At 50.5% G+C, this 51,087-nt stretch overlaps 1 long non-coding RNA gene across 4 annotated transcripts; it reads left to right on the top strand.

The window, feature by feature from the left end:
• Positions 1-19,933: 19,933 nt before the first annotated feature.
• LOC306662509 lies at positions 19,934-37,253 on the top strand. 4 transcript variants are annotated; one of them, XR_013764132.1, is made up of 7 exons: positions 24,412-25,863; positions 25,983-26,272; positions 29,865-29,941; positions 31,144-31,208; positions 32,726-32,825; positions 33,290-33,369; positions 34,572-37,253. It is a non-coding gene; the product is annotated as an uncharacterized lncRNA (long non-coding RNA). The 4 variants fall into 4 exon arrangements; XR_013764133.1 differs by lacking the exons at positions 24,412-25,863; positions 34,572-37,253 and adding an exon at positions 19,934-24,105 and having other exon boundaries at positions 33,290-34,162; XR_013764135.1 differs by lacking the exon at positions 34,572-37,253 and having other exon boundaries at positions 33,290-34,162.
• Positions 37,254-51,087: the final 13,834 nt, after the last annotated feature.

The following is a 51,087-nucleotide window of genomic DNA, read 5'->3' as shown; positions in this document are numbered from 1 at the left end:
AAATTTTCCCCTTATTTCTTAGAATTCTTTTTTTTTTTTTTTTTTTTCTTTTTGGTGCTGGGTTGGAAGCCAGGCCTTCGCGCATGCGAGACCAGCCTGAGCGGCACCTCCAGCCCATCATTCTTTAGAACCCTTGAGTGGCAGAGACGGATTCTTCTCTGTGACGTGAATTCATATTTTGTTCCCCAGAGGGGGAGATTTTTTAAACATCCGCAGAAAGACCTCTGTCATGTGTCTGGGGGGGACGGTCATGTAACAGTAGATTTCTGAAATCACGGCGGCACCTATGAGGAGCCTGGAAGGTTCTCTATTAATTGAGTGAGTAAATGGTCGTTAACACTGTTTCCTAAACTTAGAAGAGGTCTAAAGTGGTCCTTTGATTTCTGTCGATGCTGTTCACCTACGTAGGTCTGTAATTATAGTTATGGAGTCGAGGCGTCTACATTTCACTCCAAAGGTAATGCTACATCAGTAGGTAAAGGACTTCTCTGTAACAGGATTTTGTATGCAGAGAGCGCTGGTATTCCTTCCCCAAGTGCATAAGCATCCTAAAACGCAAAACTTAGGACAGCACTTTACCAAGATGATGTCTTCCACACTAAAATTGTTAGTAATGATGTTATGGGGCGCAACTTAATAACAGACCGATCACCACTGAGAAGTCAAAAGTTGAGAGTCGTTATTAAGCCAGCCGGCTGACTGTCTCACACAATGCCCCAAAAAATGGCTATTGGGAGAACAGCCCCGACCACAGGGTTGCAGGGTTTCTTATACCAAAAATCACATCAATCATAAGTGTTGCTATGATTCAAAACTACAGACTAACATCGTGAGATCATTCACAGAGGGGGAAGTGGGTCAAACGACCCTTACCTAGGTACAAACTAAAGAATGGTTACTAACAGCCACACAATCACCGTTCACATAGTACATTGTTCAGGAGCAATAGGAATCAAAAGAGAGCAATATTTCATTACATAAGAATTGTCATTTTGTATTGCTAAACATGTCACGCTAAGTAACTGATGATGTGCACAGAGGTGGGGTGTTCCCATGGGAGAAGCTTATTTCCCATATAACATGGAGTCTCAGAGCAAAGTGGAGTCTGTTGAGTCATTTCCCTTAGAGTCTGGCCTATAACATTCTCATGGAGCCAGATCTGTCAGTCCATCACAATGACAGCTTTTCTCGGGCGTATCTGTGTGCTTGTAATTGTACTATGACTCTCGTCTTTCAACAAAACTATTTAGATGTGCCCAAGCACTTGGTGTTCCAAACCACACCACTCTAGTAATTAAAAGAGTGAGCATTGGATGGCCATAGTGTCACATGCCTATAACTTCATGACTCTTGGGCAGGAGGATTGCAGGTTTAGGGCCAGACTTGGCAACTTAGTAAGACTACCTCAAAAAATAAAATGAACTGGGGATGTGGCTCAGTGGGAAAGCACGCCTGGGTTCAATTCCCCATACCCCACTAAAAATGATTCAGCATTGATCACCTAGGAAATACATCTGCAAATAAGTACATTCTACTTTATTTAATTTTTTTAAAATTTATTTTTAGGACAAGAAAGTAAGATAAAAATAACATTTAAATTGGTATTTATTTGTGATGTCTAATATTTTCAGAACTATTATAAAAACTGGATTTGCTTTGTTCTTAATAATTTTAATTTGGACCAGGTTCAGTGGCACACGCCTGTGATCCCAGCTGCTCCAGAGGCTAAGGCAGGAGGATCACAAGTTCAAGGCCAGCCTGGTCAACTGAGCAAGATCCCATCTTAAAACAAAAGATCAAAAGGTCTGGGGAAGTAGCTCAGTGGTTTCAATCCCCAGTACCATAAAAATAGATGTGTAAATAATAATAATAATAACAACAACAACTTTGTTTTACATTTTCCTTAAAGAGAGTTGTTAACATTTTGCAGAAGTACAGCTTCTCATGGAACAAGCCTAGCAGTACTCTAAGAGGGCCACCACCACCCACAGGACAGTCTGTGACATGGACCTTCGTCATTGAACAGAACCTGTGGAACCGACCTCCTGGGTGTTCAGCAACAGAAACTTGAAAATAAGAACAGCAAATAAAAAGTATAAAGAGAAAAAAGCCAGTCAATATTCTGGCCCACTCTTCTCACCCTCTAAGGTCAGGTAGGACCGGGGGGATGACAGGTCCCCTCTAAGGACCCTGCAATCCTGGTGATCGCCTGAGCTCTCACTCGGGGGTTATGAAGACCCCAGAGACTAGGAGCCACCCAGTACATATTCTGTAAAAAAGGAGGGTCCCTGGAGAGGAGAATGTCCCCGGCATTTCCAAGGGAAGACACGTGGTCGGCAAGACCCCGGCCCTTCCTGGCAGATGGCACAACTGGTAGAGGAAAAGATGAAAGGAGTCGGGAGGCTTCTCACAGAAGTCCCCAAGGGTGACCCCAAGGAGCCTTGACCGACTGTGACAACCCAGCAACGAACTGGCGCGTGCCCAGCAGGGCCCTCTGCTTGGTCTTGCAGCGGGGACGTAGAAGCAGAGACAAGTGACCCCAGGACCAGCACTAGAGGAGCCACGCTCAGACTCCGGGCAGGAGGGCCTGTCAGTCTTCCCAGGCACCCGGCCGCCGTGGGGCTGCAGGCCCAACACCGTGGACCGACCTTTGGGTCGAGATTTAAACCTGTCCCACTCAAGAGAGGGAGGAGGGAGAGAGGGAGAGAGTGAGAGACAGAGAGAGAGAGAACAGGGAAAAAGGAACTCCTCTTCGTGTAAGCCACTAGAGGATGTCCAAGTCCTGTTCAAAAAATAAAAACAAAGATCCTGTTTAAGCTAAGTTCCCCTCTGTACTATGACCAGGGATCTCGTGCCTTTCTGCTCTTGTGGGTTCTTTCCTCTGGCTATGGGACTCTTCTGGCCAGGGATCTGCTTCCTCACACACGCCTCACACAGGACCAGGCATATGCCCAGAGTGCTGCCCACTGACTTGCTCCCCTGGTTGTTCCCACTCCAAGGACTTGGCTTGCTGGGCTCCGATTGCTCAGTCCTTGCCTTATCATTATTGTTTTTTGGTCTGGGGATGGAACCAAGGGGCACTGAACCACTGGCCACACTTATTTTTTATTTTCAGACAGGGTCTCACTAAGTTGCTGAGGCTGGCTTTGAACTTGTAGTCCTCTGACAACCTCCTGAGTCATGGGATTGCAGGCATGTGCCACTGCGCCCGGCTAGCCTTTGCCTTCTTGATCTCCTGGTAAAAGTATGTACCTTCCAGACTGCACCAATTCCACATTGGAGGCTGGCAGTACGAGGATTCCAGGCTGCTTCCCATTCTTGAGATGACCCACGTTCTCCCTTGAGTGTGTCTATGTCCTTCAGATCAGTTAAGAGGAGGCATCTCTGTCCCTGGCTAGGCAGGGTTGTGGCCCCTTTCCAGCTGGTAGCAGTTCTGGAAGACAGACCTTCTCCCTTCACGGCAGACCCTGAAGAACAAGGGATCACAGGTCTGGGGGGGATGGGAATGAGGAGGCTAGAGGTAAAATCCGTTCAGCTGGAGTGCTATGGTTTGAGTGTCCCCTCTGAAACACATGTTGAAATTTAATTGCCATTGCTTGGCACCGTGCACGCATGGTGCAGAGGCTGGGGAGGCTGAGGCAGGAGGATTGCAAGTTTGAAGCCAGCCTCAGCAACTTACTGAGACCCTGTCTCAAAATAAAAAATAAAAAAGGACTGCCAATGTAGTTCAGTGGTAGAGCACCCCTGGGTTCAATCCCCAGCAATCCCCAGCACCACAAAAAAAAAAAAAAAAAAAAAAAAAGGAAGGAAGGAAGAAAGAAAGAAAGAATGAAAGAAAGAAATTTAATTGCCATGGAAATAGTGTCGAGAGGCGGGGCTCTTAGGAGGTGATAGGGTCAAAGGGCGCTTTGCTCTGTCCAACATCTGAGTTCATTTGGGGTCAGTTTCCATGGATTTCTTTTCTCTTGGCACTTTTTCCTACTTCTCTGAATATTGAAGGATTTGGATTTCATCCTGGTTATTGTAAATGATATACGGAGTCTGGGTTCTGTTCCACAGACTATTAATTCGTCTGTTTGAACAGACAACTTACTTAGTGGAACTTCTGTAGATTTTGTCTCCTTTGCAGTGGAGGAAACTCAAATTTTAGTTCAGTATTTTTTTTTTTTTTCTTTTTCGCCTTCCCTGAGCTGCTCAGAGCCTGCTGTGCACACACTCAGTCAGAGATTTTACTTATTTATTTATTTACTTATTTATTTTCGTACCAGGGATTGAACCCAGGGGCAGTAACCACTGAGCAGCATCCCCAGCCCTTTTGATTTTTTATTTTGAGATAGGATCTCGCTAAATTGCTTAGGGCCTCTCTAAGTTGTTGAGGCTGGCTTTGAACTCGAGATGCTCCTGCCTCAGCCTCCTGAGCCACTGGGATTACAGGCATGTGCCACTGTGCCCTGCTCTGATTTGGGCTAAATATGGACATAGATTTTGGGTCTCTTCCTCTCCAACTCTCATCTCCTAGAATCTCCCCTCCCCCGCACCTTCCAGCTGCCATTCTCCAGCTCCGGCTTTTCAAGCCGGGGGAACTGAAGCTCTCCATCGAGGGTTAGCTGTCCCTGTGGGGGAGATCGGGGTGCCTTGAAGCTAAAACGCATGTGAAGAAGGGGGAAATGCACGTGGGTGCTCCCCTTTCTTCCTGGTGACCCCCCGGCGTCTGGTGGTTCCCTGGTGCTCAGGCCACAGCCTCACCGTGTTACCTGTGGAAGGCGGTTCGCTGGAAGCCACTTGGGCAAGAGCGGAAATGCAGCACCTGGACAATACGGCGTCCGGAGGGGGCCACGCAGGAAACTGTAAGGGAAGGACGGTCAGCCTGGGGAGGCCTCTGCCGTGATGGCCCCGGGTGGAGGGCACTCCACGCTTACTTCCCTGACACCAAAGCAAGAGGAAGTTTCAAGAAGGGAGTGGCCGACAGGGTTGGAAGCTGCAGTGAAGGCCACAAAAATTAGGCTCAGAGAGTGCTGTCCAAAGCATGGAGTCAGGCGCCCTGGTGACAGTGGGGAGATGGGGCGGAATTCTGACACAGAACCCTGAGAGGCCCGCACTGCCTCCTGGGAGTACCTCGATAGAAAAGCACCCTAAACCCAGCAGGGCTGGGGCGTCCCTGTGGTCTGGAATCCCCAGGGCTGCAAAAAACAAAAGAAAAACTTCAAATTAGAAACGGGGGAGGGGAAAAATAAAGGAGGGAAAAGGTCACACATTCGCCCACTTTGATCTGCAGGTTTCATCCCAAGACAAGTCAACAAGGCGCGTTTGGAGACTCGGGCGAACGGGCTCAGGTGCTTCTGCTGAATCGCAGTCGTGCTGGCCACCGTCTGCCGGGTGCCCAGGCGCCAGCCTGGCCCCCAGTTCCCAGATCTTCCGCACGTGCCCTCCGTGGTGGCGCGACCACCCAGCAAGGGCCCAGCCCGGGAGGACCTCGGGTTGGGGTGCCGTCCTCCTCCTCACGTTTGCGCCCACATTTTCCAAGACTGAAGGCCCCTGTCCCTGGGCCGCATTCATTTGACGAAGTCTACAGCCCTGCCTGGCTCAGGCTCCATGTCAGCTGTCCATGCCTGACAAACACCTGAGGCAGCACCTGGGAGGGAGGATGGCTGGTTTGGGCTGGTGGTCTCAGTCACAGCCGCCTGGCCCCGTCGGGAAGCCATCACATCATGGTGGGAACATCCTGTTCACCTCCCGCAGCCAGCCGTGGAGGAGAGGAAGAGGCTCCCCGGAGCCCCGAAAGGACATGTCTCTGATGCCTGAGCTTCTTTCTCCTAAGAAAGAAGGTTCCAGCGATTCCCGGTAGTGCCACAGGCTGGGGACCACGCCTCAACACAGGGGCCTTTGAGGGACGTTCACGATCCACACGATAGCACCTCTCTCTCTCTCTACTCCCTGTCCTCACTTTCTTGGATCCCTTCCTCTGTGCGCCAGGGTTGCAAACCAACAGCCTAAATCTGGCCTACATCGTGTCTTTCAAAAACTTGATTTAGTTGCCAACATTGAGAACTCGGGAGAACTTTCTATCAAAATACAGCTTTCCAGCTTCTCTGGTAGCCTTGGAGGATAGGCCTTCATTGGGGCAGATGTGACTCAGGAGGGGCGCCCGAGTTCAGGCCCTGACCTCCCCGGTGCCCCACCCTCCTTCCTTGCACTTTGCGGCCTGGGGGCTGCGTTAGACCTCAGGCTGCTGTAATGACGTCCCACCGACTGGAGGGTGGGTCACTGGAGGGTGGGTTGAGGGGGAAATGCGCTCTCACGGTTCTGAGATCGGCAGGACGCCAGTCTTGCTGGAGGAACGGCTCCTCTCCAGCAGGGGCTCATGAGAATGACCCCATTTCCAATAAGGTCCTTTTGAGGTTCTGGGGCTTCGGCATCTTGATTCAACCATCTGGGGAGTGGGGCGGCCAACATCTGCTCCGTGCATCAGTGGAAATCTGAGGTTAGGGAGGTGGGGCGAGGGGAGTCAGTGCTGAACCCTTGACAGGAAAGGGCCCTTCTGGTGCAGATGGAGGGCAGGAGCTGCTCCCTGGGCCTGGGGAAGTCGCGGAGGTGACGCCAGCCAGACGCAGTGCAGTGCCCCCGGCTCAGAGAACATCAGTCTCGCGAGGAGAAGCCGATGGGCTCCTTACTGGTGTGGGGCCCATCCCGGTGAGCACAGACCACCTGACGTCTGAGGACCATGGCTGCTGTCCCTTTTCTGATGGGAAGTGCAGCTCTGTGTCAGACTGCCAGGCAGCGGGAGAGAGGCGAGCTGTGCGTGGGGAGGGAGAGGCCTGGACACAGAGCTCCAGAGAGGATGGGCAGGCGAAGCCACTGGGCATGGGGCCCAGCCCGTCGCTCCCGTGTATGCGGGACATCTGTATCTAGCATCCATCCACCCAGCGTCCATCATTCACTTATCATCTGTCTATCTTCTGTGTACCTGTCATCTATCTGTCATCCATCAATCATCCATCGACTATCCATCTATCCTCATCTATCACTGTCATTCATCGATTATCTGTCATCTATCATCTATCATCTATCATCTACCTACATATCAATTTATGTTTATCTCTAATTATCTATAATCATCTGTTTTTATAGTCTCACAATCTCTTATTTATCTATTATCTATTTACTTACCTATTTATCATCTGTCTATCCATCATCTATCTACTCATCTATCATTCTATAATCTACCTATCACCTGTCTATCTGTCTACCACCCACCTTGCGAGGCTGGCGTCTGGCTTTCTCTGGTGGCTGTGGGGGACTCTGTTCTGGGCCTCCCTCCTGGCCATGGGGGCTGGCTGGCATTCTCCGGCCTTAATCTTTGCCTACATCTTCACATGACAGAAGCAGGGATTCTTCTGCTTTGCTATATGTGTGAAATTCTTTATGATTTCTTTCCGCAACTTCATGTTCCCTTCTCCCTGTGTGTGTCTGTCTCTGAGTCCAAGTTTCCCTTTTTATAAAGACGCCAATGGTACTGGATTCAGGCACACTAGTGACCTCATTTTTAATTGATTGACCTCGTTAAGAGTCTAATTTCAAATAGACAACATTTATAGGTACTGGGGGTCAGGATTCAAACATAGCTTTGTCTTGGAGACAGAATGAGACCCAGAACATGGGCATATTGGGGTTCATTATACTAACCTCTACTCTTGCGTGTGTTTGAAATTTTCCATAATAAAATGTTAAAAAACAAAACAAAACAAAAAAATTCCTACAGTCTGTCCCCTTTCAGCTTTGTATCAAGATTATTCAAGGGCTTGACTCCTCCATCCTGTGTTGAACCTGAGCTCAGACAGGTGTTTGCTTCTGTCAGTATCTGCAGGGCCCAGGCAGGGACTGGCCAGCTGAATCAACCCCGCCTCATTTCCTGACCACAGAAACGTGGGAGATAAGAAAGCTCAGTGTGTTTTAGGCTGCTCATATTGTGTGACACTGTACCTTGAGAGACCACTCATAGGGTAGAGCAGCAGGGTCCACAAGACAGACCGCCTGGTCTCACTGTGGTGTCCAGGCTGGTCCCAAGCTCCTGGGCTCAAGTGATCCTCATGCCTCAGCCTCCTGAGTGTGGGGAGGCAGGAGAGTGCGGTTGTGCTCTGCTCTGTGATAAGTTGTTTTTAATGAAAATCAATGACTGCATTTTAAAAGTAATAATTGTTTTGCTGGTGCTATGGCACCTTAATCCTAGCAATTTGGGAATCTGAGGAGGGAGGATTGCAAGTTTGAGGCCAGCCTGGGCAGTCTACAATTAGATTACAGGATATAGATTGTGGGATAGCAAGATCCTATCTCAAAATCAAAAATAAAATGGGCTGGGATATATGTAGCCCAGTGTTAGAGTGCCCTGGGTTCAATCCCAAGGACCCAAAGTAAAAGATAAAAAAATAAAACAATAATCAAATTCTCCAGAACTTCTTTCACTTCCAGCTCCTGCACCAATGTCTCCCTTCCCACCAGGAGCCACCCTTGGCTCTCAGCAGAAGACACTGCCTCCAGCATTAATGGAGGGAGGTCTACCTGCTGCCTGGCTCCAGCTCTCCTCTGTCCTCCCCCCGAAGGGTCTTCAGGGAAGAGGAAGACCCTTCCAGCTTCCTACTTGGCCTGTCCTGGACCCAGGCCTCCCTCCAGCACCTGCTGCCCTGTCTCTGTTCCAGGATTGCTCCCTCCCTGTTCTTGTGAACTCACAAGCATCTCATTGAAGAAATAGCAAGGCCCTGATTCAATTCCCAGCACCACCAAAAAATAAACTCAGTGAACAAATAAGAGAGGGCAAGAACTTTTCACGAGACCCTAATGATTTCTTTTTCTTCTTTTTGCAAAGAAAATGCCCTGCTGGGGGTTGAACCCAGGGCCTTGCACACACCAGGCAGACTTTACAACTGAGCCACCTTGGCTGCTCTGTCCCTTCTTTCATTCCCAGTTCCCTGGACCAGGGAATGAGGATGTACAGGCACACCTCGTTATGATGACAAGCATGCCACCTGTCACTTCCTGGCTGACCCTCCCAGCCCTGTCCCTTGTCTGCATCCAGCTCTCCCCCTGGTCTCCTTGGTCAGATGACTTGGACTCTTCGTGGTCAATCAACTAGAATTCTCCAACTCCTGCCGGTCACGGAAGAGGCGGGTTTTTCTATCATGGGGACGAGGGTCGCTCTGCCCCTGCCAACTCTATTTACTTACTCCAACATTTCCTGGGGGATTTTTACTTTTCTTCATGCTGGGAATGAACCCAGGGTCTCGAACTTGCTAAGCATGGGGTTCTTCCACCTTTGGCATTGCTGTCGTGTGTAACACTGGTCAGTTTCCCTCCTGTGTGGCAGCTGGGTGGCCCTCTGCTCAAGGAGTTTAACGAGTCACCCCAAGCATTGAAAGTCCCTACTCAGCCTCCCTGAGCTAGCCAGCTTTCCGCCCTGGGACCAGCGTCTGAGATAATCAACTGAAAAGCATGGGAAGTCTATTTTGGTGGTTTCAGAGGTCTGAGTCTCGGTGGCTGGCCCTGTCGCTTTGGGCCTGTGGTAGTAGCTCCTCAAGGCAGGAGCCAGGGACGGAGGAGGCCCACTGCCTCCTGGCAGGGGGAGGGAAGCGGGAAGCTGGGGTCATAAAGTCCCCTTCAGAGCCACCCCAGGGACCTCACTTCCTTCCCTGGGCCCACCTCCTAAAGGTTCCACCTCCCAACAGCATCACAAACTGGGGACCAAGTCTTCCACGCACGGGCTTCATATTCAAGCTAGACTGGAGGTGCAGCTTGGTGGTGGAGAGCTTGCCCAGCACGCTAGGGCCCGGGTTCCATCCCAGCTCTGTGTGTGCGGTGTGCCCACGCGCGCAGGTGAGAGCCGGCCTGCATCTGTCCCCTCCCTCCTTGGGCTGCTCCGGTCAGTACCCTCACCCGCTCGTCATCTCCCTCCGCTCTGCTTTTATTCCTCCACCGCGGGGTCCGGGAGGCCTGCTCTCCTGGCGCAGGAGACCCCTCCCTGGGAAAGGTGTGGCTGGATGGGCAGGCAGCGCCCCTGTGCCACAGGATGCCCACCTTCCAAGACCAAGGCTCTCGGTCCCCAGCTTTCAGGAAGGTCTCCAGATGGTGACCTCGGCTGACGAGTGCTGCCTTGACGGGGTCACGTGTCCCACGACTGGTCAACTTGGAGGACCAGTTCAGCTTCCGACTTTCCCATGGGCCTTGGGAGGTGGCATCAGTGCCCAGTTCCTCCCTGCCCTTGCTGCCCCTGGGGGGGCCCTCAGATGCCCCTGACACCCATGGAAGAGGAGCTGACGGCAGGCGCCTTTGCTCACTTGGTCCTCAAACTGTGATTGCCTGCCAGCCAGCAGGGTGGACAGACCGCTGACCTCACGGAGCTCATGCCACATGAAGGGGACAACGGAAAATGGGAAGACCCCTCTGGAGCGGAGTCGGGGCTGAGGAACCACGGTTTCTCGAGAGCGGGGGTCAGGGAGATCTCAAGTGGGTGGCGCGTGCATTCCAGAGAAGACTCGAGGACACCGGGGAGTACCAGGAGTCTGCAGGCAGGATGTCCCAGGCAGGAGGAGAGGCCTGGGGGCACAGGGCACCTGATATGCTGTGGGCACAAGGTGGCCAGGATGGTGGCAGGCTGTGGAAGCAGGCAGGAGACCAGTCGGGGCCACTGGGCTAGTTAACTCAGCCCAGGGGACTCAAGGGCCATCAGCACGGGCCGCCCTGCTGACTGGGACCGAGGCCATTGGAGGAATTTGACAGGACACAGAGCTAACGCTGCTCTAAGGGGAATCCTGACTGCGAGAAGAGGGGGTTGGGGCCAGCTGGCGGGAGTGGGGGTGCCCAGCGGGTGGACGGCAGGACCTGCAGCCTGCGTGACAGTTGGAGTGGGGCTGGGGCTGACGCGCAGTCCCCTGCCGAGGTATAGGGTTCCCTGACGGTGGGCACCGCCAGTTGTTTTGGTTGATTGACAGTAGTTTTATTTTTGGTTTACTTTATTTCTCCCGCGCTAGGGAGCGGGCCCAAGGCCTGCGGGGTGCTATCACGTGCTCTGCCACCGAGCGCCACCCCCAACCCTGAGGCCCACCAGCCACGCCTTCCCTGAGGACACATGGAGACCTATGGACGGGCAGTCCTTGTGCTTTGCTGCGCTGGGCCCGCGCCCCATCTCCTAGCACGTTTGCTCAATCTCTGCTTCGGTGTGCAGTGCGTGGCATTAACGGTACAGTCTAACTCTTGGGGGGGAATTTGTTCCACATCTGGAGCCCCACAGGTGTGCTCCTGCAGGCTCCTGCTGGGCAGCCGCCGCCTTCACCGGGGCTTCTCCACCACTGAGCAGGCTGCTCCGGACCCTCCTCACCTAGCTTTGATGATCCCCAGGGGCTGGCCCAATTCCTCACCTCTCTCTCCAAGTCCTATCTCATCACACTCATATTCGTGTGCACACTCCGCAGGAGACTTACACGACCAAGCCACTAGTGACTTCGGTCCTCTGTCTGGTTCCCCCACCCTCCACCAATCTGCGAATGTACTCTCATTAATGCAACCTATGTCCTGAGGCACCATCTTGGAACTTATAACCACAGTGATAGTGGGGACCAGATTCTCCCTAGACCGTCTCTCCATTTCAATATTCTACAGCAGCACTGTCCAATAAAAATATAATGTGAGCTACATATGTAATTAAAATTATTGTAGGAACCTCATTTGAAAAAGTAAAAAGGAAGCATATTTATTTAAGCCAATCTTTCCAAAATAATCTTTTCAATATGCAATCAATATGAAAAGGACTGAGATGTTTTACATTCTTTTTTCATTTCGTTCCTTGAAAATCTGGGGTTTTACCCTCACAGCACATCTCCACCCAGACCAGCCACACTTCCAAGCTCTACAGCCAGGAGTGGCTAGCTGCCACTGTATTGGGCAGCACAATGCTGGGCCTGGTGCTCCCACCTGGCCCATGGATGAGCAGCGTCTGTCTCATCCGGAAACTTGTTAGAAATGCAAATCCAAAACTGGGTGCAGTGGTGCAAGTCTGTAATCCCAGCGATACAGGAGGCTGAGGCAGGAGGATCACAAGTTCAAGGCCAGCCTCAGCAATTTAGTGAGGTCCTCAATAACTTAGTGAGACCCTATCTCAACATAAAAAATAAGAAGGGCTGGGGATGTGGCTCAGTGGCTAAGTACCCTGGGTTCAATCCCTGGTACAAAAAATAAATAAATAAATAAGCAAATCCAAGAACCACTGAATCAGAATCTGCCCTTTGACAGGATGCTCAGGTGACTTGCCTGTGTGTTAGAAGCTGGGAGGCCCTGGTGACGATTGTTTTGGTTTGTTCTTCTGTTTTGTTCCATTTGGAACTGGGGTCTCACACTCATCAGACTGGTCTCAAACTCATCAGCTAAAGTGATCCTCCTGCCTCCGCCTCCTGAGTAGCTGGGGCTACAGGCATGTGAACCACACCTGGCTTCGGTTTGTTCTTAAAAATTTACTTGTTGGCGCACACCTGTAATCCCAGCTACCTGCGAGGCTGAAGAAGGGGAGCTACAAGTCAGAGGCCAGTCTAGGTCATTTAGCGAGACTCTGTCTTAAAATGAAATAAAAAGGTCCGAGAGTGGCAGAGTGCTTTCCTAGCAGGAGCAAGGCCTGGGTTCCATCCCCAGGATGCAGGGGTAAAAAATAAAATGCAATAAAAAGCTTACTTGCATTTTCAGACTCCACATCATTACTCTGGCTCCAAAAGCATCGTCAACTTTCCCTGTAATGGTGTCTGTATTAGCGAGGGTCCTCCAGGGACTTGGAATCGATAGGAGAGCTGTAGATACAGAGATTCATGCTGAGGGGCTGGCTGGCGCTGTTAGGCACTGAGAAGCCCCATGACCTGCTCTTTGCTGAGACCCAGGAAAGCCAGTGGTGTGAGTTCCGGTCCAAACCCAAAGGCCTAGGGCCCAGGGGAGCAGAGGTAAGTCCCAGTGCAGTGGGGTGCCCTGAGAACCAGGAGGCAAAAGAGGTCGTTGCGGCTGCAGTGGAGGAAGAGCAAACTCAGTCCTCCACACGGCTATGTCCCCGCCTGTGACAGTGACGTCGCCCACTCACTCTGGTGGGGTGGTCTTCTTACTCAGTCTACCCACTCAAATGCTCCTCTTTCCCAGAAATGACCTTCCAGATACTCCCAGACACCGTATTTCGCCAGGTACCCGGGCATCCCACAACCCCATCAAGTTGGCCACCATCCCAGCCTCCACCTCTGTTCAGAGAGAGGGGCGTTCTCTACTCTCCAGGCTCCGTCTTCCCTCAGGTCTTGGTCCCGTGGCCCTGCCTCCTCTGAGGCTCTCGTCCTTTGCCCCTTGTTCCCATCGTTACCTCGGTTTACCTACATCTTGAACAGACAAAGCCACTTCCATTCGTCCACCTCCTTCCAAGCCACTACTTATTCTTTCTTTTTGATCCTCAAATGTTTCACCACAATCCAAACTTGATTAATTCTGCTCTCTCACTGCTCATCCATTGCTCAGCCTTCTGAGCTGCAGCGTCCACCTCCGTCATTACAATTACATGCAGTAAGGTGAAAAGGACCCCACACGAGGCTCCTTCCAATCTGTGTCCCACTTAAGGAGCTCCACGTGGTAAAACCTTGGATAATGCTCAGCATCTCTTAGTGATCTTCAGGATGCCTCCCTTGCCTGCCCCGCAACCTGCCTCTCCAGCTTCTCCTTCAAGAGGAATCAAGCCCTTTGTCCTAGCTGGATGCAGTGGCACATGCCTGTAAATGCAGTGACTCAGGAGGCTGAGGCAGGAAGATCGCAAGTTCAAGGCTGGCCTCAGCAACTTAGCAAGGCCCTAAGCAACTTAGTGAGATATTGTCTCAAAATAAAAAAATTTTAAAAATGACAGTGATTTTTTTGTTTGTTTGTTTTTGCTGTTGTTGAGTTTTAGGAGTTCTTTATATACTATCCTTTATCAAATATATGATGTGAAGATATTTTCTCTTGGGCTGGGGTTGTGGCTCAGTGTTAGAGTGTCACCTAGCATGTGTGAGGTCCTGGGTTTGAACTTCAGCACCGCTTAAAAATAAAGGAATTGTATCCACCTACACCTAAATCTAAATATTTTCTCCCTTTTAGGTAGATTATCATTCAACTTTCTTGATGGCATCTTGAAATGCAAAAGTTCTTCACTCTAACAAAGTCTAACTTGTTGGTCTTTTTCCTTTATTGCCTAAGCTGTTGGTGTCACGTCCATAACATTGTCACCGAATTCAATGCCACAAGATTTTCCAGTGCTTTCTTCTAACAGCTTTAGTCTGGTTTCAGGGGGAGCGCGTGTTGTGGGTGGTGCTGGGGGCGGAGCCCAGGGCCTCACGTCTGCTGGGCACGCGCTTTTCACTGAGCCGCGTCTTCAGCCCCAGATTTCTCTCTGAGTTTGAGTCTTTGATCCATCCAGACCTTTCCAACAACTGCCTCGGCAGTTTTTCCTGAATGTTTCAGAAGGTGCCTGAAGGGCGTTGCTTCCATAATTAAATTGGACACTTTTCCAGGGGGCTCTTCCTTATTTTCTAATCTCAAGTAACACATCACCATCTTCCAGTTCAAGCAAAGAAATGTTTAGTCACCCTCGACCCTGAGCGCCCACTCTCATAGCTTCCAACTTAAGACGTCTCCGGTTGGGGCTTAGATATTAGATGTCCCCACAAAGCTCAGGTGACACAATGCAAGACGGTTCAGAGGAGGACTGACTGGGTCGTGAGGGCCTCCACCCCACAGTGAATTCATCCCGACAGATTAACGGGGTAATGATGGTGCCTGGGGTGTGGCTGGAGGAGGTGGGCTCTGGGGCCAGGCTGGGGGGGTATATTTTGTATCTGGTAAGTGGACTCTCTGTCTACTTCCGGTCAACATGTGAGCCTCTTCCCTTCACCACACTCTTCCACCATGACTCTGGAGCCCTGAGGAATAGAGCCTGCTTCCTTTGGACTGAGACCTCTGAAACTGTGAGCCTTAAAATAAACCTTCACTCTATAAAATTGTTTTTGTCGGGTCTTAGTCACAGCAGTGAAAAAGCTAACACACCTCCCAGCCCAGCCCTGCCCGGCCTCCAGCTGTCTCTGCCCTGTCACCCAGGCTGGCCCTGCCCTTGTCAGACATGGGAACACCCACTTCTCACATCAGGGAGCCCGGAACACCAGCCCATAACCAAAGAAGACAGATTTTGAAAAGTTGGAATTTATTACATTTCAAAAGAGTTTATTGTGATAACCTGAGCTTCCCAACGTTAAAATGTCCTCACTCAGCAAAAATAACAAATCGATAATTCTAGGACTATATGCAAACATCTTAAGTTATGTTTGTATTGAAGTGGAACATAATACAGAAAAGCAAACTTCCTCATCTACGTAGAGCTTGGTGATTTTCAGACCAGACACACCTGGACCAGTATGTGGATGAAGGAAGAGTCCCACAGCCAAAGCTTCTCTGGGGTCTCGCTACTCACCAGGCACCTCTATCCCCAGGTTACTCGTAGTCACCACTCAAGAAGGCTGATTCTGGAGGACAAGTTGTCAGGATGAGGGACAAGATTTATTTGGAAAGCCATCAAATTAAAGAAGATGTGAGGCCATGGCCAGCAGACCATCTTAACTGGGTCTGGGTTTCAAGCTCCGTCTGTCCCTGGGTAAGGGGAAAGGAGGTAGGGAGACTGAAGCCTGGAGACTTCCAGGTGCTGCTCTGGAGGTCTTCACAGGACATTGTGAAACCTGGTGACTGGTCACCTGCTGATCTTGATGCCCCTGCAAATCTTGAAAGTATCTCTCTTACCTTGGTGTCTGCACTCCTGGGGGAGGGAAGAGATGAGGTCAATTTAGGGGTAATCAGTCTTGAATCACCAGTTTTAGACAAACATTCCTTAAATTATAACAAGGACTGATAAAGGCTGCCTTTGCTGAACACAGAGACTTTAGGCCTGCAGACGCCTGCTGGGTAATTGAGAGTGAAAGTGGACTTTCTGCTGCTGTTGATCGTGGCTGCCGGGACCCTTTGGGTTAGAGCAGGCGATGGCGGCTAGGGTCACTGGTCAGCAGCAGACCACCAGTGAGTTCTTCTCAGGTTCTCGTCTTGTATGCTCACAGAATGAAATTCATGGTCAATAAGGCTAAGTGTGAAAGTGAGCTCCATCCAAGCGAGAAGGAAAGAAAGAGCTCTCACTGAGCGAGAGGGTCCCAATGGAGGGTTGCAGAGGGAGGGTTTGGGTCCAGGGGGTTTATCTGCATGGCTCAGGGTGTTGCCTAACTTATATGATAGGTTCTGGAAAGTGACTGGTTCACTGATTGGGTTGTGACATTCTGATTAGTCATGCTCTTTTAGCCACTGAGCTTGAAATCATCCATAGCTCCCACTCAGGTCCATCCCACCTTGCTTTTTCTCTCACCTCTCTGGGTCACAGGGAAGTCACTAGGCGAGTAGGCTGTCCCCACCCCCTTATTGTGCCCTGGATGGTGGTTGGAATGTTTCCGCGAGCAACCTATTTCTGCCTCTGCACTTCCACCGACTTGAGAGAAGCCTCTGGGGGCTGCCTGCCTGTGCCTGGCTGACTCCTCCAGCTGCCCCCGTTGGTGGGCTGGGTGAGGCTTGGCATCTCCACCTTCATTTTGTACCTCCTTCGTTATCTTAAACTCTGGGTCATGTTCCTGCTCAGCTCTGCAGGTGGGCATGTTAATCACTTAAGGAATGTTCATCTAAAAACTAGCATACGAGGATCATTAGCCCCAACTTAACTGACCTAGTTTGTCCCCTTTCAAGACTGAGACAGTTACAGGGCCATTCGACTGGCAGCTTTTCTAGCATACTGTTTAGACCCCTAGAGTGGCACCTTCCAGGAGCAGAGGAGCCTGGCAGGCAGATCACCCCATCGTGAGACTGCCCCCCTAAATAGGAGCAATTATCTTATGGGAACTGACTGTCCCTGTCCAGGACCACAGGTCGGATAAGCATCCTGAGCAATAAACGGAAACTGTCCCCTCGAGAGCTACCTTGCAGAACCAGAACTGAGGGAATGATCGACCAGAGCCCACCTTGACCAGGACTGCTGGACCATGCCAACCTCTCAGCCGTGTCCTGTCCCTCCCAATGTAAACGACAGCCCCCGCCGGCCGTCACTCAGCCCTCCAGCCTGGCCATCCTGATTAAACTTTCCTGTCCTGCTTTTCACCATTACCTTTTCTGTTTGGATTGTGGGGCCAGAGGCCAGACCTGGCTTGTCTGAACTCCCCAAGGAAGGCCTCTGGCCTCAGACTCCAGGGAAAAAATGATTACATGTTTATGTTCACAGGAGAGCAGAAATCGGACTCAAAGTTTAAGGTGCTGATTGCTCAGCTGAGTGACCTCCCAAACCAGTGATTTTTAAAGTCAACTAAGAGCAAGTGAAGCTAGAGCATTGATGGAGGTTCCCTTGGCTACATTACCACTAACCTGGCTTCTAGTAGCATAAATTAGTTCTGTCTGCTTTTCTATGAGCAGAGTCATACAGTAGTATGTCACTGAACCAGGCCCACTGTGCCCAGTGCGGTATGCCAATCAGTGACATGAGTCTTACACAAGAGAAAGTGTTCCTTGACAAGGCAGCCAAGCATGGGGACAGGGGAGCAAGTCTGAAATCTGCCTCTGGTCCACAGGGCTTAGGGATGTCCTGGGATAAGGAAGCCGTGTGGCCTAAGGCATGGGAAAAGGCAATCAGCTGTCTGGGCATGTGTAGTCACACAAGATGGCTTTCACAGGACCTGTGTTCAGAAAAAGTGGCCTTAGCCTGGTCTCATCACCACGTGATATTTGTATTGGCCCAAGCAAAGGGGTCAGCGACCTCAAACAGTCGGAAAGACAAAGGCTGCCTCTCGGTTCCTGAAAAACACCTTAGGCCACATTACTGTTCTGACCCACAGGTCAAAGGTGTTATCTGCAGCAAAGCCAGTGGGAGTCCAGTAAGTACTACCTAGCTCCGTGACCTCTGACCTTAGTGATGCAAGAAGCAGCTAGAGCGAGCGGGGCCCAGGACTGGCTGGGGCTCTCCAGGGTTTCAGGGCTCGTTGTGCCTGGCTTGCTCTGCTCCACTGCTCCTGATGTGTGGTGCTGTAGGTAGCTCGTGTTTGGTGAGGCTCCAAGGCATGAATGCACACGCTGCACTTGGCCATTCCATGGGGGATGAGCATAAGAGGCTCATGGACAGAATAGAATCTGGAACTTGTATTATAATAAGAAATCTATTTGGTTGTTGTCCCGGTTCCTGGCACAGATCTCCTAAAGCCCGTGGAATATCCTGAGTGTTAGGAGTATCTTCTGGAATTCCTGAGTAGGTTCTGATCACACCAGAGTTTATGCTAATGAACAATTTAGGGTGGGGCCCCTGGATAGGCTCAGGATGGGACGAGTCTCACCACGAAGAGCTATCGAGGAGTGGGTTGGAATTTCGGTCTCACCCACCAACCTCCAGGAACGGGCTGGGGACTGGAGGTCAAGCTGCATGGAGCTCTTTAACAGTGCCATCCATGAGCTTCCGCATTGGTGCCTGGAGGTACCTGGAGGGTGTCACACCTGGAAGGCAGGAGAGATCCCCGCATCCCCCATACCTCGCCCTAGCATCTCTTCCACCCGCCTGTTCCTGAGTTGTATCCTGTGGAGAGCAGTGACAGAGGATGGGAGAGCAGTAACTGAGACTGGGGGTCTCTGATACCCTCCTGGCTGTGGCATGCTTGGTGCCTGGGAGTGTTTCTGTGCAAGGGCACAGGATGCTTAGCTGCTGTGGCAAGGCCCTGCATGAGGGGGCTGTGCAAGAGTCCTATCAGCTCTGACCTTGATCTCAGGCCAGCTCTTGGGGAGGAAGGAATTCTTATAAACCACAATGTTTCACCAGCTCTGCTTCTCCTGGTCCTGCCTCCCTTACAGTAACTCATAACAATGGACTTTCTTGAGAGCCACACAGAGCTCCTAACATTGCACTTTGCAAGGGGGATTGCAACTGTGGAAAAACTGCATAGATGTCCTGATTTCTGTTGAACTTTCCTGAATACAAAGAATAATGGTTGCCTAGTCTTTAACCTGATAATGAGACATATACAAATGAAGTTGCTGGCGGAACTCTTTAGATCTGCGTCTCCATCAGAGAGCAGGCTCCACCTGATCCCGGCTTCATCTTCAAAATCTGTGTTTGTGAATCTTTATTTTCCAATCCCCCTTTGCCCCTCCCTGGACCCGAGAGTTTGATGGCGCTGGTCGTGGCAGTATCCTGTAACAATAAAGTAGTGAATGCAAGGAAAGTTCTCCCCTGAGTTCAGTGAGCCATTCCAGCAAATTACCAAGGTGGCAGAGTGGCAGGGAGGTAGCAGGGGTGAGGGGGGTGGGCAGGGGGCTCCTAAGTAAAATGTACCCCATACCAATATTGAGCCCGGAGCAGGAATTTACAAAGTCTGCCTTTACTAAAGGCGTGACTCTTAGACCCCCAGATGCCCCGTGGATAACTGAAAGGACAAAGCTTGGCATCTGAGTCGCTTAGGGCCTCGAAATATCAATCCTCCTGCCTCAGCCTTCCGAGTTGCTAGGATTACAGGTGTGTGCCTGGCTTATTAGCCCTGAATTGACCTAACCTATCTTGTCCCTGCTTTAAGACCGAGATAAGATTTGCAGGGACACTTGGTACGCCACCTGCAGTTCCCCTCAGTGCTTGACAAGGATTCCGCTGAGTTAAAGGTGTTTGCAAAGTCTCATCGTATTGGGAATTCGGTTGTGGACTTTCCTTCCTTGCTTGCTTAATATGTGTAGGTTTACTATTAATATTTTATGTGTTTTCCCTGAAAACAGGGGGTCTTAACAGAACCAGGGTTAAAACATAAAAATCAGACTTCTAATGGAAGTGATTTCAGATTTAGTCATTTGTAAATGAAACTTTGAGTAACCAAGAATGTTATGAGAAAATACAAAAATAGATTCTAGCTGCCGATCCCCTGTTGACTACTCTCAGATGACCTGAAGTATGTAGGCAAATAACTCCAACTCCATCAGGAATGATTAACAGGAGCAGAAGAAATAAAGAAAATAGAGTTCCTACAGTTAAAACACCTTATGACAATGCTTATTTAATTGATGGAAAGCCATGACATCCTTACAGAGGGATGCCTCTTAAGCCCCTGGATTTAGACCCTCCTTTATCTCCCATGGGATATTTAGATGTAAAATCAGGACATGTTATAATCTGGTTTGAAAGTATACATACAAGAGTGCAAGATATTCCATTTTTTAAAGATTAGGATTTACTAACTGCTATAAATATTATTGGCCACTTATCCCCCAGAGAAAAAGTTCCTCAATGTTAAGTTCACACAGTAGAAGATGATGTCATACTATTGTTAGCTTAAACTGTCTAGCACTTATTAACCACAGCAGTAGCCACACAACTGACATTTACTCAACCCTGCTGAACTTGCTTTACCCTTTATGATTAGTTAAGCAATATTAATATGTCTTATTGTTTAGTTATAGGTTATCACGAGTAAGCAATTACTAAAAATAATTAGAATACTTCATTGCCTGGTCTAGTAATGATTATACAAGATATTTTTGTTATTTTTTCTTGTGATCTTTTTCTGTTCTGGAAAAACGTGTAACTGTCAACCTTTTAATGTATAAAAAGCTGGCTGGGAAAAATAAAATTTAGAACTTAGCATCCATTCCTTGAGTTTGTGTTGCTTTGTTCTCCACCTCGCCGATGCCTACTCCATCGCCTGTGACCACTACGACTCCTGCTAGGGCTGGACCCCAGCAGACACTGACCTGTCAGCTTTTACAGCATCAGACCCCTGGAGTACTACCTAAAGTCTCCCATTATTGACCCCTTCTGGATCACAGGTCCGATAGATAAATGTTCTAAGCAACAAGTAGAAATTGTCCTCTCAGTTGATGAAGAAAGGCTTTTCCAGAGCATCCGGAAGAACCAGAACCGAGAATAATCAACCAAACTAAAGGCTGACCAAGACTCTGTGTGTGTGTGTTTTACTGGGGATTGAATCCAGGGGTGCTCTACCACTGAGCTACATCCCCAGCCCTTTTTTATTTTTTGAGATAGGTCCCACTAAGTTGCTGAGGCTGGCCTTGAACTTGCAATCCTCCAGCCTCAGCCTTTGAGGTTGCTGGGATTGCAGGCACCTGGCTGAGACTACTTAATTATGCAGGCCTCTCCCTCTGGCCCCAGTTCTTCTATTTAAACCCACAGCTCATTTTGGCACCCCGAAGCCAGGGCTCAGATGCTATATCTCACGTTGCCTTCCCAATATGGCCAATTGGTTACTTGCCTTTCTGGCTTTTTGCTATTACCTTTTCTGTTTGGTTTCTGGGAAGAGGAGCTGGACCTGGTTTGTTGGGACCTCCAGGACCCTCTGGGCCCAGGACCTGGGTCACAAGCCTTGGGGAGGATGCCTGCAGCTCCTCCCTGGATTGCCCGCCCTCCAACACCACGGAAAGTCAAAGTCCTTCCCACCCTCTCAAGGCCCTGTGGGATTGGGGACATCCCCTGACCCCCAGGTTCCAGCTCAGGCACCCAGCAGGCTTCTAGATTCCAGTCTCAGATCCTTGCCCACATGCTTCCATTTCCAGCCAGCTTCTCTGTCCCCCACCCTCACTGGCCACATCCAGTCCTCCTTGCAGGCTTCCTGTGTCTCCAAGGGACTGAGCACCACCTGATACGCCACATGCTTCTTCAGCATCTATTTCCTTCGAATGTCAGCTCCACCAGGGCAGGGGCTGTGTTTTCTTCACAGTTGTATCTCTAGCCGGAAATAGCGTCTGGTACATAGCAGGTGCTCAGTAAATATTTGTTGAATGAATAAATGCATGAATCTGTGGAGCGTGTCATACCTTTTCACACCCCATGCCTTGGCATATGTTACTTCTGCAGCCTGGAAGCCGAAGTGCCTTTCAGATGTGGTTACCTTTAAATTGCAGTTGTCACCTTCAGATGTGCAAGCCTAATTCCCAGAATTTCTCCTGTGGGGGGACCTGCCCACCCCATCCACACAGTCATAAAGGTATCTATGACTGTCCCTAGGCCATAACCAATCACATGTGTATCACCCGAGCCATGTTGGGCCCAGCTCTGCGGCCCAGGGATTGGGACTTGTGTTTTATATTCCATCTTTGGGGTCTCTCTAAAAAGACAGAAAGAAAAAAAAATGGAGCTTTTTTACTTGAAAAGCCACGTTATGATCATCAGCCATCCCCGCAGCCTAGGGAGTAGAAAGAAAAAACCCACATGTGCAGAAAGCAGGGAATGCAGCGGCTGCACGGGGTCCCAGTGGAGTGGGACCTTCAGCTGCCAGGGACCTCAGGCTCTGACAGGGCACCAGCTGAGTCCTTCCCTGGGCATTGCCCTTCCCTAAAGGGACAGCCCTGCCCAAAATAGTGAGCAAGCAGTGCCACTAACCTAGACCAAATACATCTGTCTTTCCACAGGGCCGGAATTCATTGAGCAGCAATAAGTTCACAAGCTACGCCACTTTCAGCAGCCACAATTCATGGAGTCCCCCTGGGCCCCTGGTAGCCGCAGGCTGGGCGGTCATGGCTCTCTATTCCATGCATCTTGATTTCTGATCTGCGTCACACTCCAGCCACGCGTCCCAGGGCACCGTGATGTGTCCAGGTTACAGAAAGGCTAAGGGGGTTGAGGTGGCCACAGGCCCGGGAGCCGCCCCGAGAGCAAAGGCAGAGAGCAGGAGTCGCCGCGGGTGCTGGGGAGGAACCCGCTGAAGGGCTTGTCAGCGGGCAGCGCCGTCAGAGCACAGGATCCTTCTTGACCAGTCGGGGCATCAGGCAGGCGGTTGCCAAGTAGTGGTCAAGCAGGAGACGGAGCCAAGCTGAGCTTGGGGACAGAAGTGGGGGATCACGGTGACCTCCTGTGGGCCTCATGACGCCTTCACAAGATGGTGGATGGTGGCGGGTGTGTGCCGACGCAGCCGTCTTGGGGTGCTCCTCCTCTGGTCTCAGGTGAGGGGCTTGCTTCATTGGGTGGCCCCGTGAGTCTGAGCAGCTCATGGGCCTGAAGTGGCACTCAGGCATCCATGTGCAACTGACTTAATCTGGTCAGTTCAGGGTGGTCATTGTTTATTAGTATGGTTGTGCCAGGCACACCAGCTATTTACTTGTACAAATAAGGTCTGGAGTCATTCCACCTCAGCACTTACACTGGAAATGGAATAGCTCAGGGCCCACGACTCAGGGTCAGGCTCAGCCCGAAAGCTGTTGTTCTATTCATCGAGGAGAAACTCGGAGCCGGGCACCGCCAGCTGCCCATACCAAGGTTATGTCCTACCAAGAACAGCCCATGACCAATGACCAGCTGATGCACTGGTACAAAGGGCCAGCCCTTTCCCTTGATTTGGGATAACTGGAGGAATATCCTGGCTCCGGAGCTCCCTGTGGAGTTGGCTTAGGCTCCCAGGACCCCTCCTCCTCCTGCCCAGTCCAGCGCCTCTAACTGTCTCCCAGGTTGATTCCCAGGTAGTGCTGACCAAGGAGCTTTCTGTGGGCATATTTCAGAGACCTCCGTCCTGTTTCCCAGGGAACCCAGCCTGAGACCAGAGGCCTACCACACCTGGGCTCAGGGCCTAACAGCTGGAGGTTGTCATGATGATGTTGTTCGCTCAAGGAATCTCAGCTTGAGGGAGGCCAGGCAGACTCACTTGGCCTCAGGCACACCAGGGCAGGTGGGGGATGTGGGGAAGGGGAAGAGTGTCATCTCCCTCACAGGCTTGGCAGTGCCTCAGCTGCGGGGTGCTTGCTGTGCTGGGGCTGAGATGTGAGGCCCCCACTCCACAGGGCTTCAGCCAGCTCCCACTAACGTCCACTCGGTGTCGGCTCCCATCAGCTTCCTGGCCTGGGTCCTGTCTGCCAGCGACCCCCGCCGCGTTAACTGAGGGCAGCTGGGTTGTAATCACGGCTCAGGGTCCTTCCCCTTGGCGCCGGCGCTTGGCCTCAGGCCTTTCCTCCTCCCGGGAGGGAGAGAGCAGTGCAGTTCCCTTTGTAATCTGGGGACACTGCGGGTCCTCTGTTGCCACCCAGGAAGGAGAGGTGAGTGTTTCAGCCTCGCCCGCGGCCACCCACTCCGGCCACCCGCCACCGGCCCTCTGGGTGGGTTCCTGGCGCGGATTAGCCTCCAGGTGGCCCGGGGCGGGGTGCTGCGGGTGGGGCTCCTCGCCGCGCCCCGCACCCCGACCTCCCTCCTTTCTACCCGGCGCGGGGCCTGCGGGGCGCGCGCTCACCGACGGGACGGTGTCTTGGCCAAAGCTGGCCTCGGGCGGCAGCAGGGAGGGCGACTGCCCCAGGCTACCTGGCTCCGGCGGGAGGGTGCGCGGCCCGCGGCCCTGCAGCCCCGCAGCCCCGCAGCCCTGCGTGCAGCCCCGGAGAGTCGCAGGGGCGCGGAGGAGCCGGAAAGGTGACACCTGGCTCCCCAGCCCCGGCGCGCCGGGCTCCCACGCGCGCTGCAGCGCGGGCGATCTCAGGCGCCGGGACCTCGGGCCACTCCGGAAGACCTGCCGCACCCCGAAGGCGGGACAGGAGCGCCCGGCCTGTCCCTACCCACGGCTTCCCGGAGGCTGACAGGGGACCCCAGCGGGGCCGCGCCGTGTCCGGCTCCCTCCTCCCAAGCCCGGGCGTCCTTGGCGCTTTTGCTGCTAGTTGCCTGGCCAGGGTCTTTTCACTGCTTCACCTCAATTTGAAAAGAAAGGCAAAGAGGGCTTGTTGTTCTTTCCCGCGTGGGAACGGGGAGAGGCACACACACTTGGAAGGGGTCCCTCAGATGCCACTGGTTCAGGCACCAGCTAGGGTGAAACAGCAAGGGCCATCTCTGCTTCTGCTTCTGTTTGTTGCTTTGTTTTTCACTGCTGGGGGTTGAACCCAGGGCCTCGCACACGCTAGGCACGTGCTTTGCCACTGACCTACATCCCCAGCCTTTTTAAAATTTCATTTCCAGACAGGGTTTCACTAAGCTGCCCAAGCTGTCTTGGAACTTGTGCTGCTTCCGCTTGGGCCTGCGCAATGGCTGGGATGAGGCCACCGCACCCAGGAAACATGGTTTTTCAGGCAGGGCCCAGCATTTTGAGGCCTTCCTGCTGCTGCTAAGTGGTGGAAGAGACGCAGTGGCCAGCCAGAAGCCCTCCTGAATGAATTAACCCTCTTGTCGTAGGAGTGCTTAGTTAGGAAGGATGTGGATCCAGATGGAAGAGTTGGGCTCCCTTCTCCTTGCTCTCCTGCCATGGTCCAGCCTTTTGCCACCTTAGGGCCCACTGGAAGGCCCACACCTGGGGCCACCCCTCCATCTTGAACTTCCCAGCCCCCAGAATCAGAAATGGAATAAAGTATTGTTTATAAATTACCCAGTCAGTGGTATTCTGCTACAGTGGCAGAAAAAGGACAAAGACAGTTGGAGACATCCAAGGGTGGATGTTTGGGGGCAGTGCTGGGACCAGGGGCTCCCTGTGTGACAGATTCATTCTGTCCTACAGCTGCAGGTTTCTTCCAAGCACTTAGGAAAGATGGACTGTAGCCCCAATTTCACATTTTCCCAGAGAGGCCACCCATTCCTGAAGCCTGGGGGGAAAGTAGGGAACTCTGATTGTCGGATCTAGATCACACGCCCACCTCAGGGAACAGGGGACTGGGACTGACAGCAGGGCCATACAGAATGAGGATGGGATTCCACAAAGGAAGCAGAAGGGACCGGAAGGCACTCCCAGGTGGAGTTCCTAGTCGACCTCAGCTGGACGGACCTTATCTCTGTGCCCGTCCCCTAGGAAGCAAACCCAAAGCAGCAGCATCCTGTTTACGCAGGTTAGAATCTTCCTTATAATATTATTTTGTAAATAATTGTTTAACAAAAATACCAAACATTACCTAGAATTCTATTACCCTAACAGATCTACTGTTTTTATTTCTTCTTAAACCTTCAGGATACCCACAGTTTTCTTCCCACCCACCTCTCTCTTGGAGAAAGTCTGACCCAACACAGGCCCTGGGGCGTGGAGAGGGACGGAGAGATTGATGAACGCCCAGAGCCAGGTGGAGCTCGGAGACAGGGATTCTGAATTCTCTGTGTTCTATTCCAAAGCAGAGGACACTGCTCAGACTGGTCTCGGGGCATGAGGGAGCCGGAACATAGAGGCAGAAGAGAAAACACAGGCTGGAGAGCGAGACCCCACTACCCTGGCTGTAGAGGCCTATGGGTGTCTACAGGGGACAGGTGAGACACCAGAGGGTGACAGCTCCGTCAGAGGAGGCTCACACAGTGCTCAAGCAACGTAGCAGGCAGTCGGCTGTACTGAATCGAGATCCTTGAGTGTAAACGGCAGAAGGCCAACCTAAGTGAACCAGAGTCCCCGAGGGGGTTCATCAGCTCTTGTAACCTAGGAGGGTGGACATAGAGCTGCCCTTAGGAACCACCCAATGCCTTCAGAACTGAGTCCCTTTGGGAAATGGCCTCACTCTGTCTCAGCTTCCTTCCCAGATACTGCATCTTCCATCAGTAACTTTGGGCTCATTCACATGCCATGTCCAGTCAGGCAAAGGTGTCCTTGTTCCAACTATCTGGGCTTGGCCTCATGCCCACCCGCTGGACCAAACTCCATGACCAGGGTTGAGCCACTGGGTGTGGCCCAAGTTAGATTGGACCAGGGGCACTTAACCACTGAGCTACGTCCCCAGCCCTTTTTATTTTGAGACAGGCCTCAGTTGCTTAGGGCCTCACTAAGTTGCTGAAGCTGGCCTGGAGCTTGCAATCCTGAGCCTGTGGGGTGATTTTTTTTTTTTAACAATTTTTTAAAAAATATTTTGAGTTGTGGATAGACACAATTCCTCTATTTTATTTATTTATTTTATGTGGTGCTGAGGATGGAACCCATTGCCTCACGCGTGTGAGGCAAGCGCTTTACCGCTGAGCCACAAGCCCAGCCCTGGGGGATGATCTTTTTGTCAAAAGATCACTTTTCAGTGGTATGCAGGGCCGGGTGGGAATGGGTGGGTGTTGTGGGGTTGGTACAAGGGTGTAAGCCCTGGGAGCAGCCACCCCATCTGTATCTGCTTTGAGAGCTGCTGCCTGTTTGTAAACAGGAGGGACACAGTGACAGTTGTGCTTGGGGGAATTCCACAGGTGTACCACAAGGAGATGGGTCAGGATGTTTTCCCAGCGTTCTGGAAAGAAGTAAGGAGAGCCTGAGCTGGGGAGGAGTGGTGGCCGAAGACATGGAAGAGAGAATTGATAAGAGAACAGAGTGGGTGAGTCATGCGGGGCAGGAGGCAGAGCAGACTCGGAGGCAAGGTCTCTGTACTGGATAGGAGCGGACTCCAGAGAGGGCCCCAGATTTGACCCACCAGCTCTGACCCATGCCTGTCACTGCTGGTCAAAGGGCTCTGGATTTCTGAGGAGCAGGACAGGATGAGTGTCCCCTTACAACGTCTGGTCACTTTAACACGTGCTGAGCTGCAGCCCAGGCCTTCTGACTTGGGGTCTTGAGTGCGGTGGGTGTTGGGAGCTGCGGTTCTGTTCTGTTCTTTCTCACTTCATTCTGAGCATCTTTCCCCCTTCTGCGTTCCTTCCTGCTTTCCTCTCTCCCTCCTGCTTCCTCCTTCTTTTCTGCTTCTCAAGTCAGTTTGCTGCTTCTTTCTAATGGAGAAGAACCACGTGAAGCAGAGTAAGGACTGGGCCCCGAGCCAGGGGCCTGGCTCCAGCCTTCCCAGGCTGCCCGACTGCCCCTTGAATGCTCCACTCCCTGCCCGGCGCCCGAGAAAGTGGGTCAGGCACTCGCGGACCAGCGGCCCTCCCTCAGTCCTCAACACGGTCCTCCTCACTGCTGGATGGTTTCCACATGGAACCAGATCATGGGGTAGACTGTGAAATAAGAGTTTGGAAATACGATCCCATGTCTGCTCACATCCAGATTCAAACTTTAATCTCAAAATAGATTACATATGTCTTCCCTGATTCTGTGTCAGAATGTTGTTTGGTCATTTTGAGAGGCCAATAGAAGCTGAATAAAGTAGATAACGAACCCTAGCAGCGAAGACGATCTGTGATGTCTTTACACACTCTCTCTCTCCCTCTCTCTCTGTTGAGACGTGGTCTCTCCATGTTGCCTACTGCTGGTCTCCAGCTTCTGGGCTCCAGTAACCTCTGGAGTAGCTTGGACTTTACCCAGCTTCATTTTTATACTTTTAAAATACTAATAAAAGTAGATTCAGCCTGGTGTGGTGGCCCACACCTGTAATCCTAGTGGCTCAGGAGGGTGAGGAAGGCAGGTGGCAAGTTCGAGGGCAGCTTGGGCAAGTTAGTGAGACCCTAGGCCCCTAAGAAGGTACTAAGATCTCCTCTCAAACTAAAAAATAAAATGGCCAGGGATGTAGCTCAGCGGTAAAGTGCCCCTGGGTTCAATGTCTAGTACCAAGAAATAAAGTTCAAAAGCTGAACTAAAGAGCTCAAAGTATCATCTACAGTTACAGCTGGTACCAAATTTGTCTGTGGCAGCTGGGGACTAGGGGCGTAGCTCAGGGATAGAGTGCTTGCCCAGCACACACAAGGCCCTGGTTCCATCCTCGGCACCACACAAAAAAGTACAATATGTGTGACAACGGAAGTTCCTGATGGAGGTATTTACAACCTTCTTTTCGGGTGAAATTAACATTGCTCCATGAGCCAGAATTAATTTTTGAATATTACCTTTTCTGTCCCTTGGCTTGGATCAGCCCTGGCGCCTGACAGCTCCTACGGTTCCATCTCTGGCCCAAGCCTCCACCCTGAAGGCCTTCTCTAAGGCCCGCTGCCTCCTCTCACCTGAGCTTACACATCCAAGGCTGGTGGGCATGGCCTGGTTCATGCATCCCTCAGGCCTGCCGGCCCTGCTGTCTCCCCATTTCAGTCCACAGCAACCCTGTTCCTCAGACACTCAGACCAAAACCCCTAGCTATCCTCTCTTCCTTCTCTTTCATCTTAGGGCCACTTCGTCATTGGCCACGTTGGCTCTGCATTAAATTCAATGCAGAAGCCGCTCACTGCCCACCCCCCTGCCCCTCCTCTCCCATCACACTGCCACCTGCTTCACCTTTTGTCTCCTAAAATCTCTTCTCAACACAGATGCCTCTTCCCCCTCCATAAACGCCAGTGTCCTTGCAGCAGCCTGTGGACAGCGGGTATCGGGGACTGAGCCCAGGGCGCTCTACCACTGAGCCACATCCCCAGCCATTTTTTGTTATTTTAAATTTTGAGACAGGGTCTCACTCACTAGCTGAGGCTGGCCGCAAACTTGGGATCTCCTGCCTCAGCCTCCTGAGTCACTGGTATTACAGGTGTGCACCCAGCTATAGCTTCTGAAGCCAGGGAAGACGTGCCACCTGGCCCCAGAGCCTCTCTGACCTTATCTACTTGCCTCCTCTCCTGCTTGTCGCCCTCGAGTCACGATGGCCCCCACCCCAGGACATGATCTGTAGATTCTGTCCTGAGCACCTCAGTTGGAATTCCTCTGGGCCAGGTGCTGGTCCTTTGGTCTTTTCTAGTGACCCAGGTGGACCAAAGTGACCTATGAGTGCACCACAACTCACAAGGACTCCACCTAGGATTTCTCAGTTTTTCGATGGTTGTGATGGTGGCTTACCCACACTCCACGCTGTGTTTCCCTTTTGGTGCAATATTTGATAAATTGCATGAGATATTCAATACCTTATTATGAAACAGGCTGTGCTTTGAATGACTCTGCCCCATGGTAGGCTAATAGAAATGTTCTAGACGTGTTTAACGTGTGTGCTACGATATTCAGTTAGGTAGATTCAATGCATTTTTTACTTAGAATATTTTCAAACTGGAATGAACCTATCGGGACATGGCCCCATTGGAAGTTGGGGAGAATCCGTACTACACATGCAGGTTAATTATTTTTCATGTCTACTATTTTTTTTCCTGGTACCTGTGATTGAACTCAGGGGTGCTTAACCACTGAGCCATATTCCCAGCCCTTTATATTTTTTATTTTGAGGCAGGGTCTCACTAACTTGCCTAGGGCCTCCTTAAGTTGCTGAGGCTGACTTTGAACTTGTGATCCTCCTGCCTCAGCCTCCCAGGGCAGGGATCACAGGCGAGCGCCAGGCTGGGGTCTACTATTTGTTAGGAGTCTCAAGCTCTTCAGGAACAGGAATCTTCATCTTCTTCACTCTTGTACCTGGGTCCCTGGGGCTCCGTTAGGCACCTGCCAATCAGAAGGAAGAAATGAATGCTAGTTGACGGTCGATGGTCTCAGGGCTCTCCACCTGCTGAGCAGCATTAACTTCATACTGGGACCAAAAATTTGGGGTTTCAGACAGACATATTCTCAGAATTTCCACAGAGGATTTTTTTTCTTTTAAACTAGGGAGGTGGTGTGTGGGGGGAAATAGGAAGCAGAGATGTATGGGACATTGATCTTGAAGAATAAGTGATTTATCATTCCAGACTTTTCAGTTATTGAAATTAGCAGATCAAAAATTTTAAATGCCAAGGGCTGGGCACTTGCCTCGCATGCACAAGGTATGGGTTCCATCTCCAGTACTGAGAGAAAAATTCATCTAGGATGGGGACAGGTAGCAGGGACATACTTTCTTAATCTGGATCCGTACACGTTTGATGATCCTGTGTACTATGTGAAGTTCTGTGTGTGCACACCCACACGGGTTGTGTGCTCGTTGGGAGCATGTCCAGAGCCCTAACAACAACAACAACAACAATTTTTTAAAGCGATTTTTATAAAGAATTTATTAGGCAATGGATACCCTTTTATAAAAATATTTTCCCTGTGCCTGTTTAAATGTACTGCATGTACTCATAAATTATATGTAATATATTTAAATAAAGAAAATATGTTTTAGGGAAAAAAAGTGATTTTTAGAATATTTACATTGCATGCTATTATCATCGACTCAGAAATAACTTTGGAATTTCTCTTCTGAAGACTCCTCAGAGGTCATCGGAGCTGTACCACAAATTCATTACTTTGCCATATTTGAGTTTTGTTTTGCTTTTTGTCCTCAATGATATTCCTTATTTTTAAAAAATCTTTACCAGTCAAGCTAGTTTTAACTTCTCCATATTTCCAGAAATAAAGTTGACTTCCTGAAGATGAAAACTTGTCGGTATCGACACTCCCCATGCTGGCGTCACAGTACGTATACTTATTAAAACGCATCGAATGGTGCACTTAGGAGAGCATGTATTTTTGGTGGCTTCTATAAAGCTTAAAGCCAAAGCAGAGAACTTCTCAAACTCTGTGTTGTAAAGGCAATTCCCAAAGTTTGGCCAGTGGCACTGCTCCTGAGACCTCTGCGACCCTCCTCTGTGTTGCTTGGAAGGATCAGTCCTTGGGCAGAGGCAGGACACACTTCCCTGTCATTGCATGAACTTGACCATGGCGAGCATTACAGAGTTGACTCCGTGGTGCTGGAGGCTGGGAGACACTTGGTACCCAGAAAGCAGGCAGAAAGGCCAGGTCATAGATCCTGGGGTGGGTGGAAGCCTAACCTTCAGGACCAAGAAATTAAGGCTTAGAGAAATTAAATGCTTTGCCCAGTGTCTCCTGACTTCAGCCTGTAGGGCTTTTGTCTAGACATGCCTGATATCTTCTTGATTTCATTTATGATTCGACGCTACAATGATAGTAGCACCCAATGTAAATCAACCCATGGATGATAATTCCTGTTTATTGCAGGAACTTTCCGGAAAGTGGGCACGAATGTCAATATTTATTATATAGTAAGTGTCACATCAGGCTTTGGGAAAAACAGTGGAACCTCAGGCATCCTTTTAAAATAGACTTGCATGTTTTCAGTTCTACCATTATGGAAAATACTGGATGCTACAAACAGATGAGTGGGTGGGTGTGGGGCCCTTGAGGGCTGTGGCATGGTGGCAAAAGCGAAAGGACAGCACCTGTTTCTAGTTAGTTCCATCCCTGGCTCACTGCGCTCCAGGTGTTTGATTTATAAAATGGGTGCTGACTAAGAAATCTGTAAATAGAGAATAAAAGGATCCAAAATCACAACCTGGTAAAAAAAAATACCTAATTATAGAAATGTGACTTATTCCATAATCCCTATCCAAAATGTATTTCAAAGGCAACCATTTCAAACAGAGTTTGGCCCACCTCCCCTGTAATTACATAATTATTAGGCACAAGGGTTCTGGAAAATGTTTCTTTTGCATGTGAATTTTTTAATTAAAAAATCCCCTCACATACATATTCCCCACGTAGGCTGTCTGTTGTACATCATGTCATAGACTGAACCAGCTTTTCTCAAAGGTGCTTAACAGATATTCATGTCATAGTGGGAAGCTCAGTGTTGTGAGAATCTAAGTCTTAATTCAGATTGATTAGCAAACCATAGCACTCTGAGTAGCATAAGTTAGGTCCAGATTTAAACATCTTCAGAAAGCCCCAACTATAAAGATGGTTGAAATAATTTTTCTGGTGTTAAGAACCTTGTATTCTGTTGCTGGGGTATAGCTCAGTGGTACAGCAGTTGCCTAGCATATGTGAAGCCCTGGGTTCAATCCTCAGCACTGCAAAAACAACTTTATTGTCTGGTTATAGAAGGAAGCTTTGGTCCCTAAATAGTCTTTGATGATTTTCATAGATCTTTTATTACATATATATGTGTGTGTGTGTGTGTGTGTTTGAGACAGGGTCTGACTGTGTTGCCCAGGTGGGCTTCAAACTTTTGATCTTCCTGCATCAGCCTCAGGAAAGACTGAGATTACAGCCACCATGCCCACCTACTATTTTGTAAGTTTAGTTAATGAATGAAAAAATTTTCCTCCTGGCTATTGATGGAAGTTGAAATTATTTACTTGATCCTCAATGATATTAGTAATAAGAGTCAAAACATCATTTGTCAGGGCTCAGTCTCACATACCTGTAATCCCAGCCACTGGGAATTTCTGAGTCAGGAGGATTCCAAGTTCAAGGTCAGCCACAGCAACTAAGTGAAACCCTAAGCAACTTAGCAAGGCTCTGTCTCAAAATTTAAAATAAAACGGACTGGGGATATAGCTCCGTGGTAGAGGCTTGCCTAGCATGTGACAGGTCCCCTTGTCAATCCTTCATACCTGTGGGGGAGGGGCTGTAAAGAGACCATTTAAAACAGTTTTATGTTATTACACTTTGCTTAATTCAGACCTGATTCAGGACTGTCCTTTCCCCCCATGGGCCCAAATGGCCTAATTATCCCTCATTATTGTCACTTTCAGGGTGTGCTGGGCTGGACTTGATTTGCAGCTGGTTTGCAGATGGATGATCCGAATGGCCCTGCTGGTTCAATAAGTTCCGGGTAGGTAATTCAAGCTCTCCAACTCTGAAGTCACTGTTGGCTGAACTCTTCGGTGACTTTGTTTTGCAAGAGAAATATTTTAAAGCATAGGAAATGGGCGTTCCCTTGGACCTTCAAGCTGGAGACAGCACAGGGGACCCATTCCTCCCACACTGGTGAGGGTCGCCCCTGCTGCGTGCCAACGAGGAGAGCAGAGCGAGCCTTGGGGACCCGCCTCGGGAGGACCAAAGAGTGAGCCCAGCGCTCGCAGGTGCTTTGTACTCGCGTGCGTTCTCTGAGCCCGGGTTCAATGGGAATAAACAGAGGCGCCTTCCAAACAGAAAGGGAAATGAGCCACTGCAAAGAACGACTGTTTCCTGAGCGCATCCCAACACTGCCACCGCCGGAGCCGCGGTGTCCCCAGGCGCAAGGGCGGAGGGGGCGGCGCGAGTGGCGGCGAGGGCGGGGCGAGACTCCGGCTTCCTTTTCTCTCCTTGTCAAGTAAATTCCCCAAAGGGCTCCGAAGCTTTTGCTTGGCAGAACAAGAGAAAATAAGACATTTTTAATGTATTCCATTGTCTTTCCCGGGGACAGAGCCGCGTCCGCCAGCACGTTTCCAAGCCCGGGTTCTCCTCTCAAAGCTAGTAGTGAGTGGGAAGAGAAAGTGCTCGTCGCCCAGGGCTGATTGTTACAGGCTCAGCCTCCTGCTTCCACCTGCCCGGGGAAATCGGGAAATCGTGGGCATTCATTGTTGTGCAGGTTCATTTGCAAGTTTAGAAGACCTCAAAGATAGCAGCCTGCTCATCCGGAACTACAGGGGCAAAGGCGGTGACGGCAGGGAGGGCCCGTAATTTAAACTTGGAACGCACTCGACGCCTCCTCCCACCCCCCCTCCCCCGGGGCAGTAACATCCACATCCCTTTGGCATGGCACGGCCCCCCTGGCTCTGGGTTGCCGGCACCATTTTCTAGGACTTGAGCCGGCTGGAGTTTGGGGTTCTTGGTAACTGCACACTGCACGTTGCTGCACCTTGTGGCAGCTCTCGGCTTACAAGCCCTTCCCAGCCTGGGTGTCCCCTAAGGTCCCAGGAGCTCGGGCAGGGTGGCAGATTGGAGAGAAGTACAAGAAGGATCCCAGAATCTTCTTTAACCACATCTCTGCTGGGGCCTGGAGGATGTATTGCAAACTCTCTGGGATCTAACTAACCTCCTTTTTCAATGCAGGTTGGCCGGTGTCCTCTTGGGGTCCTAAAGCCATCGGAGTGACAGGGTACAGCAGTGAGTGTCCATGGTAGGTGGTGGGGTCACAGACTTCCAGAGAAGATAAGAAAAAGTGACAGGCTGCATAATGTTTCTTTCTTTCCTCTTCCCAAGGCTCCTCTATCCTGTGGCCTAAAGTTAGCCAGTAGCAGTTCCAGGCAAAACCACTACTATATATATATATAGATAGGGGGTGGTGGTGAGTTCTGTGCACTTTACCACTGAGCCACATCCCTCTGTGTCCTTTTTTAATTTTTCAATTTTGAAACAGGGTCTCACTAAGTTGCTGGCTTTGAAGATGGAAGGGCACCATAACCCACGGGCTCTGGAAGCTGGAAGGAGCAGGGATGTGGACTCTGTCCTGGAGCCTCCTTGGTTTTAGTTTTAGTTTTTTTTTTTTTTTTTAATGTGGTGCTGGGGATCGAACCCAGTGCCTCACGCATGCTAAGCAAGCAGCTCTACCACTGAGCCACAGTCCCAGCCCCTGCCTCCTTGGTTTTAGCTTGGTGAGTCCCGTTTCAGACTTCTGACCTCTGAAGTGTCAGCAGACAAGTTTATGTGGGTTTAATCCACTCCATTGGCAGTAATTTGTTAGAGTAGTGATAGGATTTCCCACAGACCTCGGCCTCAGCGCTGGCCCCTGGGACAGCCTCCCTGACCACCTATCCAAAGTCAGGAGTGTCGCCACTGTCCTGGTGTGCTGCTACAACAAATACCTGAGCTAGTCAACCTAGTCTGAGAAAAGGACTACTGGTACGGGCTCACAGTGTTGGAGGTTTGAGTCTTGACTGACTGCCCTGTGCTGGCACGTCATGGCAGGAGGGCATGGTAGGAGGGCACGACAGAGCCAAATCCCTCACCTTGTGGCTGGTAAGCAAAAGAGAGGAAGGTCCAGGGTCCTGCAGTCTCCTTCGAAGGGCACATTCCCAGGGACCTGCAGCTCTGTGTGGTCCACCACTCCCCGTACCTCAAGCCTTTATTTACCACGGGGGACTCCAAGGGACACACAAAACCCAAGCTCCAGCACTTGGAAACCTCCAGGTGCTAAGTACGGCTTTAGGGACATGGCACTGAACAAGACGCTAAAAATGTCCCTGTAGGGGAACAATAAATCAATAAGAAAAATAAACATATGGCAGATGTGAGGAAACGCAGATCCCAGAGGAGAGGGAGGCTGGGACCTGGGGAGGGCGCCATGTAAACGTCTCTCAGTCACCAAGGTGCCATCGAAGGTTTTGTGTAGGCAGAGGCAGGAGGCAGGTGAGGGGAAGCAGGAGCGATGGGGAAGGAGCCAGCCAGGCAGAGGGGACAGAGCCTGCAGCACCGCATCCAATTTATCATCCCAGCAGTCCTTTGGGGAGCAAAAGTGGCACCATTAATAGCTGTGCCTAGGGGCTGGGAGATAGCTCAGTTGATAGAGGGCTTGCCGCCCATGGGCACGGCCCTGGGTTCAGTCCCCAGCCACATACACACACACACACACACACACAAGCTGTGTCTGCCCATTGGGCACAAACTTGGACAGAAAGCACCAAGCAGTAAAGACAGGCGCTGGGTCACAGTAAATGAGGGGGGACCTGAAGGGAACAGGTTCAGTAGGATCTTGAGGGCCACTGAAGGAACATTGGCTTTTACCCTAGGGGAGGCAGGAGCGCGTGGGAGTTTTGAGCAGAGTAAGACAGTTGTGTTTACCTTTGGAGAGGATTTCCCTAGCAGGTGTTGGGGAACTGAACCTAAGGGCAAGAGGGCAGAGGAGGGAGGCCAGGAGGGCTCCCAGGACTCCCAGGAACCCTGAGTAGTGGACTCAGGGAAATCGAGTGTGACAGTATGGTGGAAGGATTTGCTCTCACACAGGAAGGGGGCTGAGTGAAAAGGGCAACCCAAGTAGCATCTTGTTTCCTTTGCAGATTTTTCAAGTCTAGAAAGTCCTACTTTGGGGCCTTTGTTTTTGTTTTTTTGTACCAGGGATTGAACCCAGGGTGCTTAACTACTGAGCCACGGCTCCAGTCCTTTTTTATATTTTATTTAGAAGACAGGGTCTCCCTGAGTTGCTTAGGGCCTTGCTGAGTTGCCAAGGCTGGCTTTGAACTTGTCATCCTCCTGGCTCAGTCTCCTGAGCTGCTGGGATTACAGGCGTACGCCTGGCTGAGAGTCCTACTGTGTTTACATGTTTGTCCTGTGTCACCGGTGGTGGAAGATCACAGGGCCAGGAGCTGGCTGGTCTTGCTCTGCAGCTGGCATGCAGTAGTTGGTACAAGCAGGCATTCAGCATCCCTTCAGTGGAAAAAGGAACAGTGAGGGACTACATGAAGTAACCATTGTGCAAGGAAGAAATCTGAAACAAACCAAATTAAATACATGTTTGCCTGCTCTGGTCTGAACACGAGGTGTCCCCTGAAGTGCCTGTGTTCCTGCAGGAACGTTCAGAGGTGGAATGATCAGATCATGCAAGCTGTAACCTACTCAGCGGATTGATCCCTGTCATGGATGAACAGTTTGAATGGATGACTGTGTGGTAACTGTAGGCGGCAGGGCAGGGCAATGGGAAGAGGGTCGCTGGGCACATACCTTGGGGATCACATATTTTGTCCCTGGCTCCTCCCACTCTCTCTGCTTCTAGGCTCCCCCATGCCCTTCCACTATGATGTTCCACTCACCTCAGGCCCAGGGCTGTCGAGCCTCTGAAACCAAGAACCCATATAAAGTATTGCTTCTCTTAAGTTGTTCTTGTCACGTATTTTGGTTGCATAAAGCAACACATTGCCCAAAGTCATCAGTGACCCAGTGATGACCTGGGCTCAAGTACAGATGGGCCAACTCCCCTCCTGCAGCCTTTGGTCATGGGTTCAGGGTCTCCTGGCCTCGCGTCCTTGGTCTACTTTCCTGCCTTTGCAGCTCGGTACCCTCGTGAAGCATCAGCCTGGGAAGTGTGCTGGTCAGAATGCACCACTGATTAGAAATGGAATTCATAGAGAAGCCCCAAGGGGTCCTGGCACAAGAGTTCATGGAACCGTTCTGCAGCTCTGGGCTGGACCCCAGAGACTCAGGGGTGTCCCCTCCCATCCCCGCCATCCAGACAGACAGAACTCTGGGTCCCCGCCTCACCCCAACTGAACAGGCAGCCTCGCCTGGTGAAGCTCTTGCCCTGATAATTTAGGAGGGACGTGCGTGCTTCCCAACTGCATTAGCCAGCCGTGTCTCCTTCCTTGGGTTTCTGTTCTCCGTCAGAATTCATCCAGAAGCTCTGCCTGGTGAGGGCCGGGGCAGAGCCCGCAGCGGGAGGCAGAGGGAGCTGCCTGCAGCCTCCTGAGGAGTCACTGCGGTTTTCTTTCTGGGTCTAGGTATGCTTGGTTTCCACACCACTGTGGACACGAGCCTGGGGCGTGGGGGGCAGCTGCACGTTCATGACGTGTGATTCTGTGAATTTGTCCTATGACATTGTCTGAGACCGCTATGCATTAGAAAGTCACTTGACTCTGGCCAAATGGACCGATTCACCCTCCAAAGATAAGGGATGGACTTATTTGACTAATTATTGCATATTTATGATGAGAGACTCAATATACAAATGAACAATGGCCAGAGCGTATATAAAAACAAAAACAAAAACAGAACTTTGACCCATAATCTGCAGCTACCAAGGAAATCAACCTGGAAACCAGCCTTCCAGAAGCCAGTCTTTGCAGGAAGCAGACTGCTAGCTCTAGAAGCAAAACAGTAACTTCTGCAATCTTCTGCCCCAATGGCCAGGACTCGATTAAGAACTAACAGCTTTGTTAATTTTTGTCCCCACTTCCAACTTTGGGCCAGCCCAAGCAAGCCAAATACATATCTGCAACCAATCACACAGGACACCCACTGGTGAGCCACCAACAGCTTCTGTGGTGCCCACTGCCTTGATGGGCACCTGAAGCCTTCCCTTCCGTCCACCCCAAAACCTTCCCTCTCCTCTGCCTCTTATCACATCTCTGTCAGAAGGTGGCCGTTTCCTTCCCTACGGTGAGATCAGAATGAATAACCTTTGCTTTTCTCATTTGCTTGGTTTTTGTTCATTTCCACAGTGAAGAGAGGTTCAGGAGATTTAAGTATGCATGATACCAAGCAAGGTCTCGCTGCCTGTCACACATGGACGCCAATTCTGTGGCGCAGGTTTTTGCAAAAAGGAGGAGGCTTATTGTAGATTGATCCACAAAGACAGGATGCCACTGAAATCTGTCTCCTGAATCTGCTGGGAGCAAAGGAATTTAAGAGGGCTGGGGTAAAGGGGATAAGAGGGCTGATGGGTTGTCCCAGGAGTCTTGGCAGATGAGTCTGCTCTGGGCTGCAGGTGCAGGAGGATGGTGTGTGTACTTTGTAATTGTGAAGTTTCCAGTCTCATTAAGTTGCTTAGGGCCTCACTAAATTGCTGAAATTGCCCTGGAACTTGCAATCCTCCTGCCTTAGCCTCCCCAGTCACTGGGATTACAGGTGTGTGTCACCATGCCTGGCTACTCACTCATTTTTGACCTTTGGTTCCATTAGGTTCTCAAGGTCATTTTAGGTCAGGTCCTAAGGTTCTGTACCGATGTGCTGAAAAACAGCTTGAACAGTTTTAGGAACAGGGAAGTTGCTATGTTATGACCTGGTTTCACATTTGTGTGTGTGTTTGTGTGCATGTGTTCACCCATATAGAAAGCACAGAGATGGATACTAGTTTTAAAATTAGGGCCGGAGATGTAGCTCAGTGGTGGAGCGCTTGCCCAGCATGTGTGAGCCCCTGGGTTCCAGCCCCAGCACCACAAAACAAAAATCCTCGTTTTAGTTTGAAAATAACTGAATTTAATTCTAGGTTTCTTTGGCAAATATCTAAGCATGTCTAAGCCAAATGCGGCACTTTCCCAGAAATTACTGTATCCAAAATGTCATGGTTCTAAATTTGCCGAGATTAATCTTCAAAGTGTAACCTCTCCCCTGTGGATTGAGAGAGGGTGGCTCATCCTGGGAGGGACAGCATCACCGCCTCCAGCTCGCTTGCCTTGAGATGGAGAAAGTAGGACAGATTCCTGGCTCACTCCAGGCCACACGCCACAGACCCTGGGCAGAGAAGATCTCTGCTCTTAGAAAGGCCTGACCATCAGAAACCACACGTGGATGAGAGGCACCCTGCGGTCAGAGGAGGATGGACAGGGCTCTGTGAGACTGTCCTCTGTGAGTGAGGGAGAAATGAGTCTGCCTGGAAAATCCAACAGGGCCCCGTGAACTAAAAGAAATCAAGGGAACCTCCATATACACTGGCTACGGCCAAGCACACAGTGTTTTATTAGATTTTAAAATCTAACTCTGCTTTCTGAAGCAACAAGATTTAGCATTGTGATTTTCTGCTGGACTAGAGCTGGTGTGTGGGATCACTCTGTGGGTAGATGTGGCTTTGAGGGTCGCCTTGGGGCTGCTCTTCTGGGTTATACTGCTTTATAATCCTAGGGCCCCGGGGCAGCGTGATTTGATTCAGGTTTGCAGATCTGCCCGCATGCCAGCTGACTAACACACCCATCCCCTGAAACCAGAGTCCCACTTAGATCATGTCTCTGGGGGAGCTGAGGAGTCAGGGGTGAGGCCTTAAGGGCGTTGGCTGTGCAGAGGCCTGCTGGGCAGGGGCAGCCAGCCTAAAGGCAGAGGCCAGCAGGCTCCTTCCTGGTTAAAGCTCCCCTGGTTTGTGGATCCAGCACAAGATAAAATTTTGCAGTGCAGGCCTTCTGCCCAGAGAGCTGGGGAGAGTGCTGCCAAAGGAACCGACGTCGCAAGCGCCCCCCTTTCTTCTGACCTCTGCCTTGGGGTTTTATTTGCTACTTAGCACCATACTCCCTGGGCAGGAGAATTCTCAGGGAAAGCACAGGCCTCCAGAGGTGCCTAGGACCAGCTTCCCGACCCCCTGGCAGGGGAGGTCAATCTCCCCTTCCTGCCACCCTGACTCACGGTGCATGAGGACCCCCAAGAAAATATAGCTTCTGTGTCCAGGCACACTGGGTACCTGGATAAGGGTGGGCTGAAGTTTGTTCCCACCCAGTGACCCGCAGAGCACACCAGGGGGTCTGCCCGGGTGAGGAGGGCCACCCCCATGCCCTGCCTCGAGGCACCAGGGCACCAACACTCACTCTCTCTACACCTAAACCTGTGGCCCTGCTGGGAGCTGAAGGCAGAAGTCGCCCAGGGTGGAGAGGGGGAGTGTGGGGCGGTACTTGGGTGCCAGAGAGGGGCAGCAGGTGTCTGAGAACCACGGCTCCCTAGAGGTGCTGGCAGGCTGCATCCTCTGAGCAGAGGCCCCAAGCCCGAGAATCTTGTATCATCTGACTTCACTTAAAATACACATTCAAAGATGAAATGATAAAGATTTTCAAGAGAGCAACCACAGTGCATGAAGTGCCAAAGGCAGGGCCCTACAGAGCATGGGGCCTGGGTGACCGCCCTAGCTGCAGCCCATGAAGCCAGCCCTCCTGCCACCTGCTCCCAGTCCTGAGGGAGCTGGCCTCCCTCAGGCTGCAAGCCCCGTGCGGGTCTCCACGGGGCCTAAAAATCTGCATGCCCGATGAGGACGCACACAGGAATGAATGTAACTGAACCGTCTGTAGCTGAGCCTGTCGGCTCACAAGGCTCCACTCTTTGTGGTGGAAGAAAGAAAAAGCAGAATGAACTTGCTAATCAAAGCTAACTCAGCCTCTGCAGTCTTCAAAATCTCCCTTCCTTGTTAACTCACCAAGATTAAAGTCCAGGCCTATTCAGGTTCAAGTTCCCACCAAGGAAGGCTCTTCTCCCTGCTCCTTCCAAGACAGCACAGTGGCAGGGCAAGCTAAGGTGACCTCCGGCTCCTGCTCTGAGGCCTGTGGCTGGGGCAGTGACCGGCTCACTGAGGAGCTGCCCTCCCGCCTGGTTCTGAGACCCCAGCCCAGGACTCCCAGCCTGGCCTTGGCCTTCTGATCTGTGGAGGCTCAAGCCTCAACTCCATGCTGGAGGGTGCACAGTCTGTGAGGCCACCTTCCAGCCCACCCTTCAGACCCTTCCTTGGTCATTGCCTAACCCAGTCCTGGGTGGGGAAATGGGTAGATGAGAGGAAGGGTGGATGGATCAAAACCAGAAGTGGATAGAATAGAGTGGGGACAGGCAAAGGAAGGGACCACTGGACACTGATGAACTTTCACCTTTACATCACTCTGCTGCTTTTTCTCCTAGCTGCCAGCAATAAAAGCCCTTAAACATCTCCCATATACCTGGACTTGCGTCCAGGACATGGGAAGCCTCTTGCCACCAGCCACGTGGGTCAACCTTCCGGGAAGAGGATCCTCCAGCCCCAGTCAAGCCCTCGGTGCCTGCAGCCCTGGCCAACACCTTGACTGAAACCTCATTAAGATTCTGAGCCAGAGCCGCCCAGATTCCTGACCCATGGAAATGGTAATCTAATCAAAATGTCTGTAGCTTTAACGAGTAGATTCTGGGAACCTTTGTTATGCAACAATAGCTCAATTAATACCCCTAGCAAAAGTCTATCTGTGTCTCATTGGCCAAAACTGTGTCACTTGGCCACCCTGAAATACAGGGGAAGTTGGACATTTATTATAGTTGTGACCCACTTTAAATGGAATGTATTGTTATCCTGAACCAAATGTGGTTCTGTTGGTAAGGACAAGGGCAGGATGGGTGACTGCTGCTGGCCAAAGTGGCCTTCCTTCCTTCCTTCCTTCCTTCCTGGGACAGGGCCTTGCACGTGCTAGGCAAGCACTCCACCCCAGAGCGACGTGCCCAGCCAGATTGCATAGGCCGGGAGCGCATCCTGAGCTGAGGAAACGGCCTTACCAGCTGGGAGCACTGGTACACGGCTATAATCCCAGCAGCTCAGGAGGCTGAGGCAGGAGGATCTCAAGTTCAAAGCCAGCCTCAGCAACTTAGTGAGACCCTAAGCAACTCAGTGGGACCCTGTCTCTAAGAAAAATACAAAATAGGGCTGGGAACGTGGCTCAGTGGTTGCGATCCTGGCAGGTGTAGGGTGGCTCCCAGGCTGCAGTGTGTGCGGGCCCACCTGGCTGTCGTACCAGGCAGAGGGCTCTGGGGAGGGTCTGCCTTCCAATGTAAACGGTAAATACCTCATTACAGATGAGCCATCGTCACCTCTGAGTCTCTGCCCGGGCTGGTGTCCCCGCCACTCTTGCCAGGATCTGTCTTCTCGAAGACCCAGCTGTGGTTTTCCTCGGTCGACTTCAGTTCTAGTGATGCTCCTGGCTTCCTCCTTCTGCCTTTGTCCCGGCCGCCTCACTCTGCTGCGCACCTAGCCCACCAGTTTCCTGTCTTCTCCTCCAACATGCATGCTCCAGGTTATGCTTTCGCCCTGCAGACCTCTTTAACAGTGTTCGTACAACGACCTCATTATCTTTCAGTTCTAAATAGTTTCTGACTTCCCTTATGTGTCCTTAACTTTTTTTTAAATATATTTTTAGTTGTCGATGGGCCTTTATTTTTATTTATTTATATGTGGTGCTGAGAATTGAACCCAGGGCCTCACACATACTAGGCAAGTAAGTGCTCTACCACTGAGCCACAATTCCAGTCCCTGTCCTTAACTTTTATAGTGGATAATACATGAATTTCAATTTCAACACACATGGGTTTACAAAAGAGTTTTATGGTTTATGTCAAGTCTACGGCTCCGTGGCCGAATGCCCACTCACGGCGGGTGTTGAGGAGGGTGCTGAACACGCCACACGTGGGCTTTCTGTCACAGTTCCGTGTGTGCTAGAGAAGGTCCGTGTGTGCTGATCTTGGCTTCAGGAATCTATCATTGTTCCTTAATCCTATCAGCTCCAGTTTTGCCTGCTGGATCTACCAGTTACAGGGAGATGGACAGCACGTGCTATGCATGATTTTATGTGGCGGCTGTGGGCGTATGCAGCTCCAATCCCCCTTCAGAGGCGCCTGCTGCAGGAGGCACGATTGCCCACAGCCTCCACGTGCAGCACCCTCCAAACACCGAGCGGTATTCCTGCCCCTCCTACCCCAGCGGCTCCTAGTCAGACTCCTCTAATGGGCTGTCCTTGCTTGGGGGCCACCCAGCAGCCTGGCCACAGCTTTCTCAGAGTGGTACTGCAGTGTGAGGCCTCCTTCCTTCCTCCCCACCCGGATGTCAGCCTGAGTCCCTGGACTGATCTATCTCCCAGGTGCCTCTGCGCCACCCCTCTGCCCCATACCTAATCAATCCTGCCATTTTTTCTTGGACTCCAAGCTAGCAACTGACAGTGGATTTGCCAGTTTCTCTTTGGAAGTCTGACAATTCTTTTTCTTTCTTCTCTTTTTTTGTCCATTTTTCTTTTTCTCTGACGATCTGACATATAATAAGTTCAGACTTATTATATGTCTTGATGAATTGTTCCTATTATTGTATATAATAATCTTCCTTATTCCTAATTAGTATACTTCATTAAAAGTATATTTGTCCCCAAACAATATATGGTATTGTATTTATATTTTTTAAACTTGAAATAAAAGCATGATTTGAAGGATTCCTCTGCATGTTACTTGGGGTTTCTGACATTCAGTCCTGACCCTGACCCGTGTTCTTGTGGCTTGTATTTACTGTTCTACATTAATCCGTTATATGAATAAAATGTATTCCCCTGCCATTGAAGGAAATTTAGCTTATTTCCAACTTTTTTCTATTTACAAAATACTGCTGTGAACATTCTTTCACATAGCTCATGGGGGCTCCTGCATGGAAAGTTCTTCCGGATGCTTGCCTAGAAGTAAAACTGTTGGCTCGTAGCATCCGTACACCTTCCTGTCACTAGCTCACGTCAGACCGCTCAGCAAAGTGGCAGTCCTAACTTATACACAGCAGCCTTGGAGAGGGGTTTTTCTTTCTCCAGGTCTTTGCATATCTTTGGTATGATTAACTCTGCTCTTTGGACAACCTGATAATATCTTTCTGTGTTTAAGTGTTCATTTCCCCTGATATTAATACAGTAGAGCATTTTTTCATGTTCATATTAACTACTTCTATTTTCTCGTCTGTAAACTGCCTTTTGTTGTCCTGTGCCCACTTTTCTAAGGGACTGTTTGTCTTTTTCCTTTTATTTCTAGGAGTTCTTAATGCATGTTGGAAACGAATTCCTGCTCAGTGACATGTGTGTTCCGTCTCTTCCTGGTCTTAAGGTTGTCACTTCTGTATGTGCTGCGGAGTAGAGACCCAATTTCATTTTCCCATAAGAAAACAAACTGTCATAGCGCCATTTATTGGATAGTGCCATTGTTTTTTGTTGTTGTTCCATGTTTTGTCTTGCTAAGTGGCTGAGGCTTGCCTCACACTTGTGATCCTCCTGCCTCAGTCTCCCAGTAACTGGGATTACAGAAGTATACCACTGCCCCAGGTTTTAAACCCACATGAGTTGTTATTGACATTGTTTTATGTGACCAATGCTTGTTTGAAGTCACTTTTCCTCCGTGTCTTTGTTCCCTAGCATTCCATTCTGGAACTCCTTCCCAACATTTCTTCTCATATTTATATCTTTTCTTTTTTCATCCTAGGGATTGAAACCAGAGCCTCATATTAGCATGTGCCCTTCCGCTAAGCTGCATGCCCAGATCAGATTCATCTTATTTCAAATCTTGAATCCCAAGACAAACCAGTTGAGAGATTGGGGAAAGGATTATAATTTTCCTGTGAGATTTAAAGTTCAACCGTCAATGGAGAAATGTGACTGACTGATACTGAGTCAAAAACCAGGGCAGGGAACCTGGGTGTCAGAGGGAAGGGTAGAGGTCGTCTGGGGGAAATGGCCTTGCTCATCAGCCTGTTCTGCTGCAGCTTTGCCATGCTGTCAGCAGGTGCCAGTGGCCCTGGCTGCGCTGAGTCACTCGTATAAGAACAATTATCAATTAGCCTATGTGCATCATGCACTTTATATAAATCCCATCAGGGGTGCGCCAAGAGCAAGTACAAGTTTTGGAAGCAAAATAAGCCTTAAAATTGGCAATTTTGCCGCGTGCAGCGTCTCCTGAAGTGACATGAGGGCTGTTAACCTTGCCGGGAGATCCATATGCTACATTGTTTGAATATAGCTCCAAAATGCTCACTGGCTCTTCTAGGATCCTAATGCTCACTGTGGGCTACAGTTCTTTGCACATAGGATTAATCTTAATTTTTCATACTTGTTAAAAAGGTTTTAGGTTATTAGGTTAAGAGGATGAATGATGATGGAAGTATTTTAAGAATAATTTCCAATGATTTGGGGAATTTCCAAGAATTCCTGGAATTCTTATTTCTAATCCTAAAGTTTAACATCTGTGGACCTTGGAACACAGGAGGCCCTGCTGCATGCCCAGAGCCCACCGAGCTCTCGCTCTCGAGTGGGGACAGCTCGCACTTAGGAACACGGGCTTCGCTCCTAAGCCCGGGAGCACCTCTGCACTCGACCTTGACCTGGGCTGGTTTAACCTGTCTGGGCCTCGGCATCTAGAAGGGGGCTGATGGTAAGGGCACCCATACAAGGTATCATCCTGAGGACTAGAGGGATAAGGAGAAAGGGCTTCAGAACAGTGCTTGGTATGCAGCAAGCACTCAATAAATAGGATTTGTTTCTAAGTCTCCTCTTCCCTCTGCTTTGTCTTTCCTCCTTCCTGACACTCACGCATCTTCCCCACCATCGCCACCACAGGGATTGAACCCAGGGTACTTAACCACTGAGCCACAGCCGCAGCCCTTTTTATTTTTTATTTTCACACCGGGTCTTGCTAAGTTGCTTAGGGCCTCACCACATTGCCGAGGCTGACTTTGAACTCCTGAACTGCTGGGATTACGGGAGTGTGCCACTACACCCAGCTCTGGGAACTTCTGCTAAATAAGCCACGTGCCTTCCAGTCTTAATCTCTGTGTCCCTTGGTGTCTTCTGAGGTTTTCAATACGTTCACCTCTACTTTGCATTCTGGATATTTTTGCATATCTTCCAGTTCACCACTCTCTCTTCATCTTCGTGCAGTCTGGCATGAAGCCTGTCTTGAGTTTTAAATTTCATTATTTATATTGTTCATTTCTGGTAGTTCTATTTGGAGCTTTTTGTTTTGTTCACTTTATAAGTGTTATTACCGCAGTTCTCAATTGCACATAGAATTAGAGAATGGACTGATGAGCCCCGGGTACTTGCTCCTCCCCCGGGGAACTTGCTCCTCGTCAACAGGCGTCAACCCAGGTCACCTTGTCTAATCCTGGCTGCTCCTCGCAGCTCCCCACCCTGTCTTGAGGCCAGTCTCAGACACCTATCATTTCACCTGTAAATGTCTGTCTGTCTGTACTTCTTTTCATAGTATAGCATGCTTTTATTGAGAACTTGAATCTTTGATCATTCTGAACGTTCCTGCTTGATATTTCCTTTCACACGGTTCTGTCATCTGGGAGTCTGGCCTCTGATCCTCCTGTTGGTGGCGTCTCCTGATGACCCCTTATACTGAGATTTGAAATCCCGAGCTCATCTTTGGAGGAGCTTGTTTTTCGGGCTGCCTGAGTGGTAAGAGCGCCCTCCAGAGCCGGCTGTGTCTGCTTCTCCAGGCAGTCCAGGGTCATTGCCAGCCTGATACCACTTTCCTTCTCTTGGCCTAGGAATCCCAGGCCATGCAGTACAAATTTGGGCTTTAAACCACTCAAAGCACACGAATGAGATTTGGATTTCCCAAACTGCTGTCCGCCCACACCGTGATGAACCAGCCTCCTAGTTATCTCCCTGTGCTGGGGTAAGTTTTTTCTGGTTCACCATCTTCTGAAAGATCAGCCCTTGGAGGAGTCTGGCTTCGCAGGAAGGCCTAGTTTCAATTCTCTCCAGCCTGTCAGCCAAAGATCTTATTTCCAGTCTCAAGGCAGACGCCAAGACCAAGGCCCCTGGGTTACTGGCTCTGATTATCCTTCCACCCGGCTCCTGCTCCTGCGGCTCCTGCTCCTGCGTCCGTCCCTCCCTGAGGCGACTGTGAAGCTGGGTCATGTGATTACCACTCTGGCTTTTCCCTCTTTGTTTCTGGTCCCCGGGGATATTCCTTTCTTGCTTGCTAACTCAGTCATGCGCTGACTGTTTATTTATTTATTTGGTTGTATTTTATCCAGCATTTTTATGTTATGGTAGGGAGAGGTTTCTCACATTATCCTAGTTGAAGATTTGATCAGAACTGAGTTGTATGTTTGTTGGTTGGTACCAGGGGTTGAACCTAGGAGTGCTCTACCACTGAGCTACGTCCCCAGCCCTTTTTATATTTTATTTTGCGACAGCCACTTGCCAAGTTGCCCAGGCGGGCCTCAAACTTGCCATCCTCCTGCCTTAGTTTCTTGATCTGTGCCACTGCGCCTGGTTCTTTTATTACTAATGTCGGTTTCATTTGTTTGTTTGGTTTTTGGTTGTTTTGTTTTATTTCCTACTTGCAATTTTAAAAACCAAGCCGATACCTGCTCAGGTCAGACTCACCTGCCCCCAAAGCCACTGCAGGGGTGCACTGGGCTCTCTCTGCTCCTTTCCTGTCTAAGGATCTTGGACTTGAATGGGGCACCTGCGCTACAGGGAAGCAGACTGCCCACAGCCCTGGGTTCCCTCCTTGCCTTAATGTGTCCCCTTACAGAGCTTTGGAGGACCAGAGCCTGTGACTTTTATTTTGATACAGACCACTTGTGGGTTTTTTGCTGTGTGAAACTCTCAGGCCAGGGCTGTTCTGTTCCCATTTTGCAGAAACTTTAGAATTCTGGATTTTGCTGTGGTATCACTTCTCTGTCAATTTTTCTTTGTAAATTGCCAACGTTATCTATAATACTGATTTGTATGACTGTCACTAAATAGCCAGCCAGCAAAAATGGCCTGAGTGTTCGTAACTCAGTTCTTTTCCTGGCAAAGAAGACGAATTCAGGAGATGGGGCGCATTTCACCGTCTCGGCCTCTGATCTTTCACCCAGTGAACACTTCCGACTGGGCTATTGCTCATGTCCTTGGTTCCATGACGGCCCAATTTTGCTAGACTGACAAGAGACATTTGGTCAGGTCCTGACCCTGTCAAAAGTCCTGCTCAGGTTTCTTTTGGGAATGCCCTAAAATTAGTTATGGGTTATAGGTGCACAATTCTGTGAATATACTAAAAACATCAAATCATACACGTTAAGCTAGTACATTTGTTGGTTTTATGGTCTGAAGCATGTGTGTGCGTTCGTGTGTGTGGGTGGGTGGGTGTGTGGTACTGGGGAGGCAGCCCGAGGTCTTGTGCCTGCTAGGCAAGCGCTCTAGCACTGAGCTACACCCCAGCATACGGTCTGTCCGTTGAATCTCAGTAAGGCTGTTGATTTGCTTTTTCAGTGCATGAGAATTACATTGGGGGTGTGAGACTGCTCAGGCATCTGAGGTTCCCCTGATATGACCCTTCCTGTAACCTTAATTCCCACCCTATCAAATCTCTCACCGTTCTTCCTGTGTACCACCCTGTTTCATGGCACCTGTGACTTCTTCCTGCAATGTCCCCGCCGCCAGCTCCTCCCAGCAGACTCCTAGTGTCCTACAGGACTGAGCTCTAGCTTTGCTTTCTCCACGAAGCTTCTGAGACCGCTTGTGAGTCGCGCAGTATCCCACGAACCTCTGCCACTGCTCCTCACACTCAGCAAGGGCAGTTCCACTCTTACCTGGAAGGTGTCTCAGTCGCCTCTGCATCTCCAAGCCCTGACTCAGCGCCTAGCACCTCAGTGGGGCTCAGCACCCACGTGTTCAACTCGACCAGTGAATGTCAAGGTCCCCTAGCTGTCGGCCCGTGGGTGCGTGAGCCCCAGGTGTGCAGTCGGCACAGGCTCCTGGGGGCTGCGGCCTGACCTGTGAGGTACAATCCCTTCTTTGCGCCCCTCTTTAGCTTTTTCTTCACCTCTAATTTGGCGATTACCAAATAGCAATTTAGCAATAACTGCTTTCCTCGCCTTTCTGGAATGCCTCTCTACTGAGGTCCTGTCCCCTTGGGCTGGGGGGACACCGGCGCTGTGGTACTAACAGAACGCAAGGGGGGAAGGGCCAATTAACATTCCGCTAAGAGGGAACATGAGTCCTCCTATCAGCAATAAAAGCTGACAGCTCTATCAGAAAATGAGCCAGGGGAGCCACAACCCGCCAGGCCAGGTGCGGAGGAGGGAGCGCAGACCCGTCGGGAGGGCAGAGGCGCCGCTGGGAGCCGGGATTCTCGCTGGGCAGACGAAGGGGGCGCCCGGGGAGGTGGAAGAGCTCGCTGCGCTGCTGCCTGCGGTGGCCCCAGGCAAGAGCGCGGCCCGAGCAGGTTCCACACCCGGACTGGAGCTGCGCACTCCCCAGGCCTCTCCCCGCGCTCCCCTTTCCTCTGACCTTATCATAAAAGGAGGCCACGTGATGCCTATTTATGGTACAGGACAGTCTGGGGAGAGGAGGCTCACAGTGGGCCAATTCCGAGGCTGATGAAATTGCTCTGGCCTCCGGATCTCTCCATGCCGTGAATGCATAAACGGCGTGGGGGCGGGGGCTCCAACTCCAGGCTGTCGGCTCCGAGTTCCTCTGAGGCACGGAGGCGGATTGTTCTGCAAACCCAGCTTCCAAGCCAGAGCGGCTGTGCGGAGTGCCCTGCAGTAGCTCGGAGGGGAGAGGAAGCCAGCGGAGAAAGCAGGGAAACGCCCGCGATCAGCGGGCAGAAGGTGGTTAGCATCTAAAAATGTGGCCATTGAGGTTCTATTTCACATAGGAGCACATCTGCTAAAAGAGAAGAGGCCGGTGAGCGTGAAACGGCAAGTGTAGGGAAAGGGGTCCAGGAGCCGCGGGGTGGTGTCCTCACCGGAAAGAGGGAGAGCAGTTTGGGGCCTGCTGGTACACAGGTCTGCCCGTGTCAAGTGGAAAGACCGGGGAAGAGGGTCAGTGCATCCTCCCAGGCGGCATCTGTGCCCATCCTGGGGACTAGGGAACAGCAGCTATCTCGGTGCAGACCCTGGTCTTCAGCAGACAGTGATGGGGTGCAAGCAGACAGGTCCAGCCCACAGGGTCAGCTGTGGGTTCTGAATCACTCCCACAAGTTTTGAACTCAGATTTTTCATCAGGTCCAAAATCATCTACATTTTTTTTTTAATGTTCTTGGTACAGTAGATATAAAATGTCAATAAACTGAAGGCCTTTAGTACTCAGGAATGGGTTCCAGATGAAATCAACAATGAGTTCAGATAGTTCATGGGTACCATGTCCTCCATGCTTATTAGAAAGTGTCTTTCAAGATACATTGCTAGGGCTGGGGACATAGGTCATAACCTAGCATGCACAAGTCCCTGGGTTCAATCCCTAGCACCACCAAGGGAAAAAAAAGAAAAAGATATATTGCTGATTTTTGAGGTTAGCAGCAAGGAAATGTTAGTTATGATAACAAACAACTCCCCAAATACCAATGGCTTAACCCAAAAGACATGTTTCTCACCCACATTACTTACTAATGGGAATGCGAGTGGCTGGTGGGA

Source organism: Sciurus vulgaris (genome assembly GCF_902686455.1).
Source record: "Sciurus vulgaris genome assembly, chromosome: 5".
NCBI lineage: Eukaryota > Metazoa > Chordata > Mammalia > Rodentia > Sciuridae > Sciurus > Sciurus vulgaris.
The sequence above is the reverse complement of the archived record's forward strand: the minus strand, read 5'-3'. Positions and strand labels throughout refer to the sequence as shown.